Source organism: Seriola dumerili, unplaced genomic scaffold (genome assembly GCF_002260705.1).
Source record: "Seriola dumerili isolate Sdu_G_001 unplaced genomic scaffold, Sdu_1.0 BDQW01000723.1, whole genome shotgun sequence".
Lineage (NCBI taxonomy): Eukaryota > Metazoa > Chordata > Actinopteri > Carangiformes > Carangidae > Seriola > Seriola dumerili.
In genome coordinates, this window is record NW_019174978.1 from 724,593 (window position 1) to 796,681 (window position 72,089).

The window sequence follows — 72,089 nt, forward strand, 5'->3', positions numbered from 1 at the left end:
TCTTAGCTCCTTTTTTTTGGAATTAAAAAAATGGAAAAAATAAGTTAGCACATTTTAGTTTGGGCTGATTCTCTATATCATGTCGTATGATCTGCAAAGCCACGTCTCCTGTCTCTTCTACACTCTAATCCCCACTGACGATTGTTTAACCAAATGTCCCACTCGCAGAGCGTGTACACACACGGCCACAGAAACTTTGAGATTTGCCTCAGACTTGCTGTTTAATTCACTGTCAACCTGACAAGATACAGGTTCACAGTCCTGTCTGGTTGACAAATCGACGCACACATGCACACAGACACGCAGTCACACAGTCACACAGACACATTTGTGACATGATTGTGTGCCCCTGGGTGCCCAGTAGCAAAGTTGTAGTGGTAAGATTGATATTCAGCCTGGTAGGTACCCTCATCTTGATGGATATTGCTGACTAATGATGGTGTTAAATCATTTAGCATGTGGCGTGCTGAGTGCCTGACTGAGTACAGGAGAATTAGTAGTGACTGTGTGTGGAGACAGTGAGGAGACATGGTGAATGTCATTTACATTATATGTTTACGGTCTTGGCTTTTAGCAGATGTTCTTGTCAAAACTGACTTTAAACTGACAGTATTAATGTGATCTCAGAGCACACATATAAGAAACAAGTCTTGCACAATAAATGAGAGTGTAAAAGACACTTTGGGGTCATCTGTGAGTGTGAGTACAGGAGATTAAATATGAGTCATGATTTGGGATTTGGGTGAACTGAGGTATTTTCTGAGGAAAAAAATATTTTAAATTAATATCACAGGATTGGAGTGACCTTTGTTTTTTGACTGGAGCACAAGCCTCTGAACAATTAGGAAATGAGCAGCAAGAAGAGTCGAGATCTGGGGAAAAACACAGAAGAAAAACAACATCTGGACAGATTTGTGGAGCTGGTGGAATGGATTATTCAGAGCCTCCCTCAATGGGAACTTGAATTTGATAACAGAGGCCACTGGCAGTTACAGTAATGGCAGAAAGACTAGTGCACATACAGCAGTACACAGGATCAGTGGTAAGGGTTGAAATAAGTGTTTTAGATTGGAAGGAACTGCAGGAGTTGCAACCCAGAGTCCCTACAGTAAAGTAAAGATCTGACTCATTGGATGGTGTAGAGTGCAAAACTGCAAGCTCATGGACGGATTATGAGACAATGGGCCCCTGGGCATGGACTTGCAAAAAGGCACCCCACACCTCATATATAGGAGCAAGAACCACAGACTGAAAGACACAAGTCATTTTTGTCATTTCGCATCTCATTATGGTCATGCTTGTTTTGTGTCTCTCTGTGAGTGTTTTGTATGTCATTGTGCTTGTTTTGCACTGCTTCGTATTGTGTTACATGTATTTTATTAATTTTGTGTGTCTGTGGTCATTTTGCATCTCTTTTTAGTTGTTAGATTGATGTTCTGATGAGAAAGATAAACTTACTCACACATTATTGTAGACTGAAGTATATTACAGCACTCAGGGTGTGTTATTTTTCTTAGAATTTCTGAGCTCTCTCTTCTGTCTAAAACATTGGAAGTTGTTCTTGCCTAGAATTGAGACTTGGAAAAATTTGATCTGACGTGCCACAAGTCTTATTTTTAAAGCCCTACAAACTGTGCATGCAGTTGCCTCTATGCATTCTAAAAAGCAACTTTGACTTTCTTCAGTTCAGAGTCTTAAACCTCTTGCATTAATTTGTCAGCTACCGTATAACAAATGCATGAAAGTCATGAAAATCCGACTCTTTCTCTTCTGGCTCTTCGTGTCTTTCAATTCCAAGAACAAAACCTGTCAGCTTTAGGTAGGTTCATGTTTAAACACATATGAAAAACAACGGCACAAAACAACACACAGTTAATAACAAGACTTCAAGTGAACTCTTTGAATGTTTATTTTCAGACACACACATTGTACTTAGACACACCATTAGACATCATTAATTGGCAACAGTCTAGTGAGATACTAGAATGTCAATAACAGTGATGCATAGATTTTTCATACTATGGATTTTTCTGATCCAAAGAAAAAATCAATAGACCAAAAATGTACTCATATGAGCTGTATAATTGTAACGCAAATCATGTATATATTTATATATGTATAAAAACAGACATACAGTAACGCTGGCCTTTTTCATAATTGACAAAGTAAAACATAAAACAAATAAAAATCATCTATTAATAAAATCCTGTCTGCATACATTCATTGCTCCTTGTGATGTTTCCATCTCACAGTAAAAACAGAGAGATTAAGACGCCTTCGAAAGACAACAAACAGAAAGGAAGAAACACAGAGGATCATTACTTCCAACAAGGCACTTGAATCATGCTGTCGACTTAACATTTTATAAAATCCGGCTATAGTCACCACACTGTTCACAACTGAAGAGGAAAATCTTTATGGAACTTTATGATTAAAAGAAAAGTTTTTGTACCGAATACAATAAATTATCCATTCATGTCACATTTCAACCCAAACTGTGCTGTCGTCTGAAAAATCACCTGAGTAACTAGTTACTGTTCCCTGCTTACTTAATGTACAGTAGTGTTTCTGACAGACTGACATTTTGCTGCACTGTCCACTTTAAAAATTGAAATATTTTTGCCTCCATAAGCTATTGTTAGCTTTCCCAGCAGGTAGACACAATGGCCAAAGTGTCTAATGTAAACATGCTGTGAGACGTGATCCTGACATGCAGCGGACAATAGTTGATACCTGCCCTTTAGACTAATAGTATTTAAAGGTGTGTGTATGTGTATGTGTATGTGTATGTGTATGTGTATGTGTATGTGTATGTGTATGTGTGTGTGCGTGTGCATGTGTGTGTGCACATCAGTCGGCCTCCTGTCTGTAGTGCAGGACGTAATAGTCATGGACGTACATCAAGACGGCGAATGGCTGACCAATGATGATGGACATCCACACTGCAGCGTTGCCATAGTTACCACGCAAGAAGCGACCAACAAACCAGGCTAATGGAAGCTGAAGAGTCAATAAAAAAAGGTAATTAAATAAACATAGTGGGTGATATTGTTTTTTTAATGACTAATTACAGTCTCAATTTTCTGTATGTATTTTTTTTCTTTTTTCTGTTGTTTGTGTTGTATGACTCAGCAAACTATGATGTATAACGAACTAACAGCATCAGCAAAGAACAAGAGGCACTTATATTGTCTATTGTCCCACCATATTCCCCATGATACCCAAAACATGCCCTGTTATGCAAATGTGGCCATTAATTAAATTAATGATGCTGGAACCAAGGCCAAACACTGAGAACACATTTTAAAATACCCCATAGGACACAGAAGGAACATCATCCATTTGTCTTTAATTTGACTTTTTGTGTGACCTACCTCTAACCTACCTATACCTGTCATTTGGTTTACCATGGTCGCAATGCATATTATACAGTCTTAAAGGAAAACTATCATTTCGGTGCAAGATCAGTGCCAGCCACAGCTGAAAGTTTGTTATCAGTTATATGTGTTGGGTCTTACCTGCGCCATCATGCCCATGAAGGCCCAAAGTCTGAACATCCTGAGCGGAACACTCACCAGGTACTAAGACACAGAGGCAGACAGGTAATAATAATTTTATTACTTTAATTGATAAAATATAGCCTCAGCTTCTGCACAGCAGCAATTACCTGACAGAGGATTTTATAGTTTTGAAGAAATGGAGAGGGAAGGGTAAAACTTCCCTCTCCATAGCAGAGATTACGTGTACCTGATCTACACTTAGACCAGCCCAAGACTTGTCTACATACCACCATGAATTTCCCCTAGGGGATAAATAAAGTAAGTATCTATCTATCTATCTATCTATCTATCTATCTATCTATCTATATATTAAAAGTAGCTATTCTCTTATCTCTTACCTCATGGAAGAAAGCCGACAAGAGGAAGACAGCTGATTGGCTGACTATTTTACTGAATCCACTCCTCAGCAGCGGCTTGTAAAAGTGGCTAGAAGACAGACAAAGGGAAGGATTATCAAACCAGTCAATACACAGATCAGAGCTGAAGTAATTAGTATATCAACTGATTGGTTTCTTTTTCAAGCAAAAAATCTCTATTTAGAGCTTCTTAAATGTGGAGATCTGCTGCTTTACTTTGTCATATATGACAATAAACTGAATATCTTTGACTTTAAGACTCAAAAGAAGGATAATGATGATGCCACTTTGAACTTTCTTACTATTGTCTGTCATTTTATAGACTATTTTATAAGTCAAGAAAATAATTGGCAGAATAATCAATGATGACAATGATCATTAGCTGCAACCCTAAATGCGTATATGGATGCATACATTAGAAAAATCAAATGCACTGACACAACTTGTAGAAAAGAGTTCACTCATTTGTTCCATCAGTCACTTGCTATTTTATTCCCTGCTTTCTAATATGTTGAAGTGTCTTCCTAACTGATTGGAAGTCAAAGTAGTAAAGCCTCTTTAAAGACTCTAAATAGCCTTTTATTTGCTTTGTCTTGTTTAATATAACCTCACTGCTTTTGCTGCTATGTTAGTGTACATGGAACTGGCTGTGGGCACTGTATTTATTACTACCACTTAATCTCAGCCAGATAATTGAGTTTCCCAAATAGCCTTGTTAAGTCTTTCTCCCTGCATCAAACCTGCTGCTGTCTCCTGTGCTCAGTTCTATAAACTTCATTGCTCCCTTTCAATGTGTTAGTGTGCGAGTAACTCACCGTAGACACCACTTGTGTACAGGGATGTTCCAGTTCTGCCAGAAATATGTCACCGTCTCAGAGTTCCTGAAAGAAGAGTCAGGAAATAGTGTTGAAGTTGAGTGTTTGAGCATTAAAGGTACTAAATAAAGGCTCTCTGGCAGTTTAATTAATTTTGATGGACATGAAAAAGTCTGAAAACTGTATTATCAAGTGGGAAAAAATTAAATAATAGTAATTATCCTACAGTATACTGAGCGATGAAAATACCAGCAAAGGTACAATACACAAAATGATGTGTCAAAATGTAATTGTTTGACTCTAGTAGGGGCACTCTGAAAGCCCAAATGGTTTTAAACTTTCATAAAACAAGAAACTAGACTTTCCAAGCTCTTGTTTGGCCTAAAGCACTGAAATTATCCTACACACATGCTTACACTACGCAATTGTCTACATGCACATGCAAATACCAGTGCTTGCAGCAACTCTGAGCTGTCGGTCCGTCAACACTGTACATCACACCTCTTAAAATTCACAAACAACACAGGCACAAACAGACACACAAACTTACCACCAGTCCTGGTAAAACTGTCTGTCTCCAAAGCGCAGCAGCTCAGCAGTGAAGTTCATGGATGAGTGGAAGAACCAGTAGAAAAACATCAGCCACAGCAGGTGATTAGGAACCTAGAGAAGGGTCAGAGCATCCACGTGAACAAGAATGAATTGTATGAGTGTGAGACATTTTGGAGGAGAAGCCAAAACTAACTTCGAGTTGGAGCCTGATATAAAACTCAAGCATCTTCCCTACTTATAATCTGAGCATAGTCATGATGATATATAGTATATTCTCATGTACAGTAAGCTAAATGCTACAATATACATGACTATTTTAAAATATGCAGTGTGTAATGTAATTCTTAATTTGTGCAACAGAAACATCTTGAAAAGATGCCACTGAAATGAAAATATTGAGGAGATTCTGACTGTGGAGCAGAGTTATAGTTTCATCACGACTGCTTGCTGGAACTAAATGTGAGTTACAATTTAAATTCAGAGCAGAAGAGCTGAAAATCATCTTCATGGACTTAACATATTGTGATTATAGACACAACTATGATTTATAATTTATGCTGTTTCCTCCTATAAAGTGCTGCAGACAAACAAGCTTATTAAAACTGCGTGGGTCGAGTTTTTACTCACGGCTAATCGTAAGAGTCTCTCAGTCATTCTGGACAGATCCATGTCCTAGAGGAGGGGGGGGGGGGGGGGGGGGAGAGACCCATAGGTTAACAAATGCACAGCCACACTTTGCATCTGAAAACAACATGACACCTGGTTGTTCTGTTGACAGATTAAGCTTCACTGTCATTCTGTCTTCTTCACCTCGAGTGGTTTCATCGAGCTTTGAATGATGGGAATCATCCACTGAAAGACAGCAAGATGAAAAAAGAAAGCATTAGTTTTTTGGGGTTTTTTTTGAGTAGTTTATTCATGACATGTCTTTCTGGTAGTCAGAGAAATGACTTAACTGCATATCAGTTTCATTTAAATTCTAGTACTGATATAGATGATGAGATTAAAATACTTTTAACAGACAGAAGATTGTATCACCATACATCAGTTTTGACTTAGTTCATAAGACTGTACCTGTTGAGTGAGACCAACTAACAGCTGGGTGAAGAACAGCTGTGGAGAAACACACACATTCATAAAGTGAGTGACATTATCTCACAGTAATATATTGTCATTTCTTCCAAACTTCCAAAAAAAGAGGCATGAGGCATCCAAGTAATTCTACTATACTGTTTAGATGTTGTTGTCACCATGTCCCCAGATCTCAGCAATTCAGTTAACTTGTAAATGTTATCATAATCAGTCTGAATGATGCCCAAAACTGCAAAAGACCCAGTATTTATAAAAATAAATCAATCGCCCTCGTCACAATCACTTACAGCAAATTTTAAGATCTTTAAGATCTTCACAGCTGTGCAGACAAACTTGGCCTTGAGTACTTTTTTTGGGAGATGCCTTACAGAAATACTTTTAGGAAACACTTAGATTGATCATTATCAGGAGAAGAGCGCCCTTTTTCACTTGAGCATACATCTACAGTAAACGTAGTGTTTTCCTGGCTGATGCTGACATGAGATACTTCCTCACCATTTCAAACAGCCTTCTCAGCAGGAAACTCATGCGAATCCCAGGAGAGCGAGGGAAGTTGAGCTCGTAGCACAGAGTCGGAGCAAAGACAAAGTAGTACATGTCTACAGAGACGCGCAGAGGAGGTCAATGTCACAATTAATCAAAAAGGCGTGAAAGAAACATGACCAATTCAGTTTCATGCCAACACTAGAAAGGTGCATTGGAGTACCTCTGATGGTGAGGTTGCCCGGATAACACACCTTGCGGTCACCTCTGTTGAAATACTGTGGTGAGGGACCTGTGGGAATAATTAACACATAAACACTTATGCCTAATGTAAAGGCACTTGAAATGATGTGTTCTGTAATATTCTATTTTATGGGTTAAATAAAAATAAAACAAATGACAACTGTAAACACCAAATAAAAACCAGTGTTTGTTTCACAGCCACAATTTCAAAACAGATTTGTGATAGATATTGTTTGCTAGATACACATACTTTGTTTTTTTGTTTGTTTTATTAATCTGACAACTGCAGCATCACAAGTTTGCCATTAGATGTCACTGTAACAGCATGAGCAAGGAACTTGGAGGATCCTCTGGGTTACAAAAAAATTCAAAGCATTAACAGAAACTTGGCGAGGAATTAATTTACAGTTATGTCTTACACTGTGTGTGTGTGTGTGTGTGTGTGTGTGTGTGTGTGTGTGTGTGTGTGTGTGTGTGTGTGTGTCACTTACAAGACAGTGACCTGGCCAGTTTCTTGGCCTTGGCAGTGCTCAGCTCTCTGCACCACATGTTGACATCCTTGTATGAATACAGCTTTAGGAAGAGAATGGTGTAAATACCAAGTACGAACGCACCACCAACTGACAGAGGGGGGGGAGAAAGAGAGATCCTAGTTAACATTGTGATGTGGACATGGCTGTAGTGTGAGAACATGTAACCAACTGACATACTGTGTGGATGAACACAGAGATGAGAAGAAGAAATGAGGGAAAGCCACTAGAGGGCAGAAAATAATGAGCAAGAACAGAGGAGGGGACAGAGAGAAAGAGGAGAAGAAAGTGGACAAAAAGTGTGAGATGGGAGGATGGAGGGAGAGGCGGGAGCAGAATGAGCAAGAGAAACTCAAAGAGAGAGAGAGAAGGGAGGATTTAAAGAATGAAAGGGGAAGGGAAAGAGAGACAGAGAGAGGGGTCGTCATTTGATCTTTAACAAACAGCAAAACATGGCCAGTAAAATAAATCATCTCAACTCAAAATGAGAGCACTGTAACTATGCCAGTCACCATGTTGTTTACCAGTGTGGCTGTGTGTGTGTGGATGTGCGCACACACATAAAATTGTGCCAGTGTTTGTCTTTATTTGTCAATAGGGGAAAACTGATTTGATAATCAACATATTTTGAAGATGAGCAAGCATGTATACACACACACACACACACACACACACACAGACACAGACACAGACACACACACACACACACAGAGGCCACAGAGACTTTAACAATAGTCTGAAGGTGAAGACACACACCAACATACATACACTCACAAACTCGTACATGTGAACAAACACACAGACAAATGCACACATAAATAAAAACTGTGTGTTGTGCCTGCAGGGTGAGGTGGAGGTTAGCATACCTGACACCAAAACACAGCAAATCTTATCCATTAACCATCTGTCTCTCTGGCGCGATGTGGCAGCCAGACAGTTACAGTAGATAGTGATCACAGACACACACATACAAAAAGGCAGGGCTTAACATGCCAGAGGAGCCAATAATCATCCACCCACATTTACCCACCCAGATCATGAATTTTCCCAGAAACTCACCAACTCTCTCACTTAAAATTTTCAAAAATCTCAGCTAGGTTGACTACGTGATTTTTGTTGTTTTTTTCCGCCAGCAGTAGAACGGCAAAGACAGAATGTGACAATTCACTGATTAAAGTCGACATGCTTCACAGTAAGACGCGTCTCTTCTCTTTGGGGACGTATCTTGATCAGGGTAAAAAGTTCAAAGTGGTTCCACCACCAGAAAAGCCAGGCTCAGCTCCATCAGGTAATCCGATACCTTCTGCATGTATGTCAGATGCCAAGTTGATACACCTGACACACCACGCCTAACCTGTGCAATATGGATAATCATCAAGTTTAGAACTGTAGATGTGAAAACTATGAGGACATTAAAACCGAAAAATTCTGCTTCTTTTCTTATTCTTTACACTGAAAGCTATTCGACTATCTGCATCCAAATAAACATATGGCTGAGACAGACATATACCAACCTAAGATAATTTTCCTTCATATTTGAATTGTTGCTTTCTATGTCAATTATTTCATCATGTTTTATGATGAAGACGGTTCAACAAAACTTTTCAGCACTTTAATACCTCTAAGAACACTGCTTAATGTATAATGGTTGAATACTGTTTGCATAAGCAGAGTGTTACAGTTTGTTTTACACCTACTTGTAAAACACTCTCCCTGCACCAGACTTGGCACATTAAAAGACATCAAAAGCAGTGGAAATGATGAAATAATGGCAGTAGACAGTAGAGAGCAGAGCTCCCTCATCATTACAGTATTCCTCAAAAGAAATTCAATACAATTTAAAATGAACCTTGATATGAGATCCTTGCACTCTGCTTCATGTACAATAGCTATACTGGTTACATAAGAACCAAGACACACACACACAGACACACACACACAGACACACACACACAGACACACACACACACACACACACACACACACACACACACACACCTGCCCTCTGTCATCGCCCTTCCTGTGTGAACAGCAGCGCAGAGAGGAGAACAGACAGACAGATGGACTGATTCCTTTACTCCTTAACCTCCCAGTGAGACAACAGAGGAGAAGGAGAAGAGAGGAGAGGAGAGGAGAGGAGAGGAGAGGAGAGGAGAGGAGAAGAGAATATACCAAAATGGGAGAGTAGCAAAGCATTAAAACAGTGATTTTCCTGGATGAAATTAACACTACAGTGTGTACCAAAAAACACTTTAAACTCACTATCTCTCATGATCGTGATAAAGTTTAGGATCCAACTAAAGCTTAAAGAATAAAAGATTGCAGCTACGCCAAAAATCTGAGCTAAATACATTATGTTAATCATGTGAAAAATGCTCCACCTGTTTAACATTTGTGGGTTAAAGTGACAGTGGCAGTGAAAATAATTTACAATTTTAAGTTCATTACATGAGACACAAGAGAAGAGCATAAAACCCTGGTAGCGGAGCCACATTTTACCAAATTGTACCATAACAGACGCAGGTCGGCCTGAGGTAATGGGAAACAGTGGATAAAATACCCATCACTCTACAAATATGCACTTCTTCGTACATGTTGTTATTCCAAAAATATAAAAAGTTGCTTTTTTTGGTTGGTCTTGTTGCAACAGTGGCATTTTCTGTTGAATGTAAGCCATTGTGTTGCAGGCTATGTTGAGTCATTTACTAACCACACGACAGCAACATTTAAAAGGGGAATATCTGTATTTCTTAAGCACAGAGTCATATTATGCATCATGTAGTGTGCAGCATTGCAAATGCATCATAAAGGGAATCACACGGTTTGTGGAGGGCAGCCATGGTTTCTGTCATATACCCTCATAAAGACAGAGGAAGGTGACCAATAGATGACCCTGCTGCACACCACCCCAACCCACCCTAACCCCTCCCCTCCCCTCCCCTCCCCTCCTCTCCTCAGAGCCAGCTGGAAATAATCCAGTCATGACCAACTGGTCCATTACCACTAACCGGCTCCAATTATGACTCTGTATAAGACAAGTCTTTTTACTGCACTATCAAACTGGTCAACTGTTTCTCTGAAGGGCAAGGTTGTGAAAGTCCTCTTAATCTCCCATTACAATCATATTATTTTCTGTTTTATACACATGACTACATTGCAAACCACCATTGAATGGATAATGGTTTGGCTGCATAAGGTGCTACTGTTTCAGTCGACTATTTCTCTCAGTTATGTAGTTTGTACCAAAGCTGCAGAGATGGTATTTTAATAACAGTGTGAAACATTTTACCTGGGGTCACGGAGGGGACCAGCAGAACCACTGCAGCAGGAAATGTTAGCATGATTGCCATGTTAATGCAATGGACCAGAAATCCCACAAGTTCACTGAATGATCCCTGAGTAGAGAGACAGAGAGGGGCAGCAGGAGTTTTTATGATAAATCTTAAAAACAGGACGTTGTCCTGTCTTAAACCACTGTCACCTGACTTGTGAAGTGGCTTTATTTTGCTTGCAAATTTTTAACTCCATTCCTTATGTTATTGCTTTCACTCTAAAACACACTGACAAGAATACAGCTAAACATAAAAACTTTTAAGCATTTGTTTACTCAAAACAGAACTACATTTTGAGTTATGGTGGCCTAGTAAAGTTTTAAAAGGCTCATAATGTTCCATATTCATGCCAAACAGCCAGAGCATAACTGAATATGTCCTAAATGCAGATGGTGAAACTAATTTTCCCATTTTACCATTTAACATATGCAGATGCAGTTGGGGAGGGTCAGCTAGTCAGTCAGTTTTAGAGAACAGTTTTAGAAAAATAATCCCTCCTGGGAGTTGGGAATGTGCTCTGAATTCAACAGTTCAGTTAAAATCCACAGTGCTCTGATGTTAAAGCAGGGTTTCCCCACTCACCTTCGATAGCTGCCTTTCTGTGTAGAGAGCCACCACAATGAACACATTGGACACTGTCAAAACACAAAACAGTACAGACTCATGTCAGTTTATCTAAAACAATCCAGATTCTTTTTTTTCCTCTTACAGATCGACTTCTCAACAGGGTGAGAGTACAAAATTAAAGTAACTAGAATTACTTTTATACCTCCACCAACCAGCCAAGACGCATGAAATATTGGTCACATTCTCCCCTTCCTCAGTTATCCTATAGGACCTTTGTGTTAAACTTTGTCCTGGATAAGAAAGAACTTGCTCTGGTATAATATCTACATTAAAAAAGCAGGGCTAGTTTTGGGACATTTTGAGCCAAAAATAGATGAGGTAATTTTGTGGTGCCCCGCTTTTTCTTCAATGCACACTTTATTATGCATTAATTGGTGCCACTAACCCTGATTCTCTAAGGTGCAAATTAGGCTAAATTGTATGTAAATTTTCCCCTTTTTTTTATCTTGCAGCAGTATCAGGTTAAACTGCAGGGTAACTCACTGCTGAATGAACTTAGGGAAACCACTGGTATGTAGATTGCTCATTAGCCTGACTAGACTAGGCTGAGCCACACTGATGGCACATAATTGCAGCAATTGTTCCATTTTAAGACCCTAATCAGAGCATTAGCATGCCAATCCATCTAATCTAGAGTGAACAGATGTGTAAACTGCATTGTAAACAGACATTTTGAGTCTAGGGTCTTATCATCCTGTCATCAGTGTAACTATCCATCAGCATTGCTATTCCAAATCAATTTGTTTAATGGTTCAGCCACATGCTTGTTTTTTATTTCACAATATACTGAAGAGACAAGAAGGTTATAGGAAGGAACAGATGCCTTTCAGGCACAACTCTTTTTTCATGTGACAGTAACCAAATATGTGCACTAAACAAGCTAATTGCAAGTGAAAACTATTTTTATCCAACATGTCATAATTTGCAGTTAGTTAGATGAAGTAGGCATCACTTCTCTAGGCTTATGCAAAGATGTTCATTATAGTAACATGAGATTCTATATTTAGGCAAATGTCACATTTTATCTTACCCTCAGAAACAACTCTTCAGAGTAAACAACAATCACATACAGTCAGGAAGCCTACTATGTGTAATTTCCTCACAGTAATTCTTTTAACTAGGTGGCTTTTAACACAGGGACAACTATGATATTCAGAGAATATGCTAATGATAGTATCATGAAACATTATTATAATGTAACTTAAAAACAACCTGGCACACACTCAGCATAATTTGCTCCACTGAAAAAAAAGCACCCAAAAAGTAAATAAATAAATAAATACATAAATAAATGAATAAATAAATAAAATAACGCTGTTGTTTCTGCAGTGTTCAACCAAATCAGATTTTAATCATGATATTTTATTTTCCGATTTACCAAATGCTGAAAAGAGCAACAATGGTCCAAATCTTGTTTTCCCTGACCAATTACAGATGAGGGGGAGCGTGTTCATCAAACATAAAAAAAATCAAGTATCTGAAGGGTGGAGATGAAAAGAAAGTCATAGCATGCTATTTTATGTGTTTTTTCATCTCTTTTGGAAACAGGCCTCTTCAGCATCTTTGACAAACAGCAACTATTGTATCCACTTGTGCATCAAACTGAGACAAACAGCACCATTTAGCACCTGTTCGATGCACATAAACCTTTCACCAGGTATCTCCAGAGTACTTTTGCGAGACATTTTGAAAGCAACACATTTATGATGCAATGAAATACATCACATTAGCTTACATTAGAGTAAAATTCATTTCATTTTGGTCGCTCACAGGTCAGTTGGCTAAACGTAAAACCTCCTAGACTGGTTTTTCAAACCTTACCACTTTGCAGGTAGATTATCATACTGTGTGTTGGGGTATTTGTTTGTTTGGAGTGTGTGTGTGTGTGTGTGTGTGTGTGCGTGTGTGCGAGTATGTATACTGCTGCAGTGACTACTGAATGCCCTCTGGAAATGAGCTGCTTTACTGTCCATGCGACTGTAAACAGACTCCAGTTCCACCTGTCTCTTACCAATTTTCATTTACCTTAACTCCATCTATCTCTCCACCTCTCTTCTTTTCCCTTGTGACAATGCATCGCTTTACATCAACCCCTCCTCCTTCCAACTCATCTCTCTCTCATCCTTTTGCTCCCCATTTTATCTCGCCACCTCTTTCTGCAGCACTGTACCAGTGTGCAGTATATAGGGCAGGTGATTGTCCCTCTAGAGACACCGAGCTGCACCACTGCAGATTTCCACTGCAATATACTATAAAAATAAATATAGATAAAGAACTTTGAATATAGCATGTGCCACTGTGTGTCTTAAAACAAGGCATGGCTTAAAATGAGGCTGATCACACCACCTACACTAATGAAAACATGTTTACCGTTTTGAAATTAGTCCAGTTATTTCACCCAATTATCTAAACATGGTTTATTTTCAGTTAAAGTGTGAGTGTATATCACTTGGGGGGGCATTCTCAGACATATTAGTGCACAGTTCCACAAAGCTACATATGACTCCCACGTCTCCCTTATTATTTATTGAAACTATTGTGGGTTGTTTGTTCTAGCTTTTTATTCTTTATTTTCCCTCAAGTTGTAGCACTAGCACACTGCACCAAGTGATCACGTGTTTGAAGGGATTTTTCCACCCCAACTAAAATGATCAATATCAAACAATCATTTGTATTAATAATCAACAGAACTTTCAACAACTATTCAAAATTTTCTTCTTCAACACAAGAATGCATTGTTTGCTTTCCATGGTGTTGATATTTGGGGCAGTTATTTTTTAAAGTTTACCTACCAATCACCAGGCATGCTGCTGGCCAGCTGTATGGATCATTGAGAAACAAAGAGACAACCTGAATAGGGTCCACCAGCACGCCGTACCTGACAAACAAACAAACAAACAAACAAAAAAGAAACAGGCAAATTAAAAAATGTTAAATGTTAAAGAACTACCCACTGCATGTATATTGTCAATATAAAGGAAATGAATGATTGAAATTTAGTCAGTTGTTTACAATTGATGCCATATATAGATATCCCTTTACGGACTTTTTTACAGCAGACATTTTGACATGTCGTAGCAGGAAAAGCAAGTAAGCAATTTCAATGACCCTAAGTGAAATGCAGATGTTGTTGTATTAATTACACTTGTACCTTTCCTGCTATGATGTACAATCCACATATTTGATTTGGCATGGGTTTTATGCCGGACGCCATGATTCATTACGCAACCTTGGCCACCATCAGCCAACCTGCTCTACCACCTGAGCCCACAGCTGTGCTCTTCCTGCTATGACATGTCAAAATACTGGCTGTGAATAAGCTCTAATGTCAAAGATTTTGAAGGATTAGTAAAAGCACTCTGTAAGAGCAGGAAGTTTTTAACATTTTTGAGACTGTGGTTCTTCTTTTTGGAATATTGCAAACATCACTGTAATTTCTGTTTAAGAATGACACACTGGGTATAAGCAGTACAGGAAGCCTATAGAAATAACTGTCAATAATTTATGTGAAAAATACAGGAATAAAAAAATGAGATTTATTCAAAGACTCCAAATTTACCCACCTCAACAGGTTTTCTAAGAAGAGGCGAGCATTACTCAGCACCTGTAATAAAAGGCAAAAGTTAAAGACATAACTGTCTAGCTGTGTGTTTCTGTCACACAATACTCCCTACTCCTTTCTCTCTACTTATGTTTCTTTCATCCTTCTCAATCATTTCTTCCCTTAATTGAATAAACTTATCCTTCCATATTATCCTCCTCTATGCTCTCCTCTCTTCTTCTGTTGCTTCCCATATATCTCTCTTTCCTCTCCTCACCCCATTTCTCCTCCTCTTCATCCTCCTCCTCCCATCATTCTTTTTATCTCTCCTCCTCACTCTCCTTCTTTCTAAATGGATTGTAATATCTCATTACCCAGCACAAAGGCCTTATGCCTGGGGATGGGACAGAAGTTCAGTGGGAATGAAGGAAAACCTCCTGCGATGAACACAAAAATCTGTGTTCAAAGCCTGGATTAACAAAAAGCCTTTGCTAGCCTCCTCTTCTCTCCTTTTCTTATATTCTGTCACTTCTTCCAAGCACAGAGGAGTGAGAGCTGTGAAAGATGTTGAGTTTGACATAAACTTGTTAATTATATTAAATTATTTTACTGTACTTGCTCATTTGGATGTTTTGAAAAAATTCAGACAGATCAGACACAAATGCAATTTGGCTTCTTAACACTGCTGAGAGCTGGAAGTACATGCAAATGTTATGTCCTGCATGCCTGCATATACGGCACCTTTCCCATTCACACAGCTATATAAGACTTACAAATTTACCAACTTTTGAGTGTCTTCCAAAAGCTGTTTTCAGTGGTCACAAATTCCCAGGTTGGAGAGCCGAAACAGTAGATGTGTTTTCACATTTGTCCTTATATACAACATATGGAGTCATGTGTGTGTCTATATGTATGTGTTAATTTGTGTGTGTGCACACTTATGTCTTACCAGCATTACCACACACCAATTGAGGATTCCTCTGTAGTTATTGTAACCACTGGTTGAAGTCAGCAGGGACTCCTGTGTCCTGTGACAGCTACAGAAATAGATGGAGGCATGGATCAATCAAGAATAATATAATCTTAATTTAGGTTTATTTACATTTGACACATGGAATATAACTATGAGGAAAAAGATGAAAGTGTTTTGTGGACGTACAACGACATCTGTCAGTTTCAGTAAGAAGAAGAAGAAGAAGAACAACAACAACAACAAAAGGGGGTCAGTGATTAGGTTCAACCATGGGACATTTTTTTCCAGCATTGTTCAACTTACTCTCTGACTAATTTGAGTAAACTACTCAACTTACTCCTTATATTTTTGTATTTTATTTATCTCAGCAATAAAACTATTCAGAAATCTGATTGTTTTCCCCACTTGTAAATAAGGGCTTTAAGCAGTAAATGTCCCTATTCACTTGGCCAAAACTATTCAAACATGCAAAATATATGCTTTGAATAACACTATGTGACTTGAAATGTAATCGATACATTATCCATACCCAGTAAACAGTAACCTGTTTCATTTGTGGTTGAATGAAAGTTCTGCTGTTATTTTATTTTATTTATTAATCATCACACCATTTCTGTTAGACTATTTGTGTTTGTGATGTAAATGATTAATATTATTAGATGTTACATTGTCAAATTTACTGGAATTTACTTTAGCCACAAAATTTTTACCCAAAGGAGATTAATTCATTACCTTATTTATTAAATTATGCAAAGGTTTCAAAAATAAATGAGAGGCAGCAGTTCAGACAAAGCATAAAGTAATTAATAGATGTGAAATCATATTTGTTTGCTACTTGTTAAATATTCAAAACTGACCAAAGTTGTACTTGATGTTATTGATAATGTCCCTTGGCACCCTCTTTTTATTATTCCCTGGTGGTACACAACAATAAAGTATACTCATTTCTTGTATACAATATACTAAGTAGTACTGTATCAAAATTAGTTCACAGGGTATACTTTAGTATTATGCAACTGGAACACTGCCTAAGGAGATTAAGCACATTTCATTCCTTTTCATGGGACACCCATTAGATCCGCCCCTGATCAATGAAAGAGCCCACAAGCCCAAATTAGCTGTGTGTATATCCTTGAGCCATGAAGGGTAAGGGCTAATGTTTTTGTTTCTCTGCCATGCAGCACTGGGACACTGGGAATCTAAATATGAACGAGTGACTTACAACAGACACAAAATGAGCAGGGCTTGTTCAGGATGACCCTGAACGACCCCACCTGTCCTACACTGACCAGCCGTTAACCCCTCTCCTCCTGCTGCAAATTTAAACTAGCTAACGTTAATTACGACACCTACTAAATTAGGCGGCAATAGTGATAGCTTAAAATAAATATAGCTTTAGCGGCGGGTCCTTTAAAGCTTAACGTTAGCCACTTGATGACAAAACAAACACTGCTAAACTTTCATCAAAGAAACACTTGGGTAGGTTTGGTACTCACCTCAGTCTGTCACCAATGTCATTCCTGCGTTTCTTTTTCTCATTCTTTGATTTAAACAGGGCTCTCTCCAGTGAATGCTCACGTTTTTTCTCCGAACCATTGTCGGTGCTAATGTCAGCGATCGCTGAGCTCTGACATACCGCTGCAGACCTCCCGTTCATCGGCTGCAAACTCGCAACTCTCCCCGCTGCGAAAGTCGCTCTTCTCCGTCGAGTAAAGGCCCCGACCGCGTCCGAGTCACCCATGATGAAAGAGAGGAAAAACTTATAAAAGTTCACTTTAGCAATTTATTCCGTTTAGTAGCATGCCTATTGCTACTGTGACACACAGCCGTAGTCGCATGGAAGAGAGAGGGAAGTGAACAGGCTGCCAAACAGTCCGCCCAAAGTTCAGATTTCCGTACAGTTGACATGGAGGAAGGAGTGTCCATGAGGCCACATGAAGCAAAAACAGTCTGATACTGTAACTGGTGAGTCAGACCCTCAGGGTTCAATAAAAATAGGGAAACATTTAGGTTTCAGGCTGAATGCACACCTGGACTACAACCTGGATACAATACAATACTATACAATACAATAGACTGAATGATTTCTTATTAAAATGCAATTATTAGTAGTATGTTAATTAATTTGGCAATAAAGTAACATCATCATTCATGCCAGTTAAGCCTTTTTAATTGATCTGATTTGGTTTTGATACATATGTGTTTTAAATTCCTGTTATCTCATCAGGTAACATGCATGTGATACTGGTTGATTGTCAGCAAGACAGACCACCTGCTGAATAGAAAAGGATAGTAGATAAAACAGTCTCCCCTAAAGGTCCATTTAGTATCTGCGCTTGAGTTTTCAGTCATATCAAATAGTAGATCAGTTCAAATTCCCATTGTTTTTTCCTCTGAATAAGAGCTAATCCTCCATGTTGGCTTAAATATTGAGATTCATTGTAAATATGTATGTAGAAAAAAAGGAAGTAAGCTAACTGAAAATGTGATATGGGGTGGGGGGGTGGGGTGTGTGTGTGTGTGGTGTGTGTGGGGGGGGGGTGAATAGGAAAACGAACATGGTCTTTCTTCTGGTTCCACCCATCCATAGTTTTATGGTGTGCAATAAGCATTACAGCCCCACACAGCCATGAGTGTGACTAATATGGACTGTTAGTGTTGTTAAAGATGGAGTGCTCCATCAACTCTATGGCTAAAGTAGTTTAACAGTTTAATTTTAGGGATTATTAATTCACTGTAATGGATTGGATTTGGGTTTCCCTTTTAACTATCTTCCCTGAGACTATGGCAATAAGGGATGGTTACATCAGACTCCTGGTGTATACAAGCCCAAAGACTTTGAAAGCTTTCATTTAAAGAGAATGCTCTTTCTGTCTTTTCTACTTCTGTGTGCTTATCCATGCTAAGGTGGGAACTGATCAGTGGCATTGATCCAGCTTTATCAGTCCCTACTGTCTATAAGGTTGTCTTTTAGAGTAATGAGCCTGTCTCCCATTGTTGGGATAAGAGACCTTGGGGAGGGATCAATAGGAAACTTATAAACTAATTGTTTTAACTCTTAAACTCCTTGATGAACTACATTTGTCTATATTTTCCCCAAATCATTAGACTATATGAAATTCCATATAAAGTTGCCCTTGTGGTTTTCATCTTGCTGTAGTGACAGTGTTGGTTAATTATGAGGGAAAAAAAATCAACATTTCTCCTCCAGATTCAGACTTTCACTATTGGTTGGCTGGAGTCTCTTTTCTAACAATTTGTTTTAATCTTCCTCAGGGAGGCTGTTCCACTGAAGAGACATCTTGACGTCCCACCATATCCACAGCCTTTTTATCAGCATGTTATATGAGCCAGTAGAGGGAGTCCAAGGCTTAAATCCTGTTTCTACCTTTTGGTAAGTCAGGCATATGTTTTATGTCTTATTTGAGGGTTCCAGTTAAAGTCTGTGTTTTCTGAGGATTTCAACTGATCTTCAACAGATGATGACTCAAAACAGTTATTGATATTATAGAAGTGCATGAATGAAGATGTGGCAATAAGGCAACTCCCTAGTTTTTTTTCTCTCAATAAGTAATGGAGAGGGTTTTAAGAAAGCCGGAACAGTGAGTCCGAGTTGAACTTAGGACCAGTCCCTTTTCGTACCTATAATATAGAAGTCACTGTGTTGCGTGCGAGCCTCCTAATGCTGCACAGATCAGGTTATTTTTGATAACCGCTAGCCATTTAAAATTTAGAGAATAAGAGGTTTTAGCTATGCATTATTCATGCTTTCTGTAAGGCCTCAAAAACTGAAGCTTTCTACAAGCTCTATTTTCTCTTTTCATATGTCTCTCTCTCTCTCTTTTCTGTCTCTCACTATAGAAAAACAATCTTTGACTGCTGACTGTTTCCCCATTTAATACCTTTTTTTTTTATCTTATATGTCTCAATTTATCTGTCTGACTATCTAAAGATGCCCACAAAAGTATGTGGGCATCTTAACATTACACCCATATGTGACATTTTCTTATTTCATTATCACTCCAAAAACATGAGCATCAGTGTGCGGCTAAAATAGCCTCCACTCTCCTGGGGGATGTGGCAGGGCTCAAATTTTTGTTCAACATCAACGTCAGAAAACTATTTCTTTTTGGACCTTGCTTTGTGCTCAGGGACACTGTCATGGTTGAAAAGGCCTTTCACAATCTGTTGCCACAAAGCTGTGAGCACACTATGATCCAAAATATCACTGTATGTTGTTGCATTAAGATTTCCCTCAATTGGAACATAGGGGCTGAAACCATGAAAAAATGTCCCAAACAAAAAGTATCTTTACAGGGGGGTGGGGAGGGGGGTGCACATACTTTTGGCAACTTTTGTGTGTGTTTCTATCTACTCTGTAGCATTCATGTTGCTGCATCTTTTCGTGGGTTAGAAATGTTTACATCAAGTTGCTTAACCATGCTGGCACTTGCTCAAGGCTAGGTGGGCGAGGAAGGGAGAAAGACTGTGTGATTGAAAACATAGATATAAGGCGATAGATTTAGAGACAAAAGATAAATATAGAGACGAAGGAACAAGAGAGAAAAGAGCAAGGTGGGGGGGTATAAAGAGAGAGAGTGATTTCACTTTCCATCTACTGTATATCTCTATCGCTCTCTCCCTCCATCTGGAGAGGCAGAGGGAGTGAGAGATAGTGTTTGCCCTTGCAGGTTGTAATGAAGCTGTGGAAGGATAGATGACTCACTTTAACACAAGCAGAGGAGAAATACACACTCTAACATCACTCAGCTGACCTGAGTGAGTGTTTGTGTGTGTGTGTGTGTGTGTGTGTGTGTGTGTGTGTGTGTGTGTGTGTGGGGGGGGGTGCATCTGTGTGAGGGCCTGTGTGTTTGTGGTGGTGATGGTAGGAGTTTGTGTGACAATAGAGACTGATGCTGATTATATAGGAGACTGGATGGGGTGATAAAGGTATCACTAGCTAGACAGACTGTGATAGAGAGGGTTTGTGTTCTGCTGTAACATGTGCATATGCACTTTTGTGTGTTTGTGCACACGCTAGTGCCTGTTCATGTGCATTTGCACTTGTGAGCACATAAATCTGTGTGCAATTATAATGCACACCAAGTGTACACCCTTCTGTGTATATGTTCAACCACACATTAATATGTGTATGTGCATGTTTTTGTGCAGGCGCCTATTTAGACATGCACCTGCGTGTGTGTGTGTCTGTGTGTGTGTGTGTGTGTGTTAGAGAGAGAGTGCATCATGGAGAGACAGATAGAGGCGTCATCGCGCTGTTAGAGGGCTTGGCGCCACGTCAGCACTTCTACAGTTCAGCCAAGGACTCCTGCACACACTGTCCATCCATCTCCACATGTCTGAGGGAGTGAAAAGGTTGAGAGGGAGAGAGAGAAAGAGAGAGGGATGTACTGCCTGCTAGATGAATGGAACTGGGAAGAGATTGGGAAAAGAGTGGATGGAGGAATGAATGATAGCAAACTTCCTAATGTCAAGGACCCTGGAAAAGATCTGCTTGTACAGCTGATAAAAGAACTACACCCTCACATGGCCAGATCATGGTCTGTCCTAGTGTTCTGGGTAATGCAGCATCCTGTATTACTGGACTCATCCACCCTCATTCCCTACGGAAAAGTGAGCTCCACTTATCCACAGGCCTTCTCTCCTCTTGGCTTTCTAATAGTGGAATAACCTTCCCATGATAGTCAGAACTACAGAGCAACTTTCTGTTTTCTGATCTATCTGAAAGCTTTTTCTTTAAAGAACCCTTCAGGTTCCCTCCCTCACTGAATCATGCAGCACTCTGGAAACCCTTCTGTCGTGTTTAAAAAACTGACCTTTTCTCCCTAGCTTATGTTTCTGTGCCTATTTTTTTCTTAGTATACATGACTATTATTGTAGGAACATATGAATGTTGTTACATCTACGAGGAGAATGCTGTGGCTCAGACTCTTGGGATTTTTACTTGGACTATAATTTGATGGATATCAGTTTTGGCTAATAGTCTCTGGCTAAAGTGTTAAAGTGTAATTATATTTTCTCCCCGGCAATATCTGAGATTTTATTTCTGTAGAGAATTAGATAGTAAAGAATTACATCATAATCAAATAGCTGATTTTTATCAGTTTATAAATGATTGAAAGTTCTCTATTTGCTCAATTTTGAGAGTTATGATATTATTAAAAAAAAATTCTTTTGACCGAGGACAACATTAGTGTTTTGTCCAATCAGATTATTCAGGGCAAGTCCCTCATTTACATCAGAGCCCCACAGTACAGCCAGTCAATAACTGTTTCTGCTTTCTTGTCAGCTTCAGCAGTTTGATGTTTATTGGATTTGGACAAACATATTGTAAAAAATACCTTTAACAGCACTTTAGGAAAAACTGATCTTAGTAAAACACAATGTGTTACTTAGACCTTTTCTCTGTTAGAATTTGTCTTGATGAAATATATTCAAAAACATATATATATATTATGTGTTAAACATTTTAGTCAAGTATGGAGGGTAAAAGATGACTTGTATTGTAGGTGCACCCCATGGCTGTCATAATGTTTTGTTTGCCTCTTTATTATTACTTTTTCATTAAATACTTACTCCCACTTCATCATATGATAGTGGATATGTGCTTGGGCCAAACCATGGTTTTGTATTTGTCCCAAATGTATCCCAACTTGAAACTATCACTGTCAACCAGGATCCCCTTTGATGGTAAATACCTGTGTCTCATTGGCTGTGAACTTATGCTTCATGTTGACATTGTTGTCAGTTTGAGTATGAATCACACCCTGTCAGATGTCACATTGGCTCTAAAGCCCTGACTCTCTTCCCTATGTCGTTCAGTCTTGCATTTTACAGAAAAAATGACAAAATATTGAACTTAAACTCAAAGATAATTACATCATGTAGGAGGTTACAATCAGGGCAGTTTACCACCGTTGTGAAATGCATCAGAGCTATGGAAGCAGCAGACAGAGTTTAATGCCACCTAAAATAGTTTGACTTGCTTCAGATTATTAAAGGGCACAAGTGGGAGTTAGACAGAGAGAATAAGCTGAGAGGGACAAGACAGTTTGTTTTTATATGCATGCATTTTATCTGTGTGTGTGTGCGTGTGTGTGCGTGTGTGTATGTGAAGCAGACCATGTTTAACATTTTGCCTGAGGAAATGTCATTCACCACTTGCTACATGAGAAGTGATGTAGAAGGGAAATGATTTGTATGAGACTGAATGGAGAGCCATTTTATCTGTTTCATTTGTGGCCGGAGTATTTCCCCTACCGTGAAATAGGTGTGTTTGGTGTCCTCGCCAAAAAGAATTTCATCAGATCTGGTTTCACTGTATGCTGAACTCAGGACCATGCAGAAAAAAAACAATGGAGGTTTAGCGAGGATGTTTTCTGGTGTAAAATTTTTATGAAGTCCGGCACAATGGGAAGGAATAAGGAAAGGTTCATGGCTGCTTCATGCAGCTGCTTTTGGCCATGTTAGAGCAAATTGACTGTGACTGATTTAGATTAACCTTCACAAATATATTCATAGACAGGGAAGCTGAAGATTGTGCTTAAAATCTTCACATATACTGACATATAATCACCATATTGCAATTTTATGATATTGTGAGTTGTTAGGGTGAACTTTCTAGACAGTTGCCTGTTCACACATCCAGCAAACTGAGAAATATTAGTATTCAAGTGGAGTTGTGTTTCTGGCAATTATTTGAATATAAATCAAATATTCACTCTCCCTTTAGCTCTGGTTTTGGCCTCTACCAACTCCTTAGCTCTATCTCATTTTTCAACAAAAATGGGCATATTTTTCACATATTCTTTACCAAAATGTATCTCATAATTAACGTGCTGTGACAACAGCATTAATGTCATTTGGATTTGATAGAAGCAGTATGCCATGAGGCTTTGTGGTCTGTGGCAGCATTAGTCATTCTACTATTGTTAACAAGTGAATAATATTCCTCTCTCTCACTCACTCACACACACACACACACATACACACACACACACACACACAGGGAATCGCACTACACAAGGCTGCTCTCATAGACGGACGGCTCCTTTAACATGCACAACCATCTCACACACATTCTTAAGTGCCAGGAACATGTCAGAATACTGATCTGTTGGAGGTGACATTTTCTGCACTCGTTAATTCATACTCATGAATTTTCAGTGGGGTGCCACATTATGATGTCATAACGTCTTCCAAACAACATTTTCTTTCCCCATTACTTTTTCCAGCCATTGTGACACTTACTGTCCTTGTTACCGCAGAAGACGGTTTTTAATCTGTTCTCCTTTGTTCACAGTTGTGATTCATTCAATCTTATGGAAAAGCTTTCAAAATGCCTAAACATTTCAAAGTGCCCCTTATGGTAAATAAATGTATGTGTGCGTGAACATACAGTGAGCAAACTAATAAGTGAAACTAGTGAAACTAAAAAACATTTTTTCCTCAATGTGACAAGTGTGAGGTGATGAAAAACAGACTGAAATTCAAAAAGTCAAGTTATCCTTTTGAAGTTTCATAAAGCTTGGGGAAAAAAGCAACCTGAAAAAAGAAACCAGTCAACATCACGTGCATATACTGTAACTCATATCTGTGATTAGGCTTGTTAATTTAACTTCAGAATAGTTATATTTAGTGGTGTTTAGAGAAATCAAACACAGTGTTAATTTTAAATAAGAGTAATAGGAGTTCATTTAAGACCTTGATGTAGTTTTGAACAATTGACTCAGAAGAACAAATCAACTCTATGAGGGAACAAACTACACTCCAGTCAACTTGTCAACTCCATATAATTGTCACTGAAAAATCAGCACTTATTAACACTGTGAAATTCTACTAGATGTTAATTTGCTATCTTGTGACACCAGTGTAAACTTTCCAGTTTCAAACTAAAAGCTCAAAATGTGAGGCTGTGATGCTCGTGTTAACTTCAACCTTTGTACAAGTATAGATAATCTCTTCCCCTTTATCTCCAGCACACTCAGTCTTCTGTGACTTTAAAATGGGATAGTAATACAACCCTTTTCTCACCTTAGAGGGTGCCCAAGGGGAAACTGTTGGAAATAGGAAAGGTGGGGAAAGATTGAGATTTGAAGGGTTACAAGATGAGAGGCGAGGTGTCCTTTAGTCATGGGGTTATGAAGCATTTTATCACAGTTTTTCTCTGAGTCTGCAGCTCCTCTGACATTGTCAACCTCACACTTTGTGAAAGCAAAACTCTGTGGAAAAAAAACACAACACTGCAGTCTTCAAACAAATGCCTCAAACATTTGCACATTCCAAGCATTTTGTAGCCAAATGTCTTTGTATGCAAATCAGGGATCAATTCTGTTTTGATGAAAGAAAACGTACGGGTTCAGTCTGGCGGTCTGCTGTTTACATTGTGTTCTAGTTTTTAACAGCTTCATAATCAAAGGCTTTTCTCTCTCTGCACTGTACTGAACTCTGAACTGTAATGGAGGAATAAATTGAAGTGATGAGATTTTAGCATACAATTGTGTTTTATCTCCTCCTCATTATTTCACACACACACACACACACACACTCACACATACATACATGCACACGCACACACTGCTATGCAGACATATTATATGAATGCAGGTGGACATGTAACACAGATGCATTTAGCCAATTTTTAAAGCATGCGTTTCTTGTCCTTAAAGGACTAAGAATAATTTTGCTTGAACACCTCTGATGTAATTCACCCCAATTCAATGATTTCTCCACATTCAGCTCTTTTGTAATTACACACAGTGACTGCAGACTCAAATTAATTAAACTAGATCTTCATTTGTTGCCCACTTGGCGGCTGCTGATGAATCGCATCACCATCCAGTGGTCTCCACTGGTGGATGTAGGTGGAGGTGGATGAATTAAGATTCTCCTATTATCCATACGGTGAGTTGGTGGTCATGAAGTTAATATATAGAGACAGCTTTATCCTCCACTATGAGTCAGTAAAAGCCAATTATCAGCTGAATCAAGATTATCTGGAAGAGAGAGAACACTAAATTGGGAAGTAAAGTAACAGTTGAATAGTTTCTTTTCCCCCCTGTCTGCCTGTATTGTTTCTTGGATAAAGAGCTGATAGTCTTGCATTATGGGAAAACTGAAAACAGGTCATATATATCATGAATGCCACTTGTCAGCCTTGCTTCAGAATCAGCTATTCCAACGTTTACCCTGAGACTACAAAGGTTTAGACCACATTTTCTAACGCCAGAAAAATACGCTGAAGTTTTCTCATGGAGTGGGGTCGACGCCTGTCCATCTTTGGTTTTAGAGGGATTTATAACACTTGTTTGAAAGCTTTTATTGCACTTAACTGAACGAGTTGTAAACCTGTCTCTCCTCTGCTCCACTCAGCTCTGTGTTTGTGTCGCCACCGTAAATGACAGCAAAACCCAATAGAGTCTCTGACATTCAGCTGAAGCGAAACAAGTGCACGTGTAAAAAACATAAATGATATATATTTTGTTTTTTTATATTTAAGGTTAAATTCTTTTTTTCTTTGGTTTCTTCAGGGGTGGGGGTTGGACGGTCGGATGGTTGGGACGGTCAGAACATGATAAACATCTACGTAAGCGCTCAAACCAAGTGCAATATTCTCATTATGACTGTGAAAAAACTGTGGGATATTTTAGTGTTGTAGAGATATTTGTTTGACCTCGGGACACCCAGGTTGAAACAGTCCTAGACAAACTGTGACATCTGGTCGCCATAGTTTAGTGCTATTTAGCATAGCATGTTAGCACCCTAAATGAAGATGGTAAACATGGTAAACATTATACCTTCTAAACATCACCATGTTAGCTTTTAACTCACAGTACCAATGTGCCTAAGTACAGCTGAGATATGCTGGTATGGCTGATGACTTAACAACTCTAAACTTGGATTTAACAATAATTTTTGTGATTGATATATATTATTAATAGCCATGTTTTACATTTTTGACACAGAGGAATATGAATTTATTAATCAGGTGAGTTTAAATCCAACACTGTTACCTGTTTTATTGTAATGAATAGTATTGTAAAATGCTGTTACACCAAATATTATGTATGTAAATTGTTTACCCTTCTGATAAATTGATTCATATTCAACAAATGTTAGTTTGGCACTTTCAGTATTACTTGCTACTAACCATAGATTACCAAAAGGTAAGACAATACAAAAATGGTAGTGTAAATGTAAACAGTTGGGAATACAAACTCTACATGGAATAGTAAATACATCATATTATATAGTGTTAATTTTCTACATTGTTAAAAGCATATAATGTATTTCCATATTTATCTGTGTCGGCATCAACAACTTCATCAAGTTTAAGCATGTGATGATGCTGCTGTGTTTGTGTTAATGAAGGCAGAAGATGGTGTTTATTTGGAGCTGCTTAATTAGCAGCAACAGTAATGAAGCCACATGGGACAGAGTGTTGGTATCTGGACGGCCAGGATAGGATGATTATTTACACTGGATTTGTCCGAGAAGCTGTTCTTTTTACTTGCTACACAAACACAGATGCAATATACACAATACACAGATGAACTCACGCACAAAAAGCGTTCCTCTCTTGATCTGCTGCCAGGAGAGGTGTGTGCATGAAAACTGTGTGTGTTTCATGCGCATGTGTTTGTTTATCCCTTTGTATTCAAATGATGTGATTGCACGTATCTGTGATTTTGTGTGTGTGTGTGTGTGTTTGTGTGTGTGTGTGTGTGTGTGTGTGTGTGTGTGTGTGTGTGCGCGCGCAGTCTGGCTATTTGAAGTGGTGCAACCAGGGAACAGCAGGGATTATTTGTAATTTTTTTAGGAAGGGTGAATTTATTGTAGAGATTTTATTGCTAACTGCTTCAAATCTGCAGGAGTTTCATTTCTTGCTAACTTTCATTCACTTAAATATCCCATTAAATGTGAACCAACTGGGATTTACGTAACCTCTATTAGAGTAAAATACAAACTGAACACAGATAAATTGTGATGATTCATAGAAAATTTGCTGTTAACAAAGAAAAAACTTGGCTGTAAAACACTGAGTAAGACCTGAATCATTTATGTTGGCCCTGGATAGAAAGTTAATTTATAAACAAGAGCATCTGATTCCAAGTCTATGTACTTTTATTTATTTGGGGGATTTGAGGGTAAACTTTTGCCCTCCACTGTTTATTTGTATATTTGACTTGGCAATATATGGCAATAATTTGTGATGAAAGGAAACTGAAGTATGTAAACTGGAGTCTGGATTGCTGTTCAGTACTGCTTATCACTGAAACAGAACATCAATCAGACACCACCTTTTCAAAGTTCAAAACCTACCAGGGCAGAATGAATGAAGTCATTGAATGAATGTTATCCTGTTCAGCTCCTCGGTCTGCAGCATTTTCAGGCTTTGCACATATATGTACATGTGTGTATTCTGGTTTTATCCCCCTGTCCCCCCTTCAGTCTCTCTGTCCATGAAGAAAACATGCAGGGACGAGTTGTACGGTCTGTGTGTGTGTGGCTTTTTGCATGTATGTGCGTGTTTGTGTGTATCTGTACGCACATTTTTTGTGTGTGTGTGTGTGTGTGTGTGTGTGTGTGTGTGTGTGTGTGTGTGTGTGTGTGTGTGTGTGTGTGTGTGTGTTGTCCCAGGGAAAATGCCAATTTCAGCGTTTCAGCTGACGCAGGCTGACAATGAAGGAACAGAAACTGCGATGAGAGTGACAACACACGCTATCTCCTCCTTTCTCCTCTTCTCCATACTTCTCTTCTCTTTTACTCCATTCTCTCCTTGTATCCACTTCATCCTCCCCCTGTCCCCTCCCATTATTGCCTCTCATTTCTCCCTTCTCTCTAACCCCTCCCTTCCTCGCCTCTTGTCTTTTCCCTTTCCTTCTCCTTGTCACCCATAGATTGCCTATGTTGTCGGCTTATCCTTATAACTATGTCTCTTTCTCTGATATAGTGTTGATGGAACCAACAAACGAACCAGCAACCTTAGTGAAGAGTCTCTAAATATCTTAAGACCAGGGATGACACGATACCAGACTTGGTGGTTGGTGCCAATACCAATGAAATTCCATGAATCTCAATAGACTAAATTCTCAATTCTCAATATAATATTTGTTTAAAAGTCAGTGTTATATTTTGACAGACTGAGTGCTTTGACTGTAGCCTACTAATGTGAGCAAACAGGTCTTTTTATGAGCCTAAACAAGTTCACATTAGTCTTTGTGAATATTGTGTGGTTAGCATTGCTCCAACAGATACCAGCTGCTGCAAATCAGAAACAATGATGTCAAATTTTTGACATTTTGACATATTGTTAATATAAAGTTAACAACTGAAACTTCAGGGAACAGATCCGGTCTGAGCTGCTTAGATAAGTTTGACGTGATTCCTCCTTTCATTTGAAATGCTGGTACTTTTTGCATACTGGCTTTTGTTTGTCTGTAACTTGTCCCAGCCAATTTGCATCAAATATAAAGTATCTCCATACACCAATGTGGGCGTGTTTTTTTTCCACAAGTCACGGTGGACCTGTTGATGTAAGACTAGGATGCTTGTAGGGTTATTATACTGCCCTTGTCCGTCCCGGCAGAATCACATCTCCAGTACTGACAACATCTACCGTACCTTCGGCACCTATGGTACTGTAGGGAAAGTAGAACTTTGGCTTTGACATTGGTATTGAAGTATTGGTTCTTGTGACAACTCTACTAAAGACCCAGGAGTTCTGGGTCAGCTCTGATGACACCAGCATTGTCTGTGGGTTCCAAAGCAATTTATAATGTAAATAAATGAAAGGGATTTCACATACTGTAACTGTTTCTGTCTCACTCAGAGCTTAGATTTGGTAATTTTTTAAAGTACTTGTATAGCACTGAGGCAATGAGGCTGTCATTTAATTTAATTTTGAGTAATACATTTACATTTTTTATACCTTTTTCTATATATAGTTTTTTTTTTTTTTTCTCGATTGAAATTCCGAGCAGTTGGTGGGTGATAAATAGGACAAAAACGGTATCTAAAATTATATGATGTACTCTGAAGGTGACCCTCATTAAGAATCTAGAATCTATCTATCTATCTATCTATCTATCTATCTATCGATCTATCGATCTATCGATCTGTCTATCTGTCTATCCGTCTGTCTGGCCGTCCGTCCGTCCGTCCGTCCGTCCGTCCATAAACACTTGATTAAAAAGGTTTTTAAGTTCCCCTCAAAGTCTTCAGGTGAACAACAGACTCATGAAAGCAGCATCCCAATGTTATACATCTCTGTCTGCATAGGAACGATGATTCCATGCCACGGTTTATGAGAGCCATATCTTAAAATGATTTACAGCCCTCTACAGCAATGCTGTAAAAATCCATGAATCATCAAGGTTTGATTTTATTACAGTCAAGCTGTGAGAGAAAAAGTTCACTTCATTACCTGAGGGTGGAGGTATTGAGCTCTGCATTGCTTCTAACCCTTTCTCTGTGTCTCCAACCTGAGAAAACTGCGCTACAAGGTTAACATCTGTAGGAGTCAGGAAGAGATGGATGCAAGGGGAGGAAAAACAGCATGAGAAGAGGAGGGGAAAGGATAGAATCAGGGAGAATTTGAGAAAATGAGAGGAGAGAGGGAAAGAAGGTAAAATGAGTAAAAGGATTAGTTATGTTCTGTGTGAGGGAAAGGAAAAATATGGAATATAATAGGATAAAAATAAAATTAAATAAAACTTAGTGGCAATGAAACGGTTGAAAAGAGAGAGGCTGAAGAGAGGGATAGAAGACAGGAAAAGACAGTGATGAGAGAGAGATGGAAAAAGAGAGAGCTGCTGAAACAAGAGATCAATACTTTACTGCTGGGTGCTGAAATGGTGGTGGCAACTGTCTCCCTGAGTTTCCTCCTTAGCTAGACACACACACACACACACACACACACACACACACACATCCTTGTTTTACTCATTCATGGGGACTCATGCCTGACATAATGCATTCCCTAGTCCCTTACCTTAACCTTAGCCGTCATAACTAAATGCCTTAGCCTAACTCTCAAAAACTTGTCGCACCCCACAGATTTAGTGGGCTCCAGGTTTTTGGACCCTGCATGAATATAGTAAAACAAGCCAACACACACACGTAGCCACATGTACTTAAATCCTGAGCAGGAGACTGTCTATAACAGTTAAGACGATAGAATTAAAGGATGCCTGCTGAATTGTAAAGAATAAATGTAAAGGTAAGCCAAGCAGTATAGGCCATAATGTATTTATAGACAAGTCAGCTCAATGTGCTTTGCATACTGTAGCTGCAAGGAGAGGCAACACAAAACAATATGAAAGTAGATTGACAAAAAATGTAGCTCTAAGTACAGGTCGTATGATAATGTCTAAGCCATCTCCATCGCCATTTGCTGACAGGACCTACAGTATGTGTGGGACATGAGATGTGGCTGAAAGTCCCTGAAATTTTTCAGTCAATGGACCTTGTACTAAGAATTTTTCTGTCAAACCACTATTTCCAAGATTGATAATGAACCTTAAAATTCAATTATGGTAAAGCAGTAAAAAAAAATGAATCACATATGTGTGAGTGTAGAGAAAAAATGTAGAAAGGATATCCCTGTGCAGTTTAAATGTGAGTCCGTTGAGACATTTATATTTACCCATTACTTTTTAACCAGTGTAAATAAAGTATTGGTCAAATACAAAACTCAAAATATTTATCAACAGCGCTGAAGATACATTCACTGTCTCCAGTTTGTCAGCTGGCTACAAAGAGTAAAAAGATTAATAATAATAAAACATATATATTAATTATGAAAGGATGAATGAATTTTGAACAAAATATATACTGCCCAGGACAATGACAGACACTGGTTCTAATTTACCTCAAACATATTTTCTGTACTGTACTGTTTCTGTTATTAATCAGCCATCATATGCTGATTTATCAGTGATAAACTATAATTACTATTCATACTAGCATACTTACATACAGTACATACTTGAACTGCATTTACTTACATTACAATTTCTGACTAAGGCAAAGAGAAATTACATTACATGTTTTCATCCTGCAGTCATTGCAAGGGTTGACTAATATCAATGAAGATGAAATAACTGCACGGTTGCTAATAAAATCCACATGAAAAAATAAATTCTTGCTTTTAGGTTCATGTACTACAGTCTTCTTGACAACGTTTACAGAACTTGACAGAGAAGAACATGCTGATGATAACAGCTCCACAGAGCAGATCAGCTAATCCACATCTGCTGTCAGTGTGAAGGCAGTCTAACCCTATTAGTCAGTCAGTCCTGTCAGTTCATTGCAGCACTGTACTGTAGCTGTGGCTGCATTATTGATCTTAAGCCAGGCGTTTAGAGTTATCAGAGAACTCTGCAGCCTCATAGTCCTTTCTGCAAGTCTGAGCTTACATTGTCTCGTTTCTCATTTGTGCTTTGAAACACACACTAACTGAGCTGATGTGTGTTATGTCCCTGGTTAAGGCAAACCTGGACACTATATGTTTGAATGCCCACTCTTCCCACTCCCAAAAATTGTCAGCCGAGGCAGCAATCAAAGTTCACAAAGTAGCAGTTTTATTATTATTTTGTAAAGCTTCAGAATAGAGCACTGCCCAAAACAACTAACGAAACAATCTAACCCCAAAATCCTAAACCAACCTGTTGTTACTCATCTCTCATCTCTCAAATAAATACATCAGATTTAGTCCTACACACACACACACACACACACACACACACACACACACACACACACACACACACACACACACACACACACACACACACACACACCTTTTGAGTTATTATGCTTGACTGGACCTCTGCTGAGGTTGAAGGCAGTGAGACCTATTGCTGGGAAATCCATGAGGTCAGGACTCCATGTACCTTTAAGAATAATAAAGGTGTAATTTGTCGCACCTTAGCTGATTTAAAAAAAAAAAGCTAACAAGGAGAGTCAGGGGAGATGTCAACCACGCACAGTTTGCGTACACCCGCAGAGTCCTGAGAAAAGGTCTAATCAGCCAGAGTAAGTGAAATCACTGCGTGGGTGGACCTCATTTATAATCCTAACCTACTGATTTGACAGGCCAACAACAATTACACAGCAACTGAAAACAGAAGCTGCTCTTAAATTAAGCACTGTGATAATAGCATTTGATAGAGACACAGATGAAAACACCAGATTGTAAGAAAGCATTCATGATTGCCAGTACGTAATTAAAGGCAATTAAAAGCACATACTGTATATATAAAAGTTGTGCGAAATGAACCAAAGGGATAAATGGCGGACTTGACTTGCACCATCACTGAAGACTTCGGATTTCATCATTTTAGTATCACAAACACAACTGCATGAAGTACTTGCAGCACAAGAGGGAAAGTTTCATATCATGGCGGAGTTAAGTAATGCACTGTTGTTATCTCTAAGGCTCTCAGAGGCTGGCAATGCATGTCGATGCTCCCTGCTGATGACAGATATACCATTGAAGGTAAAGAGAGAGAAGACAGTAAACAAAACAGGTTTCAGGATTTCAAGCCTTTTAAAAGGATTTGTAACATAGAAAACATTTCGAGCCTTAAGGACACACAATGTGAAACACTGCATGTAAACAAATCTGTGTTTGTTGTGCCTTTTTATATGCCTTCTTCACAGCCAGCATTTTGACTTATAAGAAAAGCACAGGTGTTACTAATAACATTAACTGTGGTTACACTATTCAAGTGTCCCAGTAAGCCACGAAGATGTGACAATGTCACAGTATCAACAATAGCAGGATGCCGAAGCTGTGCTTGTCTTACTCTGACATGTCAGACTGTATGCTGTGAAACGTCACAGGGTTCCCATCGCTTCATTGAACTCTCAAGGATCATTTTATTTTTGAGCTAATGCACTCGATTAATTTGAGTAATTATATATTACTTTACTGAACATTAAACGTGGAAATGATAACTCCTGAAACCAGTCAGTCGCTGTGGTGTGGAACGGAGGCCTTGACTGTTCTTAAAGTGATTGGCTGGTTCACGTTGCAGCTAAACTATACAAAAGTCATAAAATACAGTATCGAAGATGAAAGACTTTAAGTAATGTGAAGACCTTCAGAGATAACATAGACTGATGCATGGCCCTGTCTATGGGCTCAGATCCAATGTATCTTACACACTTATAAATGATTTTGCCTCTGAGGAGCTAGTGAAGCAGTCAGTGTGAATGCTGAAGATACTGTTGCAGGAATGATAACACAAAGTCTGGGAAGATTACAGCAGTTTAGAAAACATTTTATTTTTTGAAGGTGGTAGATGGAGGTGGGACACAAAGTTTACATTTTGAAGTAGTTTTGAAGACCACTCAATTTTGTGTTGTGGACTTGTTTCGTACTTGTAAAACTATCCCTCTGTGCTCTCAAACTTTGACTGGCACACTGATTACAGCTTGACTTTTTCTGTTTACTCAATAGTTTTGTCATTGATAAACCTCTGTAATATCTGTCAGTCTGATTTATGAAGAAATGAGAAGACAATAGCTAGCTGTGGTTTGTCTCTTTCCAAAGACACACTGACGCAGAAGTGTGCAAAAACACATCCGCTACATTTCTTAATATCCATCCTTCCTACGGAAACACAAACGGTTAACTTTTTGATGAAAGAACCACTGCTTCTCTGGGGGAAATGTTTAGACATTATTCTCCCTGTCCTGTGTGTGTGTGTATTTGTGTGTGCTGATTTGTCTCTTGACAGTGAATTGTCAGTCCCTGCTGTGCCTTCTGGCTTGATGAGAACATCAAGGGGCCTTTCTGACTCATGGCTGAGTGTGTGTGTTTATGTGCTTGTGTGTATGTTTTGGTCCATTTGTCTGTCTCAGTACGTGTCAGTCCAAGTCCAAGTGGATCACACTTCATACAAATTCCAGATGCTTTTGTATAAATTAGTTCTTGTTATTTAGGAAGAACCTCTTTGTAAGTGATAATGTAGCTGTGATAGTCATCTTGAGTCATATAAATCATTCATTTCATCTGTATCATTCTGTCTCATTCATGTGGTATTTTCTTTTCCTGACCAATAAACAAACTCAGTATTAGTCCATACTATTAGAAACAGAAACATGGGCATCCCATCAGAGTCCTCTTTTTTGAGCACCTGTTGAATGTATCTCCAAAAATCACAAGTGTTTTTGCCCAGCAGCCTGTTGCACTATTGCATGTTGCAGAATTGTAAGTTAGAGTGTTAAGTCAACACTAACAGATACGTTGTATGTAGTTAGCCTCACAATAAACTCAACAGTGATTGATTAAAATGATGTTTAATCTAGTGTAGCAGCCATGAAAATGGGAGAGAAGGACGCCGTTTCAATTAATGATAATTGTACAGAACAATCCTGAGGTTTTACATCTTAAATGTAAAGAAATGAATGGAATCTGCCAAAGGCAATGTGAAAAAAAATAGATCTTAACTCTGTGCTGTAACTAATTTGCATAGTACAACCTCTTTTCACTTCCCCAACAGTGTTCACGCTAAACTACATTTGAAGTTGCACATAGCTGATAAAACGGCCTACAGCCTTGGTTCACCAACTCCACTCACATCTTCTCTTGTGTACAAATGGCTTGTGTGAGCAACCAGGCTGAAGAGCTCTGCCCTTGCTTTTATATGAACAAGGATTGTTTTGGTTCTGTCGGTCGACAAAGCGAGAGAATGAGCTGAAAAAGCAGGAGAGCAGACTGGGCTGTTGATTCAGAAAGCCATCTGATTCAATGTTAATGTAAAACATATTGCTTAATGCAGCTTTAATGATGTTGGCTACCACAATAAGAGCCTCCATTTTTCACTTGTGTCCTGAGCTGAACAAGCTGTTGAGCCACTGCATTAGTTTAGAGTATGTGTTTCTACCTCTCCTCCCCTCTGTATTTCTTTCATAGTGCTCTTTAGAAATAACTACCCTTGAGAAAGGCTTGCCTCACTTCACCTTAAGACACAAAATTTTCCTCTGCAACCTTATCAATTAAAAAAAGGGAAAATAATGTACACCACCCGCAGTTATTTGCTGTTCTGTAATTCCACGCCATTTATCAATACAAGCCTCTTGCAGAGTGAATTAACATAAACCTGTAACAGCACTGCTTTATCATTTAATTGGTCCCCAGTGAGAGAGACACCTTAACATGCAAATAATACAAAAACTCTGAATTAAAAGCAGAATACACAGGGAGAAAACCTATTGAATTCACAAGTGGTTGTCCAACTGTGGTACTCTTACTTGGAGGGTTTTCAATTTCCTTCAGGTCAACAGAAAGTCACAAGTCCAGTAAATGAGGAGAGGTGCATGTTTTTTTTCTTGATGTTGATGATTCTGAGGGTTTGGGACAACTTGGCCTACACAAGACAAAAAAGTACAGACAACAGTCACAAAGAAAGCAAGCAACAGACTAAAGGTCATGTTTCAGTCCTTGCTTTTGATTGGCAGCTGCAAACACTAGCTTAAACAGATGGCGTTTCTGAGCATTAAAAGCATTTAAGCCATTTATAGTCATTTGATATAGACAATACTATTACAAAAGCAAGAAAATAGGAAGAAAGACACAAGAAAATATAAAAAAACACATACTTCATTGAGTTCCTTAGTGCATTGTGAGGCAGAAATTAGGAAGGTGTCAACAACTTTCGCTCTGATTCCTACAAAATACTGTTATACTACCTATACTTCACAATGCTCTGCTTTGTCCCCAAAGATGATAAAATAGACAGCATTTAAAAAGTCATTTTTCCTGCATGAACCCTGCAGATCAGAAGTCAGCCTCGAGTCATTGTCACCTTCTGGCGTGACATTCTTACATGCTTTCATTGTGCAGTGTGTCTAAATGTCTAATAATTGTATCGCTGCTACATGTAACCTGTGACTGTGTATCCCTGAAAGTGACAGTGACTGGTAGGGTTGAGGTTGGATGACTTTATTGTTTACTCTCCAGGGAGAAGTCCATTTATCATACTGAGAGGAGGAGGTGTGAGAGGGAGTAGTCTGATGACATGGGCTGCTGCGCCACAGAGAACTGCTGTATATGTATATACTGTTGGTATGATGTGCAGAAGACATGTTTGTTACTGAGAAAAATTGATAAGAATTATAAGACACTACACAAGCAAGAAGTATACACAAGATGGAATCTGTAAGGCCTCGTTGTTGCCCGCACTGGGACAATGGAGTCATTCTAACTGGTTTTGGTTTTGGTTGTAAAAACATGAATTTTATTTGGTCAAAATTAGAGCTCAGGCCAAATGGCACCCATAATTTCCTTGAGGCCTTAAGCTGAGTTTACGGTGTAAAGCTTAAGGTGTAAATTGGCCAAAACAAAGAAATAACAAATCTCTCTAATCCTTTCTCTTAGGACAGTAATGCCACTAGCTGCAGATGCATCACTCTGCAGCCAGTGGCATTACTGTCCTGAGAGGAATCGTTTTGATTTTGCTTTTTGGAGATTTAAGATTACACTGAAAATATATTTGTTTTCTTTCGACTGTTAACTTGGTACACAGGTCGCTATCATTTTACAGTCATGGGTAGTGCTAGTAGGATTTTGGTATTCCGACTCACTGCTGGCATCAAATCAAGTAGAGAAACTTCCACAGTATCATTTTTGGTTTGAGCTGTCTTGCATGCACTGTTCACGACAACATTGTAAACTGCACCGTAATTTTGCTCTTAGTCCTGTGCAAAATACAATTTCACATTAGTAATGAAAACATGAGTTATTCTTTTCCTGATGTCATGATCATGGGTTATTATGATTACAGAGTTGCTTGAATGAGGGTTAAAAAATAGTGTGCATGGGCATAACCCCAGCATTTCAGTCAGTAAACCATGCATGAACAGAGTTTGTCACCGCTAGAGGGCAGCATAACAAGCAGTAAACACAACAATTACATATTCTCACTTTACAAAGTTGGTATGACAAACTTGTTAACAAGCAGTTCCCTATATAAACATCAATAGATCTGGAACATCCATTCCTTTGAGGGTAAATATATTTACTGTCTAGCCGCTAAATGTTTCCGTAAGTTCACCCGCTAGATGCTAACTTAGTCTCTCTGCTGTTGAATGCTGGGCAGATGTACAACGCACAGTGTGTTTATCAGAGCTTTCGTTGCTGAAAACAGCTGCCTGTTGCGCCCACAAAATGCAGTTAATGAGAACAGTGAGAATGAACCAGAACAATAAAGTTGCAGGCCATAAAACCCAAACTCCATACAGCTGAGGGGAACTGCAGAGTCAGGTGATAACTCACTGTAGATTCATTACTGTGAGCAACGCCTTACACATTACACATAGCAATTTGAACGTTTATTAATCTAAAAGTACTGATTAGGGTAGCTTTAAATGAGCATTTAATTACCTTGATTGACTGACTTTGTCCTACACAAGGCATGTGTTTGCTTGTTAAGGCAGTTGTATATTATTTAGTGCCACGCTGGATCTACTTTATCAGAGCTCTCAGGAAAATCAGTTTCTCAGTTGTAATTACAACTTCATTGTTGAATTGAACTGTATATTTAACTATGTCGCTGCTTATTACAGTAATATATACTGTAGTCCAGTCTTGTGAAAAGGGGCTAAACCACCTCAAGGTAGCCTCTACTGTATGTGTGACAGGGTGGATAACCCTGGGTTAAGAGCATGTGAAAAGTGGCAGCGGTTTAAAAGTGTCTTTGATTACCTGTGTCGACAAGGACGCGCTGACTTTGTTCTTCTGTGCTCTGGCTGATTGGCCCCCATGGTCAGATGGACCCGCTGATTGGCCCTCAGCATACATAGGGCTGCAAGCAGGAAGTCTTCATAAAGACAGAGAGAAGGGTGTTCAATCTTCCAGCTCCCCAGACAACCACAACCTAACTTCTGCTGAGCCTTATCTCTTTCTACGGTTGTGTTTCTTTCTGTTTCTGTCTTTTTATTCTTGTTTGTCTCACTGTTTTTATCTCTCTCTTTCTGTCTCTATAACTTCCTCCATGCGTCTCTCTAACACCATCTCACACTCTCATATCTCATATCTCTTTCTTTTTTTTATTTTTTTATTTCTCCTCACTTTCTGTTGGCACTGCTGTCCTTTTCTTTTCCTCACTTTCCTCTTTCCTTTTTCCCTACAGCAGCTTTCAGAAAATTGTCTTCTGTATGAAATGAGACAGAGGAGATTGGCCCAGCAGTATTAGGGTGAGAGAGAGAGACTCTGTAAGGAGGTTGTAAAAATGACTCCTCCATGGGGAAATACCCACAGCTGTATTAAGATTTCCTCGTCTCCTCGTCTTTTAAACGGCTCCCATTCTCCAGCTAATTGTTTTGAAGCCAGGCCTGTAAATCCCCAGCGAGATCTGGCACTACTCATTGAATTAGCCTAGAGTTACAGAAATATCTCTCTTTTATCAATCTTTGAGGGAGAAATATGTCTTTCCACCCTCCCTATTTCTCCCTCAGTCTGTTACAGTGCTTCTGTACTTCTCCCTCCATTTCCTGCCACATAAAAGCATTTCTGCTTGATTCATTTCACTGAGCAACAGGAAAAAGGACAATGTGACAACGATTGGGAGGATTCACATCATGTCACAAGACTTAATCCACTGAGCCATAGGGATTCCTCCTAATACTGCGGTATCAAAATATGCTTACTCAGAACTTATTATTTCTAGGGATGAAGACCCCAAATGGTGGGTACCTTCTCTCCTTTCAGACAGCTTGTCATCTCCACCTGAGAATTTCTGAAACCAGGGTATAGCTTACCACTGAGGCCAGGGTTTGTAGGAGACTTTGATTGAAGTTAAAGCCCGAGCACATAGGAACCAATTTGCTGAAATGCGTCATTTGTTGCTGCTAATCTGAGGCTTCTATGACACTGCAGGTGGCAGATTTGAAGTGTCAGCAGCTGCTTTATTTCAACACAACAACAGGTGCCATTACTGCACACTTTTTGCAGACAAACTTTTCTAACCTATTTCACAGACTTCCGACTTATGCTTCCAGGGTGTATAGTTATCTTAAATGTTAAAAATTAGACATGTGATGTATGTCAGAGCAGACATGAGGGTGACTTGCCTGCTTTTACGTCAGGTAAATGGAATATATTGTAGACCCACATGTGTCCCTTAAAGTTGGATGGATGAAACTCAGTGTAGCTGCATGTCCCTGCCTTAATTGTTATTTATCACTTTTTTTTCATGTGTTACGCATTTCTGCTTCTTTAGATAGCATGAAGACAGAATTTGATCTGCCACATTGGGAACAACGGTATAAAATACAGCATAATGCAGTTACTTATGATTTATTTAATATTTGCCAATTATATTTTACTTTACAAGACGAGATAACATGTTACCTCATGTAAGATGAACTCATACATAAAGATATGGATGGAACAGACATTCACAGAAATTGCCCAGTCCTATCAGCATTTAGTGTGAAGCGAAATGGAGTGAAATCAATTAATTTTGGCAGAATTGCCAAAACGAACAGACCCAGCAGCAGAGTGAAGTAAACTTGCACATATCCTTTGCCTCAGTTGAACTTTGGAGAACTACACATGAATTTCCAATGCTGACTAATAGAAAACAGTCATGACAGTGTGATTTTGAAGCAACTGAGAGCCAGAGAGTCTAAAATAGAGAAGGCTATCAGCTAATTAGCTTTGTTACGCCATTCACTTTTATAATGTCACTTTTTAAACTCCTCACTGGCGTGGTTCGCAGACAGCTTAAGACAGAAGACAATGGTAAAAAGACATCTCTTGAATAAAGTATGTTGAATTATTGTCTGGTTATCAACAAAGCTAGTTAGCATGCTATATACCAGTTAGTCCCTTGAATCCTTTTTACAATAATTCTTGATAAAATGTAACTGTAAGTCTACCAGCACTGTGGGCATCATACCCAATGTTAAAATATTGTTTCACAGGAATTCTAAAGTTGTGCATTTTAAACCTAAAACCATAAACTTCTGATATCATGTCCCAGAAGAGTATTTTTTCAGAAAACTTGAGCCCAAGGACAAGAGACTAATTTAATTCAACTTAACTATTAAATTAAAGTTGGAGACCTTGTTGAAGAAACTTCTTAAAAAGCCTCACAACACTTAGCCAACAACCTTGAGGTAGTGGAAGTGCACTGAGGAGTCAAACCAAGGTGAAGAGACTTTACATCAGGAGGTGGAGGTGGTGCCAAGAAAACAACAGAAAAGAGGTAAATTGTTGCTTTCTGTACATGAGTCAATTTCAGCACTGAGCCAACAACCTTGACAAGTTGCTATATTTATACACATAAGTCAAAGTCAGTGTTTACAATGTGACTCTAAGCCAAGGGGACTATGGAGTAAAGTGCTGCCATCCGTTTGTGTGTAAGTCAAATTAAGCCAAGTTAGTTTGACTGATATGGATATTACTGGGCTGGATATTACCATGGAAGCAGGTTTTTCCATATTCATGCTGATTATTTTGGTCTCTTCACACAAAGCAGGATAAAATACTGCCTGCTGAACAGTTAGAAACCAATCATCTGCTTTGATGTGAAGCCTTGGCAGACAGCGAGGGTGAGAGAAGTGAGAAGGGAGGGAAGAGAAGGAGTGTTTGTGGGAGAGGAAGAGCCGAGAGAAAAAAGGGGCACACAGATGAAGGGAACGAGAGAGAAAGTCGGAGAAAAGTATGTGCATACTTGAGAAGCACCCAGTCACAGAGTGAGACAGAGAGTTAAAAGAGCGTCCGTTCTGGTCAAGATGAGATGGTTGATTGCGCGTGGACAGCATCCAGGAAGTATCTGGAGTGAATTGGAAGAGCTTCCCGTCCTTTGAGAGCATCTCTTTTAATCATGGCTGTTGGGGCTGTGGGAACCAGCCTCAACACGGAGAGGACACTGTTAATTAGATGGCATGTTACTGCACATCCCTGTAGAGTCAACACCCTGCACAGCAATGATTACTCTCTGTTTCTATCTCTCACACACAAACACACACAAATCTTACAGTCATGCTCGCTCTCTCTTATACATAAACTTACGCATATGCAGATGTCTTACACACACAAAGCACTGATGTTTTTCTATTTTTCCATAACTTGTGACCACTGTTCCACTTTGTTAATAACATTTCCAGCACATGTTTTGGCATATGTCATTTCTGGGGCTTTTCCTCTTGCTACTTTACACGATTCATGATTCATAACTTTACATCATTCACCAGCAAATCAGGCAGCAACTATCTGGCCTCGTTTTCAAGTTGCCTTATGTTGCCTTCAAAACTCTCTTTAAAAATCTCTCAAACCTGTATCAAAGCTGACACACACCGCTAATTGGTATTCAACTTAATGAGTCATTTGTGTACAGATACCTTTGTACCTCAGATTCAGTGTTAATGCCTGAGTTGCAGGTGCATCAAGATTAATGTGATAAACTCTCAAAGAGAATATAAACAAACACAAGAAGCACAAAGGAATGGGGGTCTCAAAGAGTGACAGATACACCACATGGCCAGAAGTATGTGGACATTACAGGCTTATCCCATCTTCTGGAGGGCTGGAGCCACTGATAATTCATTCTAGAGATATTCCATGAATTCGAGATGTTCTACAACACCAAACTGAGAAAACCATTTCTTTATGGACATTTCTTTGTGTACAGGTGCATTGTCATGGTGAAAATGGGAACAGGCCTTCCCTGTAGCCACAGAATTAGAAATACATTATTGTCTAAAATGTCATTGTATCCTGGAGCATTAAGATTTTGTTCACGCACGGATTCAAAATAGCAGACTCTTTCTAGCCTCTCATGTGAATGAAGCTGACAGGTGTGTTTATATTTTACTTATCTCTGACTGGACAGTATTTTTGAGGGTTGCCACTATACTGGCACATAGTGAGGTATTTCATCAAAGGACCTAGTCCATCATGGAAAGCAGCCATGCTTTTGGCCATATAGTGTAGGTAAGAGGATCATTTCTTAAGGATATTACAAATTACAGGTGTCAAAAACGATTAGAAAGTTTCATTTTCGACAGCCTCAACAAAATACAAACATTACAAACTTTGCTATATTGGTATCAACTGCAAGACTGTCAGGTGTTTCATTTCCTATCACTAAAAACCAATTACTGTATATAAAAATGGATGACATGACAGCTGCCAAAAAGTGAAGCCAAAACATCTCAATCGCAATTGGTGGCTGGCTGAAGTATACGTTGTAAACCCCGCCCCCTCCATATTAGCAGATGGGTGCATGTCAAATTAATTTTTCTCAAAGATGGTTTCTGTCATTGGAGGTAGTTCTTATCACGCTGATGTGTTTTCAAGTGTTCATTTTTCTAATAAGTTTGCTTTTAGTTAGTTATTTGATGCTATAAATAGGGGGTTTTGACGTCATGATTGAAAGCTGTGATTGACTCATGATTGGGTCGGGTGGGTGTATGGGCAGGACCTCAATACCGCGGCTCCAGCACCCAGTCACTACTGCACAAACTCTGGCTCCAAATGACATCACCAGCGCAAGATTGCAGCGCCCGTATCCAGCATATTTTGACTTCATTTTCTTACAGTGGGAGGAAGTGGAGACCTGTTGCCCATCTTTGTATACAGTCATTTCTAAAAAATGCATAAACTTTTTGTCTTGCTTCTTCTTTTTGTCTGCAAGTTGGTCTCCTCCTCACTCTGCATCTGTTTTTCTCTGTCACCCCCATCTCCTTGTGAGGAACAGGTCCTCTTTCGCTCATGCATATGTACCCCTCCTTCTCTCAGCTGTTCTGATGAAGCCATCACTGTCTATTTGCTTCCAAAGTCAGTTGACTCAGAGAATTTCATTCATCTACTGTGGTAATTCACACCCTCACTCTTTGTCTGTCTTTCTGTCTCTGCATCTCACCATCTCTCTCAGTGTCTCTGTCTCTCTCTGTGTGTGTTCCCTCCCATTTCTCTCCCTCTAAACGACTTTTGCAGCAGAATGGTTTATTTATAGGGCCAATTAAATCTGGAGGAGACTCTGTGGGCTTTGGTGGGAAATACGTCTAAAAAAGCAGAATAGTTTTACATTTTTTAATCTTGAAGGCCTGCAAGAGCTGTAAACTGCTTGTCGTGTCGGGTAGATAGATTGTATTTGATCTCAGAGAAAGAGGAAGGGAAGGAGGGAGGAAGAAAAATGGAAAGGGCGGTGGTTTGGAAAGAGGAGAGGGCAAATGAGAAATAGAGACAACTTGCTTGTGGGGGTGGGTGGATCTTCTGTTAATTTTGTAGAAGTCTTTTTTGGAGTCCCTGGAGAGTGGACAGCAGGTAAATGACATCTGCTGCAGGAGAGGAGAGGAGAGGATGCAGAGCAAAGAATTAAGAACATGCTACCTACATTAAACAATGCAGCTGCTTTTACTCAGTCAAAATCTAATTTGAACTTTTAGTGACTCTGATCTTTGGAGTGGAAAACATGATGTTAGTTTAGGTACTTAGCTAATCATTGTGCTTGCAAGTTGAAGAAGCAGCTGTTTTCTCTGGCGCTGAATCTGAGAAGTTTGACAGCTGTTTCCCAAGCACACAGGATGATGCCGGGTCAAGACAATGAAGACAATGTGTGATTCAGTGTTGATGTTCAAAGATCACTAACGACTGAAAATAATATATGAGCCAGACAATAAGAGGAAGCTCAGCTGTTTCAGTGAGATATCACTGTCTGTGCCTTTATGAACCTGAAACAGCTGTTCATGCTGTGCATTACCATATCAGCCACATCAGCGAAAAGGAGTTTTTCTCCAGCGGGGAAGTTTAACCAACCATGTGAGTAACAAAAGACTAAAATGGGGGAGTACTGCAAACATAAAAGTACCATGATTAATGTAACATGAGTGATCAAAGCATTTTATCTCAACACAAGATTTTTGTTAAGCCATAGCATTCTAGCAAAGATCCAAAAAGTGAAATACCCTTCTTCACAAGAAACGCAGTGTTTATAGCCTGGTTGTGAATTACACTGGTCGAACGTTTCAAGATTATTGCACTACAGGCCAGCAAAAACACCCTTTTCTGCTTATGGCATCCCTGGCTGAATGAATAGTTAATTCTACTATTGTGTATTATAAACTCCAGACTCCTATTGAACACACATGTTTAATGGTAAATGATATTTAGAATTATTATCTTTTAGTTATAATCAACTTGAAACTTAAACATTGTGCAAAATGTATTTTTAACCCTCTTTATTTAAACATGTTTAACCTTATATACTGTATGTGTTATATACTGCAATAGAGCAATATCTGTTTAGATATAACCACTTTAAGCAAGGAATGTGAATTGCTTGTTAACACGACAGAAAGTGCAGTGTACAACTATAAATAGATGTTATAATATTACTTAATATTTAAAGTATTCAAAATTTGAAGCAAAATACTAATCTTGTGCCCATAAGGAAAACATTTTGGCATACTCATGCTAACATGTCTTCACCTCTGTACTCATATCCTCACTCTACTCTTGTTTTTGGTGCAACCAAACAAGACACCTGTTAAATGATTGGGTGTTTGTGTGTCACTCGTAGCACACTCATTATCAAGGGATATGAGAGACTTTGCTTATTACTTGAAATGAATAAACATGAAATACAACAAATTCTTTGAGCGCACCAGACCATACCAAAGTAAATTATTCAGCCTCTGTTGAGTTGCTAATAAAGTTTCTTGCAATTTGGCAAAACGATCTCATTGCCTGCAGAGCTTAAAGCTTTGAAAACACACACAAATCAAATCACAGACATTTCATTGGAACAACTTTCGACCAAAGAAATAGTTCCTATGCATTGAAATATTCCTCAGGTTTTGCTTGCACAGCCTAAAATTCTGCTCTGAAACCAACACAAGGCTGACAAGACCAACACTGCTAAATGCCGTCAGTGCATCAAGGCTGTTTAGGGACAGACTCGAAGAGAAACTCGTGGCAGAACTTGCCCTCACAGCCAACAGCGGCCCCAGAGCTAGACCCTGACAACATGACTGATGCTAGCTGGCAGCTGGCTACACACTCCTACTGTTAGAAAGGCAGAAAGATAGAGAGAGACAGCAGGGAGAGATGAATGATTCGGGTCAGTGTCAGAACAGGATTGATTTGGATCAGAACCAAAACCACTGATGGCTTATTGAGACATAGAGATAGATGGAGCGATGGAGAAAGAATGACTAATGGATTTTAGATACAGGGTGTCAAGCTGCTGGTTGGCTTCTGCTGGACGAAGGAGGTCATTGGAAAAGGGGGGGGGGGTGCATGGCATGAGGCCTAGCGTTGGCTAGAGTAGCTCATATACACACCCACACACACAACACACACACACACACACACACACACACACACACACACACACACACACACACATCTTAAAGCCTTGGCTGCCAGTCAGATTTGGACCGGATGCTTTTTAAGCACTGCAATATACTGCATAATTAATTAGGTATTATCACATACTATGTTTAGGACATTACATCTTGTACAGAATAGAGAATGGCAGACAGGTTGGAGTGATGGTATGTGAGAACAGAGAGTGATGTGCACTCAAACTCCTGATGCTGTAAGTACATGGTAGGTGCCTCATCCTGCTGCTCCACAGAGTATACCATCTTTTGTCCAACTATTGTCCGTTCTGCATTGTCCTCTGTAGCGGCCAAATGCCCAGAGCCACTGAACACAACACTACACACAATGGACAGACACAGAGAGGAGCTGAGTCTTGGCAGAAAGGAGCTGCACACACACTCACATATCCAATAAACACATACACACATACAGTATGCAAACGCACATGTGGTACACATGCTCATACACACTCGCACATGCACATCTTATACACATACACACATTCATGGGCATAAACACACACTCACAGTTGCTCAAAGGCACAAAGCTGGCATAACAATGGCAGGCAGAGAGGGCCAGACTCGTATACCAGCCCCTATGGGGTTGGAGGGGATGCACACACACTACATATACGCACACACACATTTCACACAAAGATACAACACAGAAAAAAAAGAAAGAAAAAAAAAAAAGAAGAAAAACAAGGGCCTACATCCTGAAGGCAGAGAGTAGAGAGACAGAGGGGCAGTCCACAGTCAGAGGATCACAATATAAAAGACAGGCACAAGAGAGGAGATGACAAAAATGATATCAGCTCCACTGAGAAAGAGCAGCAATGTCTGATGGGAGAGTGTTCTTCCTGTATGTTGACTACTGTAGCTCAGACAACATCAGAAAAAAAAACCCACTAGTGTCAAGTTGTACTCTCATGGGATGCATCTGGCCGTCCTGTCTGATAGAAAGTTAAGGATAAGGCAAGTTGAGAAAAGACATTTCTTGGTCCTACTGTTTTCTGGTAGTGACAGACTATCTGCCTCTGTTTTGCAGCAAAATCGAGAACAGTGGCTGCTCTGAAGCACCACAGCTGTCTTCATCCAGCTGCAGCTAGCTGTCACAGAGCTAAAAGTCAAAATGGATCCGAAACAAATGGCTGCGTGGAAGAGAGGGGTCAGACTTGTTGACTGATGTGGACAAATGCAAAAGGTAAATGCATGAGTAATACTGGCTTGCAGCCTCAGCAGGTAATCGCACTATGTAGAGCGACTTTTATCACCACAGCTGGCATGCACAAACATATGTCACGCTGGTTGGTTTGACTATTTGGCATCATCCAAAGTGGCACCAACCGCTTTTTAAATTATTATCAGGGAGAAAATGTGCAGGCGTGTATCATGCTGTGACCAACTTGTGAGGTCTTGTTTGTTCTACGAGGCTTGGAAATTTGCTGATAATGGCGTGTGCGGCACTGTAATGTGAATTTAAGTGTCTCAACACAAGCTTGACGAATGAGAATACAAGATAAATCACTCAGTGAGCTTGTCTTTTCTGAAGTGCATTGCAATACCATCAGTGTCACTACACATGACCAAACTGAGGAATTGTTATTGAATAATTAAAGTGGAACATGTAAGATTGAACTGAACAGCGTGACTGATGTGTATTTGTATGGCATCTGCAAGCTAAAGCGTGAGACCCGGTGTTTGTGTGAGTGTGTGTGTTTGTTTGTGTGTGACAGAGGCGGTATGTACGTGTACTCAGGTGTATACTCATCGAGCAGAGGGTTAGGGTTATGCATGCATATGTGAGGGAGGCACTGAGAGAAAAACACCAAAGGGTACGGTGTAAAATGCAAGAAATGCAAAACACGTGTTGACTAAATCACAGATTGAAGTATTAAAGTAATAGTCCAAAATGCTAAAATACCTGTTGCCTCCACCTTTTTAGTCAGTTGTAGCTGTATGTTTTCACCCATTCTTCTCATGCATTATTTTAAAACAGATGAACAAACCTAAAAGGGCTGAAAACTATCAACACACATTTCTTGGAACAAGGAGTTGTTAACCTCTGACGAAGTCAATAATTCCTGCAGCTGCATCACAACAAAAGCCTTTTAAATGGCTCACTGGAGGAAGGTTAATTGTGAACCATCTTCAGGAACTGTGAAATTTTAATTTACCCTAAATATAAAGTTTGTTACAGTTCCAAAATTAGATCATTCCAACATCAAAAAACAAAAAAACATACAGCTCCTTCAATGTTGCTGCCATGACCACACATACAGGTCATCCGCATGTCAACCCAGCTTGATTGAGGGCATGGACCTATGCAGGACCATGATATGATGAGTCAGTGTGGTTAACCTGGATGCAGCGAAAACACAAAGAAATTATATTTTAAATTGCCATGCAGCCAAATGTTCCCGCAAAGCAAAAGATTTTTGTTCCTGGGGAAGTTATCAGAAAGTGAAGCAAAGCTCACTCTGTTACAAGTGATATTTGTTGGTATTAAACTTAAGCCAGACTGTCATCAAACCACCAGTCTGTTCTGTGCACTTCTGAACATTTCATGCTTCCACTTCATCTACTGTATATCTGCTTGGAGAATTGGAGACACTTTCCCCACAGATAAAACAAACAAATTGCAAGACAACAAGCTTCAGGCCAGGGCTTCAAAAGATAGTGTCAGGGTAGAAGTGTGTGTGTGTGTGTGTGTGTGTGTGTGTGTGAGAGAGAGAGAGTGCTTACAGGAAGCACTAACCGTCTTACTGTTATCTACCATGATTATATCCAGTAAATACCAGTGTGTGTTCGGTGTGTGCATGTGTGTGTTTCCAGATCAGACAGATCTTGTCTGTCTTACCATTAATACATGCATCTCTCTCTGTGGGTCATCATTAGTGACCCTGCCATCACTTAAAACTATTGTTTGTTTGGTTTATGCATGTTTTATCATTGTCTCCACCTGACAGATGTTTTAATACGTCTTTTTTGCATCACATGTGAAACACAGGCTTGCCTGCATTTTAACAAAGTAGTGATATTGCAGGATCATCCTCAGTCTTCCTCTTTACCCTGTCTACATATCTGCTTACCAGTCTTTCTGCCTCTTTATCTGTCCTTCTGTCTGTCTTTCTCCTCCTCTTTTCTCGCCCGCCTGTCTGCCTGTTAGCGACAGCAGCTGTGCAGGGATACATCTAGCAGGAAATTCTCTGTCTTGACTAGCTGTCTTCTTGCTTGACAGCAGAGAAGCTGGGAGCTGAAGAATCAGGAAACACCTTTTATCTTGTCTGTCTCCTGCCTTTTGCTCCCAACTCCCAACTCTACTTCTGAGAGGAGACGCTGAGAGAGAGAGAGACGGAGAGACAAAGCGGGAATGGGGGCAGGCGGAGGATAAAAGCAGGACAGAGTGGGAAAATTATATTACACAGACAGAAATAAAAGAAAGAGAAAGTGAGACAGAAAGCTGATGCCGGAGTCTCTCTAAGAAAGCACTCTTTCTTCCTCCCTCCGTCTTTCTCTCACTCTCTGTTTTTTCTGGCTGTTTTGATGTATTCAGACAAACCCACAGTGCTCCGATGGTGAAACAGGCGTGCAGACACAACACAACAGATGAAGAGTGTCAGCTGGTGGTTACAGGCTCACACATGCTGCTTATCTCTCTCTTTCTCGCCCCAAACTGCATTCACACTCTCTCTTTCCACACAGTCTTTTGTCTTGCTCTCTTTCCTCCTTCTCTCTCTCCCTCCCGGCTTAGCTGTTGGAGTGAACTTGAGATCAATCATCTCCCAAACATTTGATCGCCAACAGGAAACCGCCAGGCGGGATGTGTAGACTGTGCATCTAAACCATTAGCACAGAGCCACTCCTTGTCTGTATTCGGGCTGTAAGGAATCCCCGTCTTAAGTGGTTTTGTAACACTTGAATCATTTTTTAATCATACTATAGAGCAGTGCAGAAACACATTGAAGAGCTTCTGTTGTGTTGCAAATGGTTGCACGAGTGTATTCATCATTCATATTCATAGTTCATGGCAAGATATTACATATTCAACACATGCATGGGAGACCACATAAGTTGTTTTCCAAAACAAGATGTTTGCCACTTTGGAAATTATAGTAATTAGATTGATAATGTTGAACACCTACTGGCCAAAAATGACATTTGCAAATATGTAATTGCATACAGACTGATTCCTTCTTTACTTTTAACGTCAGGAAATTATGTTGTTGAAAAGTTCTTGTCGGCTTTTTAAAGAATATGATTTACCACATAAATTTAAATCTTTATTTGGAGATCATGTTTGGTATCTTAATTTTTGATCAGCTGAAGGACACCTGCACTATTATCAACAACATGTGGCAACACCCTGTTCAAATGTGCTGGGAAATGTTGACTGGAATAAGTAACACAACATGTCCCTTGCTGTAGGCGTACATTGCTGCATTCATGGGTGTTGAAAATGACATATAGTTGTGTGGAGCAAAGCCAGGCTCAAATTTAGAGCATCTGTAATCTACAGTCAGCACTTCTGTCAGACAGTCAGACACTTAATGGTTTTACTGCACTCTGGTATAGCTGAAAATGGCTGCATTATTGTAGTCACTAGACAAACACGCGCGCACATTTGCAGGAACATACACATGCACACAGTCAGTACAATAATGACCTTGACTAAGTAGCTCTCCATATTGTAAGTGTCTTTTAGAGCACTCTGCTTTCCTCTGCATTTGCCTCATTGGCTACATTCTCTCTGCACACCGCATCGTCTTTCTCAGTAGCCCCTGTGTGTGTGTGTGTGTGTGTGTGTGTGTGTGTGTGTGTGTGTGTGTGTGTGTGTGTGTGTGTGTGTCCTCTATGTGTCTGTGTGTTTATGTTAGACCTTGAATTGTTTCATCAGTGCACAAATTATGTTCAAGCAGGTGGTACCTCATTATTGACCCTGCAATAGAGCTGCCTATAGGCTAAAACTGTGAGATGACTGTGAGTCTGGTGAAGTAGTAAAGATCATCTCAACAAAGACCGGCACATCCACTTGCCATGACAAGTAAGAAAAAAAATTATACATAAATGTGTTTGTGTGTGTGTGTGTGTGTGTGTGTGTGTGTGTGTGTGTGTGTGTGTGTGTGTGTACAACAAAGTAATTCAATTACTCAGTTATGAAAGGTAATAGACCACACATGTCAAGTCAGATTGACTGTTCCTAACCCAAGCTACAAATCAGGCAATTTACCATTTCCATTTGTGAACAGGTAATGTGAAAACATAGGTAGCACTTAATGCCACAGCTCCATAATCACAAGGTAGTAATTGGGCAATAGCTTGTCTAATAGAAGGGTTTCATTTTTCTAAAAAGCAATAATTGTTTAAAGACATACAGGTAACAATGGGGAGAACATATGAGCAAAATTAGGAAGCCAATAATAGGCTAACCTGCTTAAGTTAAGGCTCTTGATCAGTGGTTATTGAATTGAATTTTTTTAAGTATAAGTAATGACTCTGGTAGTGATGTGATTACAGTTGAAATGTCTGTGGCATAAGGTCCAGCTTTCAGGAAAACTTGAGAACTTTTCTGATCTCGCTGCACATGGTCAACTTCAAATCCTCCAAACAAATGTGAAGTATGGTACATGTTTAGTATTGGTAATAGTAAATACTTGAAACTGTAAGGTAGTGTTATCAGATATGAACACATCTCTGTGTGTGTGTGTGTGTGTGTGTGTGTGTGTGTGTGTGTGTGTGTGTGTGTGTGTGTGTGTGTGTGTGTGTGTGTGTGTGTGTCTGTCCATCTGTGTATGTGCATGTGTGTGTCAGCATGTGCTCTTTGTACATCTGCTCATTTACTGTATCTCTCTCTCTGTTAGTGTGTGGGTGTGTGATTGTGCTGTTGTCTTTTTATTACATTTGTGTGTGTGTGTGTGTGCGCGCGTGTGCGTGCGTACGTGTGTGCGCATATGTGTGTGCATGTGTGTATGCATTGGGGTCACCGGTAATTTGAAGTGTGAACGCTTGGTTTCTCCCCAGCATGATGATTTCCTCTGTCAGCAAACTGTGAGCTGGAAAATAGACCCGTATTATGATGAGATTAACTTTAACGGTCAAGGATTCCAGATCTTTCCAACAAAGTCACTGAAGATTAGGACGTTCAATGACGCTTTTCTCCGCTCTGCACTTGTGCAGTTTTCAGTTCAGTTGAGCCCTATTCTGTTTTGTTTGCTCTGTTGAACTCTCCTCTCCTCTCCTCTCCTCTCCTCTCCTCTCCTCTCCTTTCCTTTCCTTTCCTCTCATAAATAACCATAAAGTACATGTAGCTAATGCTTGATCATGACAGAAATACATTAGGCATACAAAACTGAATCGTAAAAAAACAAACAGTTCAATACACAAACCACGGCCCGGTTTGATCGTGAGCTGCAGTTTTTTGGTTCCACAAGGAAACAACTTTGCACACAACCTAACAATTTATGTCCCTTCCCTTTTCCCATCCCCTTAGCTGTCCGATGAACTGTCAGTATACCAATGATGAGTCATGAAGAGTAGACAGAAAAATATGGAAGAGAGGGACACTACTAAGCAAGAATACGTGTGGGGGCATGTGGAGGCGAAAGGTTGATTTTTGAGGCAGCTATAAAAAAAAAAGAGACAGTCTGTAAGCATTGCTTGATACGTATCAAGTATGCTAACAGTAATACATCAAACACTTTACTAACAAAGTAATCCCTGAGCTCTATTAACAGACAGGTGAGGAAATTGAGAAGCAGCTGGCCAAAACCTCCTACATAGCTCTCACCAGCGATGGTTGGACCTCCAGGGCAACTGAGATTACCTGACCATGAATGTTCATTACATTGTGAACTGGGAGATGAAAAGTGCAGCGTTACAAACACCCCCTGTATGAGAGCCATACAAGCACACACTTAGATGGATGAATTGTTGAATGCAGTGAATTAGCGGAAGGGCCACAGATTGGACGCTTTGCCCACATTCTAAACCTCCCATCTGAGAGTGCACTCTCACTCAATCCAGTGTCCGGCTTCCTGAGGAAGGTCAGATATCCGTTAATGTTTTTCCACAAAAGCACCACAGCACACCATGTCTTGTCAGCCAAGCAGGAGACGCCAGACCTACCAAGACATGAGCTAATACATGATGTCTCAACTAGATGAAATACCATACATGATATGCTTGAGCATTATGTGGAGCAGCAGCCTGCCATCTTAATGGACGAGGCTGTGAAGGCTGTCAAGGACGTTGCCATATTGACTGCCAGTGAACTGAAACTGGCAGAGGAACTCATTCAGCCACTCAAACCACTGAAAACAATAACAGCCCTCATGAGCACTGAAACATCCCCCTCTGTGCCAATGATCCTCCCACTGCAGAAAATGTTGCTCAAATCCATGGTACCAAGACATGAGGACCGTGCCACCATCAAAGAGGCAAAGCCATCACCCAAGACCCGGAAGGAAGCACATCCTGATCTTAAAAACTATCTCTAGAGAGCTACAGCCCTTCATCCACATTTTAAATCGCTGCCGTTCCTGGACGACGCTTCTTGTCTCCAACTCTACAGGGATCTCACCATAAAAATTCTGGAGCATGAACAGCAGGTATTGTTTATCATTTTTATTTTTATGATGACTAGATGGCTGTTATTTTTACAGTTGTTATTGTTTATTATTATTCACGCCAAGTCTTTTCTTCCAGGTGTTAATTGAAAAGTAATAAATTATGTGTGTCATTTATTCTTTCTCTCAGGGTCAATGCAGTGAAGAAGGGTAAGCTGGGAGATCAACAGAACCATGGAAGGAATCCTCATCACCTCCCTAGAAGAAGACAGCTGTTTTGCAGACCAAGCCCTTTTCCCAAATCGATGAGCAGGAGGTCAGCAGACAGCATTCATGTGGATCCTGATCCATTGACATGGTAATAGGCAAATGAGAGAAGCTATCCTCATGTTGCAAAACTTGCATCAAAACTCCTCTGTGTCCCTGTAACATCTGCAAGCACATCTGTCCTTGCTGCAGAGAGTGTCAGTCACAAACTTATCTTTTTGCAGAAGAACCTGACAATAGAGGAATAGGAAGTAACTAAACACACAAGCAAAGCCACTACAGATTGAATTTCAATTTATGTTGCTCTTCATGTTTTGAATAATGCAGCTATATGGCAGTATTTTATGTTTGTTTTAAACAGGCTGAGTAACACTTTTGCTTTTGAAAGAATACTTGTTGATTTCATGTATTATCAAATATCTGGATGTAAAATATAAGACAAAATACAGATAAGTATTTGTTTGGTTTTTTTTTCTTCCTAGTGTACTAAACTAACAGAATCGAAACTGCAATATGAACCGAACCGTGGGCTTGTTGAACCGTTGCACCCTTAATATACATATATAGTTTTGACAGGTGCTCATTAAACTGTTATTTATGTATTTACTTTGGCATTCCATTTAAACTTCACTCATTTAAACATATAGGCTTACATACCATGTGAAACTTGCAGCACATTATATCAAAGACTGATGTTATGTGATATTTATTTGATATTTACTTGTTCCCATTTTTCACTCATAAGAAATTAGGTTACCTAAATCTTTTGTAGTGGTTGCAATATTCGTTAGTTTTGGGAAATCTCTTTTTCAACAATGTAACTGGTCATTAAATTTTAGCTTTACAGTCTAAAGGAGAATATATTACCTTGTTTAGTTTATGTGTGATTAAAAAAAAAACCTTCCCAAAACTGAGTGTAATTTAACTCCCAGCTGTATGAGAATGAGAGGTTCGCTGCATAATGTAAAGACAAAATTGTAATAATTAATAATTGAATATCCACATACCTCCAGTCTGCTCACTCAATTAAAGATCTAAAATGTCAATTTCTTTAACATCTGCTCTAACAACTGTGATATCAAAGTAAGCCTTAAAGTATTGGAATATGGACACAGCTAGAGGGTTTCATCTTATTATGAGCGAAAAAAGGAAAAGAGCTGTATTTGTCTTTTCTTTGCAGATACGGTAGATAAGGAAGATTAAAGACATCTTGTTCTGACAACTCAGAAAAAAAACAAGAGAACAATCTGACAAGACTTAACAAAACCCATCGCAAAAAAGGAGAGCTTCAAACAGAATCAAAACCTGCAGACGATGAAGGCGAGATGCAAACACACCACCCCAGGCTGTGTCTGTCTCTCTGCCTGCCTGCCTGTCTGTCTCTCTCTGCCTTCATACCTGACTGTCTGTCAGTCTGTCTACCTGTCACTCCTCCATCTGCCTGTTTTATTAAGTGGCATCGATCCTGCATCACTGCAGCAACTGCAGCCAATCCTTACTCTCATGTTGCAAATTAGAGATCAGCTGTCATGTTGTCATTAAAAACCTGTTTCCCAGTCAGATGCTCCGTATTATCCCACAAACACCACAGTTCCCATATCTCCACTGCACACTACATAATAAAGTAAAAATATCTTTAAATAGGACTTTGACATTGGATCAGATGCAACAACTGTAAGGTTTGATTAGCGTCGGTGTGTGCGTGTGTGTCTGTGCGCATAGGTGTGTTTGTGTTTGTGTTTGTGTAACTGACAGTTAGCTGGCGGACAAGCTGTCACAGCTCTGTGCTCTGCTGTTCCCTATGGACTGATTATTATAGAGCTGTTATCTCCCTCTCCCTCTCTCTCTCTCTCTCTCTGTCTGTATCTCACACCCACACACACACACACACACACATCATTGTGACTATGATACTGACTGCTGTGTAATACTGTACATCACACTCAGAGCTCTGTCATCACAACCACTTTAATTACAACTTTGGAGATGTGAGTGTGTGAGTGTGAGTGTGTGCGTGCATGTGTGCATCTGTGTTTGTGCGTGTGATTTTCCATCCAGTCTAATCAAACTTTCAGTAATCAAGTCTGTTGCTGACAGAAAAGATGCAAACTTTACTTTTATATGGGCATCTGATAGAGGCATCTAATCATCAGAATGGCCACATCTTGTTTTCTGATGTTTTATACAAAGCCCACATCTTGTTTTTTTTATCACACTGTAAACAGCTTTTCTTTAAAGCCCCAATCCAGAATATATTAGACCCAAATGCATCTATGGTACATTTATGTTTTGACACTTTTAATTATATCAATATACAAACTGTTTAACATAGTTTTAAGTATAACAATAGTTACATTTGCTTGCTCAGTGGACCCCTTTCACAACAGTACAGTATGTTGGAGAATCTAATGAGCAAGTTAGTTGAATTAATGAGTAACATTGCCACTGCTCGCTAACTGGCACACCTGAATCAAACTCACCCATAATTAATTTTATAGGCTGCAGCTGTGCTCACTCTGCTGTGACACTGTGAAAAGATTATATTGAATGTGTAGAAGTGTAGAGATGTCATTTTCAGTCAGTGAACAGAGAACAAGATTCATAGAGCTGTCCATGGTTTTTTTGTTTTTTTTTTTTGAGGGGCGGTGACTCCCTGGGAAGTTCACTATCTACTGAGCTGGCTGAGTTAAATGTGAGTAGGCCTCCTGTCCCGTGGCATATGCAACAGTTGCAATGTAAAGTCACAGGATAGTGCTAAACAAGCAACAGTCACAGAACTTAAAACTGCGCCTTTGATTTGCTAAAGAAATGTCAATAAAACAATAGGTGGTTATAGGGCTACAATAGCTTATTGGTTTGGTGACATGGGGACTTCTTGCAGGGCCCGTAACTTGTAGGTAGCTAAATAAATGTGGCTAGTGATCTAACTGCTAGCCAGTCAGGAACATAATAATGCTAGTGAGCTTACTATTTTCTCTGTATTGTGGTGTTAACTTGCCCCACTTTGCTCTGAGGACTGTATATCATTCATTTAATGGACAGTTATTGCAAAGGAAAGGGTAGCTAGCTAACTGACTGAACCTTTGTTATTTAAAAAAAGATTTTGCTTTTAATGAATTTCTGTCAAACTATTGTTCTTAGTGATGGTAATTTTTTTGTACCTATAGTCAATGTGAACTTTTCCTGTCCTGAGTAGTGATAGCTAATTTGTATCAGCATCATGGATATTGTTGGCTATTAGTAGTAACATGTTAGCACTGCTCTTCCAAGGGCTTACTTCAATAAAACAAATCCTCCACAGAAAATCTATGATTTAATTATCAATAACCCTCAGATACAACCAGTTATGTTTGTTTGGGTTGGTCACAATCAAAAGATGAAATAAGCTAACTGCAATAGCAAAAAAAGGTTTGCTGTAATTAGCCATGTTTTGATGTAAACAGCACTAAGTAGAAAATAATGAGCGCATGTACAGACAGTAGAGAAGTAGATTATGCAGGGAGTGTTTGGGAGGTTTCTGTGGATGTTTTGATAATTTTCAACTGTGAAACTTGGAATAAACTGTAGATGTTGTTAATCTAAGATGACAACATCTGTCATCATCTGCAAAGGACCAAACAACAGTACTTTCTAACCGTTAGGGGTTGAGCGTTGAACAGTCAAAACAAACATTTTTGTCAGAGTATTACTTAAACTTTGTGGCCAGTATTAAGACCTCTTCCTTGGATGCTCTGTGAGTAACTGCCTTTCATTTCCGTGTTCAGCCATTGTAGCAATCAACAACTAAGTGTAGAAGAGTTTTTATTACAAATAAACTGTGCTGAAACCAGAAACATTTGAACACATCACTCACGTAGCAGAAGATTTTATCACAGTCAAGGTGTAAAGGGTAATTTGAAAGTTTTCATCAACTTGGTATAGATTATTTAGTTAGCTACTGAATGTACTAAAAAAGGATGTAATTTACATTAAAATGGTGTAAGTTATTATATCACTCTTTCACCGTAAATTCTGCTAAACATTTCGTGTGTGAGGTAATGTTTGAAATGCATTGTCAATCGTATTTCTGTTTTTGCCCTTTTAAGACACCTCACATCTTTTCTTGCCTTGTTCTGTCTCCAACATCAGAATCAGGAGCTCAGCCTTGCATGTTGCGCTATGTGTCTGTAATTCCCACTGACAACTGTGTTAATGGATGACAATAGCAGAGAGGAGAGCGCCATATGTCTGAGCCTGGGGCAGCACGGAGAATGGCAGGGCACACAAAGACGAACAGAGAGAGGGGGGAACGAATGAGGAGGAGTTGAGATGCAAGGAAGAGGAGGAATGAGAAAGAGGGCTGAGGGTAAAAAAAAGAAGAGAAATAGGGACTCTAGGCAAATAGGGAGGAAAAAGGGAGGAGAGAAATCGGGTGGTGGTGGGGGGCGGGGGGGTGATATGAGGGTTGAAGTGGGAACAGGGGGCCAGGAAAGATGGGAAACACAGGGGAACAGAAAGAGGGAGAGCATAGAGACTGATGAATCAAAGACAGGAGCTAAGGACAAAGGGGAGAAAAAGTGGAAACGGGAAAAGAAAAAGGAGAATTTGAACAAACTACTAGAAGGAGAAAAGTGAGGAAAATAGGAGACTGAGAGAAGAGGAGTTTTGGAATAAAGAGACAGGAAAGGGTTTTCTTCCTTTCCACCCTGTACACTTTTGATCGTTTCTCCTTCTCATCCATACTCTTTCCCTCCCTCCTTCCTCTTCATCTGCATCTAAATATCAGCAATCAGACTGAGATTATTTCCGTTCTGGCCAGAGGTTTTTAATTAGTTGATTGTTGAAGCAAAAGTGCTTCCTGACTTGACTGAATTGAGAGAGTGCTGTTTGCAATGCAGCCATTGACTTGTAAATATTGCTGCTTCCATGCTTTTTTTTCCTTACAATCTTTTACATGATGTTATCATAGATTCATAGATTTTTACTAACCCCTTTTTTGGTTTGTATCATTTATTAAATAATAGTGTGATTTCTATTTTCTTTCATTTATATTTTTCAGAGACATTCCCCTTTAGTTTATTTTTTAGTTATTGATGTTTTGGTTGTTCTTGCCAAATGACTAATATACAACTTTCTGACAGCAATGCCTGTATATTGGTTAGTAGTTTTTAATAGTATTTGAAAATTAAACTAGCTGCTTTATTACCCAATAGTTTTTCACATGAAAACTGACTCTTTTTTTTTATTGCTCTTTTATTTGTATTGGTTTTTAAAGTTTATTATTATCACACCCAAAGCTTAAAAGTTGAGTTCAATTTTGGGCAGTAACAATGTTTTTGTCTTGGTTCTGGTTTATATTATGCATTAGCAAGTTTGAAGGATATCTAGATGGACAGACAAGAGCCCACACGTGGACTACTTGTGACAGCATTAACACTGTATATTCTGATTTGTTTCAGCTGTAGGTATTATCTATAACTGACTATTTTATGACAAAGAATATTCATGATTCATTTGCTGCCTGCATCTGAACATCTTTAAATTTGATTCTATTAGTATGTATCTTATGTTATGGAATCACAAATAACACAGTATCATACTCTTCTAAAATAAAATTTGAACAGGGTCTTAAAACTCTCTCTCTTGATATTTGAATTCAAGTGCAGATAAGATGACCCTATTCTGAATAACTATGGATTACAGTTTTGGTGGTGTCAGTCTGTAATGGCTTCTGATGAGAAGCACCATCTCATCTCAGTTGCCAGAGCTCTACTTGTAGTGTTCATGAAATCTCAACTTTTCTCTCTTCGTCCCATCTCCTTTCATGTGTCTCCTTTCATCTTCCCATCTCCTCCTCTTTCAACTTCCTGTGTTAGTCTTGTCCTGCTGCATCCAGTCGCACACAAACTCTCGTATTCACATACACTCATCTTTATCTCCTCACATACTTTACAGCTCCAAATTGTGGAGTTAAATGATCCATTAACAGGAAGCGGAGGGAGAGAGCCAACATGTCAGATATCAGACAAGACAGCTTGAGAGAAGTGAAGGGGACAAAGGAGGAGAGGAGGGGAGGAGAAGAGGAGAGGAGGGGACATCTTATTGAAATGGAAATAGAACAGGCCAATTAAAACATTTCACTGGGAGCTTGTTTGCATCTCCAGCTCAGCTCTCACAGATTATATATACAGCACATTATGGAGTAATGAATATGAATAAATTGAACTCCTCAATTATCACACCACCACTGGGTCTCAATTAATATACTCTATTTCTCAATCGTAAACTAAATAAATATACTGTATTTTCCATTCATAATTTAAAAGTATTCACCTTTAAATCACACCACACTGAGACTGGAAATTGATCTGAGACAGTCCTGTTTCATTTATTTAAGTATCCTACAGTATATAGGCTTGTCAATTAGAATTCAACCAATCAAGACTTATTCTTTGCAAAAGTGCAATGGAAGCAGTAATAAGTAGCCCATTAAATACATATCCCACATTTCTGTAGTGTTAATGATTAAACCCCTCATTTGTAATATATGTAAATACACCTTTGGAATCATTGCAGCCTGGTAGTGAATCTAAATAATGACTGTGACCTCTGAATGCCTCAATTATTTTATACACCTGGGACTTGACAATACTCTAACACTTACCAACAGCCAGTTTCTTGTTAATTACTGCAGAAGCAGAAAGTGCTTTTCTAGCTGGAGCAGACAGTTTTGTATGCAATCTACCAAACATTTTTCTAGTCTAGTTTAAATCTAGCAAATGTGGTTGGGAATGTTTTGAATCCACCATTCACTGCAGGCCACAGAAAGTTCAGTTCTCTGCCATTAAATATATAGTACTTCTCAATCAAATCACAGGAGAAGCCTAAATAAATCACATAGTTATTAGTAGTTAGCCATGCAGATACAATAGGTACCACATAAACCTGTAGGTAGGGTGAAGATGTAAAAATATCCCAACTGTTTACACAATACATCTTTCCACCTATATTAGTTCAGCAGGAAACAAAATATGGTACATATGCAGTGTGTTATTCTAAGCCTACCAGTGATGGGCACTTCAGTCTTCTGTTTATATACATAGATTCTTTATTGTGTTCATTTTTACTCATCCCTGTATCAGTTTCTTTAAAAAAAAACTGAAAGAAGAACACAGAATCTAATTTAGAATTAACTGAATTTAATTTTTCATTCAGCAAACTGTTTTGAAAATATACACTCCAACAGATAAGGGAAGCCACAAATTTCCATAAAATGTAAGAAGAACCACAAAAGTAACATTTGACGAATTAGCATGCCTCTGGAACAGCTCATTGCAGCCTGAACCTTTAGTTTTTTAGTATAGATGCAATGGTAAAATAAGGTGTTTTCATTTTTTTATGTTTTAGTTACAGTAAACACAAGTATTGGATCTGGCCTGATTGTGTATTTAGCTGGTTAATGATACCAGGTACCAAAATGATCATACTGTAATATGTACATGTGTGTGCCTGATCTTATGAAAGATATGTGGTGTATCTCCTGAAGAGGGGGATTTGAAGGTGACTGCATCACTGGTGCTGAACCTAGAAGTGATCATTTGTGACCTGCACACTTTTAGGGACTGATCACAGTGCATAGGTGGAGCATAGAGAGGCTGAGAGAGCATACGGAAAATCCTGCCTCATTTTTGAGTTGGTTGTATTCCACCAGCCTCTAATGTATTTTTGCATCTAAGGTGTCTTTAGTCTTCCTGAAAAAAGATAAACTTATAATAGTCCAGTTGTCTGTCAACACTTCAACCTGTCAGTATTATGCCCCTTAAAGACAACTTCCACTTGTTCTAAGTCCTCAGTAAATACTGCCTCTCTTTCTCCTCCCTCTCTCCTGTGTGTTCTCTGTGAGTGTGTCTACCACTATCCTCTGACCCTTTGAAACCACGAGTTTCAGGACTCCAAACATGAGCCTGAAGCTTTATGTGAGGCTGTGATATGCACAAAAGCAAACCAGAAACCCTCATGAACCCCTCTCGCCCGCAGATTCTGCCAGAAGCTCAGCCTTTGAATCAGATGGTCATCTCGTATTGCCACAGAAAAGGGCGCCTTTGGACTTGGGTGAGTGTGTGAGACAGTCCAATATTTTACTAACTAGAGGAGACAGTCGGAAAGGGCTGTGCTCCATAGTCTGCCGAGTTTGCTGATCGACAAAGACTCTTCATGTGTTAGCAGGAAATTCAGCTATCTGCCAGTGTATTTCCTCTGCCTCTGTTACATTTTGCACCATGATTGAGGGCAGTTTGGGAAAGTAAGTAACTAACTTCAATCAAGTACTGTACTTGATTGCAGTCTTAAAGTACTTGTCATTTACTTATAGTTTTTCCATTTCATGCTGCTCTACACATGTAGTCCACTACATTTTAGGGGGAAATGTACTAATAACCCCACTACATACATATATCTAACAACTTTATTTGCTATTATTTTTCAAGATTTAACATAAAAAACATATGATAAGACTTTTCAGCAGTTCCACCAAAGAGATATTTCCCTCTACAATTCTCATAGTCTAATTCATATAACAAAATCTGAAAAATGACAACTGATTTGTGTATCAGAATTTTGTTTTGTTCTTTCTTTTCCCATGAAACTTCTCATGATCCCTCAGATTTATCTTGTGAACCTTTGGGGGGGCCTGACCCCTAGAGTTTCGGGACCACTGGACTAAAGTCGTATATAACTGTATATGAAGTAGTTAAAACCAGCTGCATCTGACACATCAGTATTAACAATATATATGAACATATCAGTCACAGGGGACATTTAACTGCAGAACAAGACTTTTACTTTTGATACTTTAAATACATTTTGATGATGACACTTATACTTTTACTTAAGGAGCGTTTTGAATGCAGGACTTCCACTTGCAATTGAGTATGTATACATTGTTGCATTGGTGCTTTTAGTTGAATAAAGGATGTGAATATGAATTCTTCCACTGTATAAAATTGTAATGGATCATTTGTTACCGCCAGAGAGACTTTTGCACTATGATCGGTAGAAAGGTTTTTTCCCTGTTGGTCCATATTTCTTTGCCTTTCAAGTTGTTCACAATTGAAACATGGGATGAATGGTGTGGTGGATCAGTGGTGAGTACTGTCACTTCACAGAAAGAGATTCTGAGTTGCAGTCTGCTGTTTAGGAACTCTCTGTGTAAAGTTTAGCATTTTCTGGCAGTGACTGTTTGGCTATCCTCCTTGTGTTTTGTTTTTTTCTTCCATACTTTGAAGACATGCAGGTGATTTGGATTTAAGGGTGTGAGGGATTGTCTGTCTGTTTGAGAGTTAGCCCTGTGACTGACTGACAGATTGAGTAAACACTGTCTTTCACCCACTGTGCACTGGAACTGGTTCCAACCACCTGCGATTCCACATGTAAATAATAGAAGGATGGATAGATATGGGCCTGGATGTGTTATCCATTTGACAGCCACTGTCATCTGATTGGAGCATTCATGCCATGGCACTGGATATAATCAGGCATTTCAGTCATGAAGACATAGACCTGGCTTGGTTCACTGTCCCCTGTGGTGTCCTGTTTGAGATGGTAAACCTCAATAGACCATGTTACTCTGCGTCACTGCACTTGTCCCCAGCCCTTCTTTATGCATATCCAAACTTTATCCCGATGCAACAGGTTCTGGAAAAGGTAAACATGGCCGGCTCTATGCTCAGATGATGCAGTATACTAAATTCTCCCTTGAGTGGTAAATGATGACAGGTGAGATGGCGTATTGAGGTACGAATCATGCATGTGTCCAGGTGCTGTATGTATCCAGAGGTAGTGTATGAGGCCCACTGCCTTTGCTCAAATTCACATTGTCCTTGGAACTACTTTATCTGCAGGATATGCATGTGCTATATAGCATTTAGTACAGAGTAGGTACATGTACTCGTCTTAATAGGGTTTGCTTTTTGGGTGCTAGATTTTAAACTAGGGAAATAAACCTTGTTAGCACTGTTAGCAGTGTTAATTGAAAATTATGCTTCTCATTTATTATGACAACTTATTTGGGGCTGCTTGTGAACCAAAAATTGCCTAAATAAACATGTCATTAAAATGTATGTAATGGCAGCTTAACTGACTTAGTCTTAGAGAAAATAATGCAGCCATGAGTTTCTGGTAGTGCTGAGACCTCTGCTCTCTGTCTCCCACTCTGACAGCCTCTTAGATGAATGCTCTCTGCTTTCTGGAGCTGACTTTGTTGTTTTCCCAGGCAGCCATGTGCAACTAGGCTAATGAGTACATTTAGCTGGAAAATGCTGAGGTAACACTTTCATCACACTGTGTGTGTGAGAGAATGTGTGTGCACATGCAGCCATGGCATTGTGTATGTGTATGTGTGTCTATATCATCTGTTTATTAAGGTCACAGTGAGAGATTGAAGTTTGAGCTGAAAAAACTAATTAGAGACTCATCCTGCTCCTTGCATCACACCTTTCTACTCACAACCATCTCTTCCTCCATTCATTTCTCTGTTTCTATCTCACCCCATTCCCCCTTTATCTCGCTCTCTGTCTAACCTTTCCTTTGTCGTTCTCTGGCTGCCTCCCATTTTCTTCTGTTCCATGGTCTCTCCTCCATCCTTCCTTACCCCTTTTCATGTATTATTGAATTTCCTCCAGTATACTTTCTCTTCACTGTATTTGCCTCATAGCTTTGTCTAATTGAATATGTTTCAGATTAAAAATCTAAATAGACTAAGGTGGACCAAGGAAGGATGGTACAGAAAAGGAGTATAATGAGGACTTTCAGCCATTTGGAAGGACTGATGTAACTGCTCATGTTGTTGTCGTCTAATAACCTCTCCATGGTTCTTAATAGTTTTGAAATTCACTGAACTATTGGCAAACAAATGTTCTGTTGTTGCAGTCAAAGGTTAGATTTTTCTGTTGTTAACTGGACAAAAACTGGACACAGAATTAATCTGCATCTACTCTTCTTGCACAATAAGATCAAAATGTTTATTTGCAGCAGTTGAGTATTGATGCCATGGTGTGGAAATTTTCCCATCAGTTAATAAACTAGTGATAACACCAATGTTACTGGACATTTTACAAGAGACAACATGTGTTGGCTCAGTATCTGTAGATTAGAAGTGAGATGCTGCCACCTTCAAACAAAGTTTACAGACTACCTCATTATCAGGTTCCCTTTTGGCATTGGGTTTCAATCTGAAATATTGCCACATAGGCACTTTTGTTTTTCTCTTTAACACCAAATCCTCCGCCATTGACTTGTCGTTCAACTCTTCTCTCGTCACATGATAAAACTTCCCTACTTTGTGATGCAACTCTGCTCTGCTGCTGCATGGAGCAGACATTATCAGTTTATAATTGTAGCGCCCAAATAAGTAATGATAACTAGTATTTTACAGATGAAGTGTTTTTACCTGATGAATGTGGGTGCATCTGAATATCTGCGAAGATATGCAAAAATGAATCAAATGAGTCTATTTCTAAAAAAAAAAAAAACGGTAAAAATACAGAGTAAAAGTTATTTAATCAGTGTGTGTCTGAACTACATGTAACACTGGTAACACCGACTACAGCGGGAACCCTAGTGTGGAGTAGTTTCAGCTTGGAGAGTGTATCTGCAGTAGCTTGAGTGATGTGAGCAGCAGTTTTTGCTTATCAGCTTAAAGAAAAGAAAATCTGTTCTTGTCAATTAGGCAGTGACTTTGGCCCTCATGAGCTTTCCTCTGTCCGTCCAAATGAGCCATTCATAGAACAAATGAATGGGATGAATTAGCATATTATAAGTGAAAGATAAATTTGTAATTGTGCAATCCAGTTCAGTTTTGAAATCTTAATAACTTATTCAGAAAGGAACTTGTGCCAAGAGTTGTTGCAGTAGTATGATTGAGCAGTTTAAAGGTACACAGGGAAGAAAACACTCACCTGAAACATGACTGCTTTCATTAAACTCAGAGGACAAAGGCCAAGAGTTTGTTGTGGTTCCTCACCATGTGCACTGCTACAGTAATACATAGAAAAGAGAGTTGCTTGTTTGTGCACTTTGTGTTGTTAGTCTAATTATTTTTGATTTCTAATCTAGCATTAGTTGGGCCAGTCTGTCACTTTTTCATGTCCTGGTGGGTCTGTTTCTCTGCTCTGCTACTGCTTGTCTTCTGAGCATCTGTTCAGTACTGCAGAAATATGGTTTCTACCATTGCTCTACACTTATAGAATAGGACTTACAGAAATTCTTACACAGGCACTGAAGGCAACAATGTAAGCTATACTTTCAAGACAAGCTTTCTATTTCTTATTATTTATAATGACACAATTATACCAGGTGACAAAGAAGGAATTAAATGAAGCTGAGTATTGATTAAACAAGAAATTGATAGCAAGTTGTGAACTTGAAACAGTAAGTTCATATTCAAAATGTGATAATATGAATAATTATCTCACCAGCGGTGTTCATTCGACTGCCAACTTCAGAGTGATGATGAGAAAACACATTTTGATTTACAAAATTAATATTTTCAGGATATAATGAACTATTTAGTATCTTGTAATTTTGTTTTAATATGGTTCAGGGTGCATATTAATTTTATACTTGTTTGTGGTTACGGTATTATGGAAACTAATCCACAACATCATATACATATCTCAAAAACAAATGTAATGTAATGTTTTGCACATAGTAGCATCCCCCCACACACATTTTGTAGGCAATCACCAACAACAGGGGTCATTGCATTTGCTAGGAGGAAAGCAAACCAATTACAAGGAAGTTTGTGCTCAGCAAACCATGAAAATGCCATATCACATCATGCAAACAGAAGGAACAGATATTATTTTACCCTAAATGAACCTCCTCTTTATAGAGAACAAATGGGTGTAACTTTACGACATTGATCTCTGTAACACAAAACATGTTTAAAAGTCTGTGAAGGTAGAAATTTTAATTTTTCCAGTCCAGAATACAGAGCATCAACCTCTTCTCTGCAAAACCCATATACTGTATATAAAAATGGATGTACTCTCTGTGACGTCACCCATAAGTCTCTGAAGAGTGGTTTTGAAGCTCGGACTGGGCTGCCTTGCTGGCACCATCTTGGCAGTGCCTGACTCTACCCAACTCCAGGCTAATCCAAAAATGGGTAAAGAGTTGGGGCATGTGGAGCTGAGACTTCAGTGCATACTGATTTAATAATTCTGGCAAGTATTTGCTCCTGTTAGCATTGCTAGCACAGCTGGGGGTCTGGGCGTCTTGCTCAGAGGCTAACCCAAGACTAATGAATTTGCAGGCTAATTAGCTATTTAACGAGCTAAGCTAACAAGCCAGGTATGGTGAGTGCAGACCCCGTTACTTTCTAATTAATTCTAACATATAAGTAAAATAATACAATACTAGCATTTTACGTGTCAAATTAACATGCAGATATACTATCTAACAGAGCATGTTCTGTTACCCACACAAACACAGGTGAACACAAAAGCATGCATAAATGCACATGCATGCATACATACAGTATGTGCACACAAATATATAGACATTTTTTTTGTTTCCCATTGAACACTGTAGTATGTAGAGCATCTAAATGCCAGGCTCTGCTTGGAGGACATTTTTGTTGTTTATTTATTTATTTATGTCTTGTTGTTTATTGTTGTAGTGCTGAGTTTTTTTTACCTCCAACTTCCCAAAAGGAAAGTACAAGAACTAAAACCGTGCTTATGCAGTAGTGGTTATCATTGCTACTTTGACATAATGACATAATACACTTTATATAGATGGTTCCTCTTTTTTTCCCCTACTTTAATTTGTCTTTTTCAAACCCTTGACTCACATAGTTTTCTTTCTGTTCATTCTTATTTTGTTTCAGTATTAGGGGTATTTGTAGTGAAAAGCTTGTTTCTCATATATTTGGCCAAAAAAGTAAAAGATCCCAGAGTTACTGTAAGATGGCTAGAAAATAAATCAATCAGTAGAACTATTCAAGAGTTCCCACATTCACTGTAATATCATTTTTATGTTAGTTTTGTCAGGCACTCCTCATCTTTTTGTTCCGTTTTTTCATCTTCTGTCTCCCTCTATCTGCTTCTCTTTCCTCTCATTTCCACCCCTCTAATCATATACTTGTATCTCTCTTGTGTGCGTTTGAGGAGGAGGGAGGGGTGGCTATAGTAATAAGACCATTAATCATTTAGAATAATTCGCAGAAAAATCAGCCAACCTTGTTGAATTTGACAGCCACCATATTGGATCTATATGCTGGAACATAATATATGGTCAGATAAGAAGCTTTGAGTGTGACCCATGAGGTGTTTTTGCAGTATTGCACATTTACACATGAGTCTTTGTCCAAATTTACTGGAATTTTCATTCAAACTTATGTGTTTGTGGGTGCTTTTCAATTTCATTGTCCTCTTTTTATTAGGGCAACAATTCACCGAAGCTGGGTCCAATGAGAAATAATTCACAATATATTGCTTTACTGTGCATCATATTCCCAAACTGTTACAGTCTTACACATGCTGTATACATACTTTTGTCCTAAACTTGACTCAGAACATCATGACTGACAGTTCCATCATTATAACACAAACCATATGGTCATAATAGGGCTGATGCAACAATTTCTACAGCAGCCTATAAAATCAAAGCCATTCTACTGTTTAAATCAACTCTAATCCATCCTGTAGTCTATAAGTGTTGGCCTTCATAGTGTCTTTCACCATATGGGAGCCTTTGTATGTGTTATATACAACCTAAAGCCAACCCAATGTAGAAAAAAAGGTATATTCCTGCATCGGTTCTCAATAATTTCATTTATTGTAGTTTGCTGGACGATTTTCTCAACTTTGCAGTTTCAACTGTAAATACTACGAAGCCCCATTATTCAGACATAACAATACTGATCCAGTCTAATTTCCTCACTCTTAGCTCTTGTATGAAACAAATTAGGTCATTTTTAGAGTAACAGGTGATGGTTATATAGTTACAGTATAGTAGTTAATCATTAAGGTCATCATAAAGGCTATTTTTCTCAGCCTTGATTTATGGCTGAGAGGAACTGTCCCCTGGTTGAGGGCTTGTATTGGCAGACTTGCTATCGATTTACATAATCATGGCAGAGCCCGCCCCTGCAATCCTCAAAGGCAATCGAGCAGATGCTCCTCATCTACAACAAATGTGTTTAACTACAGCAAATTATGTTATTTAAACCGTTAAACCATGGTGGAGATTGTATTTTATTTTGTTTATTTAACCAGGAAAAGTCTCATTGAGATGAAAAATCTACAAGAGTTTCCTGCCCAAGACAGGCAGCACTACAATTAACAGGGTTACAGACAAACATCTAGCAATTTACAATAAAAATAAAGAGTGAATTACAGAATCATGAAACATCAAAAATATTCATCAAATATTCATCACAAGTCATCAGCATCAGGGATCAAACACGTTATGAATCAGTCAAAACATCTACAGCCAGATGTGCCTGTCTCCAAGTCATTTAAAATAACTTCATATTCATCTAGTGAGACCAGCTCCCTACGAATCAGGTAAAAAAAAAAAAAGATTTAAAATGTCATGTGTGATATGAGATGAAAAATAAACGTTTCATGTAAACTTTTCTGCTGCTTTAAACTAAGCGTCAAGTCACGGATAGTTTCAGAGGGCTTTTTTCTGCTCAGTACCCACATGAGTGCTGTTTTAATGAGCTTGGCTCCCAGACGGAAATGTTTCAAAAAACCCCAATGTAGCGGATTAATAACTTTAGAGAAGGGAGCTCTAATAATAAAAATGGAATCATTCTGGAAAGTGTGTGTGCGTTGGCGGTTGAGTGTGTGTTGTACCAGTTTTGTCACTAAAAGCATGCAGCTGTGTATTTTGTATTCAGCTACATCTGTGTCTGCTTGTGTATGTGTGTGTGTTAGTGTCCTGATATTTGTGTGTGTTTATGTGTGTCAGTTTGGGTCTGTCTGCTACGCACCACACATAATATTGTTGTTGCTATGGAAAGGGCAATGTCACGCGTGTGTGTATACAGACATACACACACACACACAGACACACAGACACACATACACAGTGCAGTAATGTTACACATGAAGGGTGTCAGTAATGGGATTCTGGTCAGGCCAGTGTGACCATGCTGTACTAAGCTAAGGTCATTGATACCATATCAGGAGCTGAGAGAGGGAGAATTTTGGGGGAGGAGGGAGCACAACTGGATGGATGAGAGGGGAAAACAAAGGAACAGACTGACAGGAAAAGGATGGTGAGGAGAGAAGGACAAGGGGAACAGGAAAAAGAAAGAATAGGTTGTTTTGAACAAATTGTCATTTAGCTGTTAGTTGGTGTTGGTTTTCTGGTGTGATTCTGGTTTCCATTCATAAAGCACTGTATTACGTACATTTTTGGTCTTCTCTTTTGTCCTCTGTTTTTCCTCTCTACTTTATTATCCTTTCAACTCCATTCCTCTCTCTCTCCCCCTCCACTTCCTTTCTCCCCTCCTGTTAAATCTTCTCTTCTCTTCTCTTCTCTTCTCTTCTCTTCTCTTCTCTTCTCTTCTCTTCTCTTCTCTCCTCTCCTCTCCTCTCCTCTCCTCTCCTCTCACACCTCCTTAGACAGGGCTATTTTCTGCCTGTCAGGCAGTTTGCAGACAAGCACTGTTTTCTACCCTGGTGAGACTCTTTTCATTTTGTATGTGTGTGTGAGTGTGTGTGTGTGTGTGTGCGTGCACGTGCACATGCGTGCATGCGTGTGTGTGCGTGCACACGCACACATATTTTATAAGTGGCCATTTGATTCATGTTTACATTTGTGTGTATGCCTGTGCATGTGCTGTATGTGTGTGTGAGACAGAAACGCAGCACATTTTATAAGTGGCCATTTGCTTCCTGTGCCTGTGTACCTGCGTGTGTGTTTGTGTGCATGTGTGTGTTCCCCCGTTGTGACAGTGTTGAAATCCAAGCTGACATCCCCTTCTCCCTGCAACAGCATATGCCCCTCAGCAAGACCACTGGGAGACTACAGAGAGAGAGAAAGAGGGAGGGAGATGGAGAAGGGGGGGTGAGAGTGAGAGGGGGAGGGCAAAAATAGAGAACACGAGAGGGAGACAATGGGTAGGAAGAAGAGGATGGAAAGAGAGATGTGATGAAAGGAAAAAGAAGAGAGAAACAGAGGGATAGGAAGAGAGGAATAGGAAGAGAGCCACAGACTAAGACCAAGACAGAGGGAGAGAAAGCACCCCCACTGCGTTCCTTTTCAGTCCTGGTAGCGTTGGCATGTGTTAAATGTAAAGCTGCTGGCTGACTCACCACGCTACCAGCTCATATTCAGCACTCTCTACTGCTCTTGTCTGACAGATAAACAGAGGGAGAGAGAAAGCCTAGCAGCTTAGATTCAACACTGTCTTGTTCAACGACAGAGGGAGAGAAAACAGGGGAAGAGGCCACCAGTGAATTACCAAAAAACTGTCTTCACCATCCTGCATCTCAGACACTTTTTAAAATCACATGATCAGTGGGACAAGAACACCAACATTAGTCTGTAAATCTTCTTTAGCACAGCTGTTCAGGACATGAACGGGTGAACATTAAACACCAAATCCTCACGATGAACTGAGTGTGCTGAATCATCAGCACTGAAAAAAAGTAATAAATTATTAGCTTTATGCCAACAAGTGATGAGGATTTCATCATTGTACCATGGCACACTGTTGTTTGTGAGTGCCTCAGTGCCTCAAAACAGTTACAGAAATACATATGACAGCTTTATGAACTGCTAGCACTAATG

General features: G+C 39.3%; 1 protein-coding gene across 1 annotated transcript; it reads right to left on the reverse strand.

Annotated features, from left to right (window-relative positions):
• Positions 1-1,891: 1,891 nt before the first annotated feature.
• Positions 1,892-17,967, reverse strand: LOC111236802 (diacylglycerol O-acyltransferase 1-like). The gene is made up of 17 exons (XM_022765662.1): positions 17,601-17,967; positions 16,081-16,168; positions 15,154-15,194; positions 14,383-14,468; positions 11,546-11,598; positions 10,921-11,026; positions 7,593-7,721; positions 7,082-7,150; positions 6,871-6,974; positions 6,358-6,396; positions 6,094-6,135; positions 5,911-5,955; positions 5,282-5,394; positions 4,732-4,797; positions 3,899-3,986; positions 3,519-3,581; positions 1,892-3,000 (listed from the first exon to the last, which is right to left on the reverse strand). The coding sequence occupies exons 1-17, from the start codon at positions 17,843-17,845 to the stop codon at positions 2,851-2,853; spliced, it is 1,527 nt and encodes a 508-aa protein (XP_022621383.1). The 5' UTR covers positions 17,846-17,967; the 3' UTR covers positions 1,892-2,850.
• Positions 17,968-72,089: the final 54,122 nt, after the last annotated feature.

Bases quoted from the DNA above. Each gene is read 5' to 3' on its own strand.
- LOC111236802 (XM_022765662.1), bottom strand. From the start codon at position 17,845: ATGGGTGACTCGGACGCGGTCGGGGCCTTTACTCGACGGAGAAGAGCG. The intron at 6,136-6,357 runs GTACAGTCTTAT...GCTGTCTTTCAG, and splicing joins TAGTTGGTCTCACTCAACAG to TGGATGATTCCCATCATTCA. The intron at 4,798-5,281 runs GTAAGTTTGTGT...CTCTTCTTTCAG, and splicing joins CAGTTTTACCAGGACTGGTG to GAACTCTGAGACGGTGACAT.